Here is a 72,089-nt window from a genome sequence, read left to right on the forward strand (position 1 = left end):
GCTTGGGTACAACTTAGATGTCTATTTGGTGGCTCCCGTTAAAGACACATCCGTGTAAAATGTTCCTGTAGTCACTGTTTGTACTTGTGTGTTGTGGAAAAAAAATGACTTTTGGAAGGCATGGGGTTGCCAATACCACAAAAACTGTGTTGTAGATAATGTAAAGATTAAAAATGGGGAAATAATGAGCATCTGTGAATAATGAGGTGTCATTTTTTGATAATCTTGAATGGCAAATAACCCAATAGCCTGCGTACCAGAGACATCTGTGATTGTTCTATTACTTGAATAGTCTTACAGTCCCCACCCCCACCGCCAACTTTTTTTTTTTTTTTTTAATGTTTACAATTATCCAGTTTTAGAAGAGAGAGACTTTAACGCCATTGCCTGGTTACTTGTTTTATGCTGTAATCTAGTTTATTTTATGTAAAATGTATATTGAATGCTTTCCTTTTTTATACCTGCCTTAAATAATTTGGCAATCAGAATTAAAAAGGTTTTTTTTTTTTTATAACGGCTTCTTGTCTGTCTCGACTTCTTTCTAGTTGGCTGATAGTGATTCCAATTTTCAAAAAGCGGTTTCTTGATATTATGAATGTTCAGTTCATGGAGTACACACATGCTAAGCTTTCTTATATGATATGCGGGTATAACATCCAAGCGGTGTGTTTAATTCAGAGGACATGTCCATAGTCACTGGGTCTTTACTCTGAACAGGGGGCGTGATATCACTACAGATTGGTAGATACAGGTGGTTGTGATATGGAATGATATTGCAAAGTTAGTCTTGGCAATGCGTGGACGGTAGGTGAAGTGTGTAAAAAGTCAGCTAGCCATTTATTTGACTCGCCATTAAGTTGTCCCATGAGCGGATTTTATGCCAAACGTACAGAATTAACTGCCTCCTTCCTTTCTTCTTCCTTGCCCCCTTCCCGTCCTCCCTCCCTTCCAAGAAGCACTCACTGAGCACCTACTTTTATCCCGGACACTGTGTAGGCGCTGGAATATGGCCGTGAACAAAACAGATCGAAATTCCTGTACTCACAGAATTAGCATTTTTAGGTGTGGTAAGCATAATAAAATATCTATGTGATAGCGTATAATAGATGGTTGATAAACACTACGGACCGAAAGCACGTGAGTGGGCATTGGGATGTGAAAGTCCACGAGTGTAGATAGAGCGATCAGAGAAGCCTCAGTACTGGGGATGAGAAGTGATCCATACACAGATCTGAGGGGGCGGGGGGGGGGGGGGTGGGCATCTCAGCCACTAAGAAACGCTGCAGTGGGGGTGTGCTTTCTGTGTCTGGACTGGTTGATCTCCGTGCTTCTTTGCAACTCTTAAGTTTTTAATTTTACTCTAATTGCCAATGGCAGTTCTCCCACTTGGTGTTCTAAGAAGTTCTTTAATTTGCTGGACTTTGTCTTGCTGTCCCCCTTAGGGGCCTTGTCTTCACAAGTGGGTAGGTTTCTGTGCAATCCACATGTTTTCTCCACTTTCAGAAAATCACCTTCAAGTGTTACCCTTGCCGGGCGCCTTCCGGGTCCAGCCAGTGTTCTTACTAGATTTCTGTAGAAGGACGTTTTTCTTTGAATTTTCACTTGGGTTTCCTTTTGAATTTCGTCTTCGTGACTGTTGATAAAAAAATCACTCTCTGGTGTTTTCCTACTCTTAAGAGAATTTCACGTATTTCCCATCATTTTGTAACCGCATTTTTAAATCCGTTTTTTCGTTTTCAGTTTGTAGACCACATCTTGATGTATCCTTGAAGAGCTCGTGTAATTGTTCGTATGCCGCTTCAACAAGCATGTTTCCTCTGTTCCAAACCCAGTTTCAAGTATGTCTGTTAATGGCCTACGTACGTGCTGCCGCAGTTCTGGAACAGACCAGACAATCGAGTTGTTCAAAACGCGACGGCAGACCAAGAGCGCCTTAAGTCTTCCGCTCACTTACCGTGTTCCTTACGGTGCCCGGGCGACGCTACGGGTTCCTGAGGACTTTCCTAGTTTTCGTAATAAGTCCTTTCAAGACAATTTTCGTAAAAGCCGGTCTTCCCCTTCAGCTGCAAAATGACTGGGTGTATGCTGACTACATATCAGCGTTTTAATCACTGCTAGTTAGGTGCCTAAATAGAGTATAAATAGATGCGGCCGACCATGCTTAGCTCTGCACCCGTAATAAACAGGAGTGCTGATAAGCGCAGCGCGATACATGACCAAAGGCACAGCGCGATTTGAACACTCTCTCCCCCTAGGCTTTTACGGGAACATTATTCGTGACTGGTTTACATTAATCACTAAATGAAGTTTTGTTTCTTCCCCCGAAACTGTTACAGTGTTGTCTTTGCTTGTGACAACACGAATTGCCAAAGGCCGGGGTCTGTTTATATTATGTGTGCTGATTCTCTAGCTGAGTACATAGTCAGGACTGAATGGTAAATTAAAGATTCCCAAAAGACAGGCATACTTGGCTCCGTTATATTACTATGATGAATCTGCCATTAATGCGGTTCTAATTGTTTCACTTTTATAGACATAAAATCAGTCCCCTTAGTGACTAATAATAGGGTTTATTGATTTTACTAAACATTATTCATTCCAGGCCCGCTCATATCAGCTTGTCCTGAACATATGCGCAAAGCCCGCAGTGCTGACACAGTGCCGATTAACTTCACGGAGTAATGAGAATGAAGAGTTGTTTACAGCTGTGGTCCCATCGACGGCAGAATATTAAAAAAACAAGGGAACAGGCTCCACGGAGAACCCTCGGTTCCCCCATTTGGATCTCAGATGGCTCTCTCGTGGAAACTTGCCCCTGCTGGTCAGCAGTGGTCACTAACACGCAGGGAGTTAAAGGCTGGCCTTCTGCATTCACCCTGGCTGTGAATTTACTGTGGTTTCGGCCCAAGGGTCTGAGAGTCACCAGAAGGAATGGCCATGATTGATACAGGATAAAACAGCGGTTTAAATGATAATTCCCGGTCGTTTCATTCCCTCCCTGAGTCTGAAAAAGAGACTAGGCAGGCGAAGCCATTTATTATTGTTTTGTCACCAAACAGTCATCTGTTCCCTGCTTCCCGCAGAAGCCTGAGTCGTAAATGTTGTTTACTTTCCTTAACTTGAGGAGGGAAAACAGAGTGAAGCCCGCGCTTAGCAGGGCCCTTGGCATGGTTTCTTTCTTTTCCTTCACCGAAGCAGTCTCTAAAAAGCAAGGCCTCCCAGCCTCGGCACTTAATTCTCCTAAAACCCAATTACTGTTCCCATCTCAGAATTGAGGAAACTGAGGCACAGAGGTAAAACCAGTGCAGTCCACGCGCCCTCAAGGACAGGGGCAGGCTTCACAAGCACGATGCTCTCGTGTTTCAGAAGAGGGATCGTAACGTCGCTCAGTAAGTAATACGACCCAGCCCGCTTTCTTTGCTAAACTTTTTTTTTTTTTAATTAATTTATTTATTTATTTTTGAGACAGAGAGACACAGAGCATGAGCAGGGGAGGGGCAGAGAGAGGGGGAGACACAGAATCTGAAGCAGGCTCCAGGCTCCGAGCCGTCAGCCCAGAGCCTGACGCGGGTCTCGAATTCATGGAGCGTGAGATCATGACCTGAGCTGAAGTCGGATGCTCAACCAACTGAGCCACCCAGGCACCCCTCTTTGCTAAACTCTTGATTACTTTCAGAGGGGCAATTGGGGGAACTATATAGTCTGTGTCTTGAATTTTCTAGAAGACAAAACCCCGGTGCAGCCTTTCCCAGAGCTGGGTAGCAGTCCAGACCCAGGACCTTGAGAGCTTGGAGGGTCGTCAGCTCATTGCTGGCCTCAGTTGCTGGAAGTTACACTATTTTCCTGGTTGTCCGAGTGGTCCCCGCTACCTTTAACACTGCCACACGCAGCTGGTAACTCGAAGCTCACAATCCAACCTCGGTGTGGTGGGAACCGGTGCTCGTGTGACAGAGGCTGACGGGAAAAACGGGGTTTGAAAAGTTAAGTTTTTTTTTTTAACGTTTATTTATTTTTGAGACAGAGAGAGACAGAGCATGAGCAGGGGAGGGTCAGAGAGAGAGGGAGACACAGAATCCGAAGCAGGATCCAGGTTCTGAGCGGTCAGCACAGAGCCCGACGCGGGGCTCGAACTCACGGACCGCGAGATCGTGACCTGAGCCAAAGTCGGACGCTTAACCGACTGAGCCACCCAGGCACCCCAGAAAAGTTAATTTTGAAAAAAGTGAAGGTAGGGGGGACGCCTGGCTGGTTGGTGGAACATGTGGCCCTTGATTGAGGGGTTATGAGTTCCAGCCCACGCAGGGCGTCGAACCTACTAAGAAAAAAAAAAAGAAAGACTAGCAAAGGAAGAAGTTCCAACCACAGCTTCAGATTCATTTCCCGTAACCAGATCCTTTTCTAGTGCATTTTGTGTGCCGAGGGAGATACGCGACATATTTATTTGCAAGATGTAAACGTGTAAACTGTACCCCCGTTTCTAGAGACTTGGATTGGAATTGCTGCCTTATTCTAATATAGCGGACGCCTAAAAAAAAATGAATGGCCTTGATTTTTCTTGGCCTCTGAGACGACTTTGTTCCAGAAGATATGTGCTGTGGGCAAGATACACTATTTGATTCAAAAATTCTTCCTACTCAGGGTGGCAGGAGGCACGTGGCTCAGGCACCCTGAGCCTCATGGAATCATCAGAAGACTGCAGGTTGGAAGGAGAAGGTGGTCCTATCTTCCTGTCCCTCCCCAGGGAAGGTCATCCACCCACCCACCCCCATCCTCCTAGATCAGATCGATGGTTGGCAGGTGGGGATGGAGGGGTGCGATCCCAGCCTGGCAGGGATGGCTTTTCAACCTGATCGCAGAGAGGGACGGCATCTGTGGTGGAGTTGGTCGTTGCGGGGTTGGGGATTTTCCCCTGCCTGTAACAAAACCTTGACTCCAATGGCCTGAACCCACGAGGAATGACATTCTGTTCCATGACGCAAAGCTGAAAGCAGAGTGAGCCCCAGATGCAGTCCTCCATGCCACCGGGTCTGCTTCTCTGGAATACTCTTTGCTCTAGTCTCTTGATCCCTTGTGTTAATGGCCGTGAAGTTCCAGGGGCCCTGTCCAGAGACATCCACATCTGGGAGACAGGAATGAGTCTTTCTGTGTCTCTGTCTTAGGAGTTGAGAAGCCTTTCTCCGACGCCTGGCACACATTCCCTCATGTCCGCTTGACCAGAATCAGGGCACATGCTCACTCCTGAACCGTCACGGACAAGAGGATGAGATTGCTGCCACTTCTTCGGGCTAAGAAGGGTGAGAATCTGCCCCCGGATCGTGCCTCGGAGAGACGCACGAGGGCTTGGAACCAGGGTTCCATTAGGGAAGAAGAGGAAGGAATAGAATGTTGTGTTGTCTGAAGATCAACCTCTCCTTGAGCCCAGTGGGTCTTGGGGTGGATTCTCCTGCTGTCCTGTGCTCCTGAACTACGTGTGCACACAGGATGGGGTATGGGTAGGAAGCAGGCAGTTGTTGGCACGTAAGCGAAACTCAGGGAGCCCCTCCACTGTGACTGATTCTCTTCTAGAGAATCCAGTGATTGGGCGGAATTAAGGGGTGAGCCACCACGTCATGGACCACACTGAACATCCGAAAGACAGCAAAGGGATTCAGAAACCTAGCGAGCGGGACTCTACTGGGGGGGGAAGGATGATACCGCTCTTCACTGCCGCCCCAAACACACACACACACACACACACACACACACACACACACACACACACACAGTTGTATGTTCTTTTCCCCCTGCAGAAGTTCCCTAAAATTAAAAAAATTTTTTTTTCAACGTTTATTTATTTTTGGGACAGAGAGAGACAGAGCATGAACGGGGGAGGGGCAGAGAGAGAGGGAGACACAGAATCGGAAACAGGCTCCAGGCTCCGAGCCATCAGCCCAGAGCCTGACGCGGGGCTCGAACTCACGGACCGCGAGACCGTGACCTGGCTGAAGTCACTGGCCTGGCTTAACCGACTGCGCCACCCAGGCGCCCCAGAAGTTCCCTAAAATTTAAAGCCCGTAAGAAATAAGAGGGACCTGCCTTTTCCCCAAGCAAGTAGCCTGTAATCCGAAGAGAAGAGAGGATCTCTGGATTCCTTACTGGAATAGAGATACAAGCTTGAAGTCATGGGGAGCGGGTGGGGGGGGGGGCGGGGGCGGTAAGAGCACTGGCACGTTGGGAGGGGTAAATGTCAGACACTGGTGTACCAAGAGCAAGGTCAGATTAGCTCACTGGCCAGGGGGAGAATCCCCTGGGAAGATTCCTAGAGGGAAAGAGAAACCAGGCATTAGCTTGTGGTCCTTGACACAGGGTTACCAAAAGCTTTAGGTTGAGAAAGAGCCTTGAGTGGTTCTTGCAAAGCAGTCTTGTGGTTGCTGAGGGGGAAGAGTAGGCGGGTTGCTCCTGGGTAGCCTCGATGGTGGGGTTTGGGGAGGGATGCAGAGAGGGCTTCGTTCTCTTGACCTCCGACCCCCTCTCTCCTCTCCGAGATCACAGCAGTTGGTAGGAAGAAGGCAGACGAATGGCCCCAATTTCCTGCCCCTCTATCAGTGGTTGGCAGTTCCACGTATAGAGGTGCACTTGTCGCGGAGGGTGGATAGCTCAGGGGTTCCATGTGGCGGTCCCTGAGTTGGTGAGGGGTGGGCTAATGCCGGTCTAGTGACCGGCAATACTTTGGGTGGGATTCAGTTCCTTCCAAAGAAGGAATTTTGAAAGTGGGCGAACAGGACAGGAGCCAGAGTCCTTTCAGGATGGATTTCTTGAGGTGCCACTAAAGGGCCACGTAGTTCCTAGGGACACAGTGCCCACACCTTGTGCGCTCAGCCCTTCTAGTCAGAGGGGACGGCCCTCCTCCCTGTGCATCAACCGCATGTCTCTGCAGTGCTCTACAGACCTATTGTTGACTGGGAAGATGGATGTGCACACGAGCCCTCGCTTTGGAGACTCGGCGACCAAAGCTCATAAACCTTCAAGCCTGATGTGCTCAGCCTCAGAAATCCCCAAGTGCCTGTGTGTCAGCTGCCCCCCAACCCCCCACCATCCCGTCAGTGATAAGAGACACACAATAAAAGATGTATTTTATGACAACAGCTTGGTGACCAGACTGTCTGGGGGCTGAAGCAGGATTAGTCATGGACAGGTCCCCAGCAGCCCCGCTGACCGCGGGCCCTGTGAGCTCAGTCCCCAGGCCGCTGGGGAGTGGCAGACATGCCCAGATGTGGAAAGCTTCGATGTCTGACTCATTCGTGTCCCTTGCCTGGCTTCTGTGGTAGTCAGTGAGGGGCAGAGTCAGAGACAAAAAATGCCACACAGGCGGGGGAAGTCTTGGTGCCTATTAGCGGCCAGCTTGTACAGGTTTCTATCTTGAGAGTCCTCCTGCTGTGGCGGCGAAGCTTCTGGAAACCCCATGTGACAATTCAGGGAACCCAGGAACGTTTCCATGACCGACTGGAGGGTGGGGTGGGCCAAGATCCTACAGGTGGCCAAGTAGCGTCCCCCGGGTCAGCCAAGAGGGACTTCCTTTTCCTCATCTGGTGGTAGAAACTGATGATTGGTATTTAATATGAATGAAGTATTCTCCGGGAAGGCCAAGTGTCTCCAAGCTCACCCCACGTTCCATGTAGGCAACTCTGAGGGCCTCTGTCTTCTGACTGTTTGGCAGGCTTACCTGGGTACTTCCTCCTTTTTTTTTGTTTTAATTAAAAAAAAATTCTTAATGTTTATTTTTTGAGAGAGAGAGACAGAGCACAAGTCGGAGAGAGGCAGAGAGAGAGGGAGACACAGAAGCCGAAGCAGGCTCCAGGCTCTGAGCTGTCCGCACAGAGCCCGGCGTGGGGCTCCCGCACACGAACTGTGGGATCGTGACTTGAGCTGAAGTCGGATGCTTGCTGCTAAGACTTGCTGCTAAGACTATGTCTTAGTCAAAGAGTTTTCAGTTGTAAAGAACAGAAACCTAGTCAAACTAACCTAAGCACAATAGGCAGGTTCAACGTAGGGCAGAGGTGTCTTCTGGGAGTGAGGGCAGGAGGTATGCATAAGCTTGCAGGGGGCAGGCCCTGGGACCTGCGAGGTCTTCAGGCACGTTGGCAGCCCCTTTGTCCTTCCCTCTCCTTCAACCTCCCCCCTCCCCTCTCCCCCATCGTGGCCTCTTTGCTCTGTCTCTGCTCAGGGCTCTCTCTCCTTCTCTGGATGCCCGGCCTGACTCGACTTACAGCATTCCTAGCGTCTCGGTTTTAAGTCCAGACTTCCACGAGTGGCCCCCTGGTGTCCCTCGAGCCAGGCTGTGAATGAACCTGCCTGTGGAGGGAGCCAGGGAGGGGGAATGGGCGCACTGCTCAGCCAGCTCCTTTGGGCCAGCCCCGCCCCAGTGCCGCCCAAGCCCGGCATCCAAGGGGCACTTAGGGACAGGAACAGAAGCCCATTCAAACCAGCTGAGTTACAAAGAGGGTCTATTGAAAGCTTAGGAGTCAGTCTCATAATGCCCAAGGGTAGGAAAGGAATTGGCAGGTCCCAGTGATGGTGTCTAGAAAACTCCTCAATCTCTCTCGAGTGTCGCAGAATCTCTTACCCCTGCTTCTGTTGACAGACGGACTGGCGGTACCTCCTCATGGCTTCCCTACTCGTGTTATTGAATACAGCTTGGGCTGGCTCTGGGGAGCACTGTGGTCCGTTTCCCACCATCACTTAACTGACTGAGCCTTTCCATTCCCCCTCTGAATTCCTACCCCGGATGCACAGGGGCACTGGCCTTCTGCCCCTGCAGTCAGCCCATGTGGCTGCCCAGATGTGGGAGAGAATCCTAGAAGTCAGGACTGTCCCTCCTAGAACTGCCGGTGAGGCAGATTCCCAAAGAAAGGAGGCGAGTCCCTGGCATCTCTCCTGTATCCTGACGTGGCACTCTGTCCCTCATTCGACAAATATTTATGGAGTGCCTGTTGTAGACTAAAGGCTGTTCTGGATGCTGGAGAGAGAACAATCAAGAAAAGACACGAAACGCTGCCCTCATGGACTTTAGCATTTTACTGGGAGACGGTGACCATCAAGAAATATGCAAACAAGTATATAATATGTCAGGTGGTAGCAAATGTTGTAGAGACAGGCAAAGGAGAGCCAAAGGACAGGGAATATCTAGTATGTGGGAGAGGAAATTCCTATTTTTGTGTTGTTTTATGTATATGTATATACACACATACACACACACATCTAATATATATGTATTATTATATATATATTACAGATATAATATTACATAGCATATATGTATATATTACATATATATGTATACGTTATATGTATATGTGTATATATTACATAATATATATATACATAATATATATTGTATGTATATATGTATATATTACATAATATATATTACATATATATTACATATACAATATATATAATATATATTACATATATAATATACATAATATATATTATATATAATATACATATATAATATATATTATATATAATATATATGAAATACATATATATTAGATGTGTGTGTATATATGTATCATATATAATATATATTATATACAATATGTATATGTGTTATATGTTATATATCTAATATTCATACATTTGATTTTGTCTAGGTTTCTGGCACAAAGCTCCTAAAACCCTTGGAATTGCCTGAGTAATAGAGGTGCCTTTTGTTATTCATAAGGAGGCCTTTGTGGCCATGCCCTGTTGTATGGTAATGAGGGGACCCTTGGAGAGCTTCTCCATAGCCTCACAGCCTCACCTTGGGGGCTGGTTGCAGAAGAGGCAACCACATGATTAGAAGGCTGGAGCTTTCAGGGGCACCTGGGTGGCTCAGTTGGTTAAGCATCTAACTTCAGCTCAGGTCATGATCTCAAGGTTCTTGGGTTCGAGCCCTGTATCGGGCTCTGTGCTGCCAGCTCGGAGCCTGAAGCCTGCTTCAGATTCTGTGTCTCCCTCTCTCTCTGTCCCTCCCTTCTCTCTCTCTCTCTCTCAAAAATAAATTAAGCATTACAAATTTTTTAAAAAATGAAGGTTAACACTCTCAGAAAGAGGACTGGAGATTGAGTTCAGTCATCAATGGCCAATGATTTAATAAAGCATGACTGTGTAATGAAATTTGATAAAAAGTCTTCAACAGGGGTGCCTGAGTGGCTCAGTGAGTTAAGTGTCTGACTTAATCTCAGGTCATGGAATGGAGCCTCGAGGCAGGCTCTGTGCTTGGGACTCAGTCTCTCCCTTTCCCTCTGCCCCTCCCCACCCTCGCGCTTTCTCTCTCGCTCTCTCTGTCTCAAGAAAAGGAAAACAAATAAATAAAAATAAATTAAAAAGAGATCATCCTTAACCTGTGGGGTCTGTGCTGACACAGGACAGGGTCTGAAAATTACTGTTGGAAAACGATGTAATTTTATATAGGAGGTTCCGGACATAGCTACCCGAAGGAAATGAAGGAGTAGGACATAGAGATGTCCAGGAGACTAGTGTTTCAGGCAAAGGGAAGCGTCAGTGCAAAGGTCCTGAGGTAAGCACGTGTTTGGAATATAGAAGGGAGAGTGAGAACAGTGTTGCTGGAGCACAGGTGAGGAGTCAAATGGTAGATAAGGTAGGTGTTGACAAGCCGGGCAAGCTGTCCATAGCCATGGGACAGAAAGTTCACAGACTGAAGATGCACAAATCACACGATTTATTGAGGCAACGTAAACTGAAACGTAGGGTTAGAAGCCCGTGGAAAGAGATGGAGTGGATTAACACACGTAGGCTGGGGCATGGGCAAACGGAAAGGCCCCACACCCCGAGTTCTGTGTTACTTATTTTTTATAACGTTTGTTTATTTTGGGGGAGAGAGCGAGGGAGGGAGAGTGCAAGCCGGGGAGGGGCAGAGAGAGAGAGAGAGAGGGAGACGGAGAATCCCAAGCAGGCTCCACAGTCCGCGTCGAGTTCAACGCGGGGCTCGATCCCACGAACTGGTGAGATCCTGACCTGAGCCGAGATCCAGGGTCAGGCGCTTCACCGACTGAGCCACCCAGGCGCCCCCTGAGTTCTGTGTTACGCATATGCTTTTGTCCTGTTTGTGTGGGGCGTTAGCCTTCGCCGTGACCCTGTGGTTAGGAGGACTAGACGTGACAGTGAGGAAGCTGGAGGATGTCTGGAGTCAGCACAGGCTTGTCGGAGAGCCTGGCCAGGCACTGTAGCATCCGTGTGATTAGCAGCTCCGGCCTTTATCTGCATGTCTGGGACACAGGGCAGGTGGGCTTTGCGTGAGTGTCATCAATGAGCGGCCGAAGTAAGGCCTCGTGGATATTGAGTGCTTCTTGTCCTCAGCTATATTTAGGATATAATGAATATTCAGTGCTTTGTGTGTCTCGTATATATTTAGCGATCATGAATATTTAGTATTTACTTGGTTCTTCCATTTCCTTTCCATCTAGGTTCGCACATATATGCTCTATTTGATTTATCTGTCTTAACCTATCTCTTCGGTAAGTAATTTAATTATCTATGCTTAACACATCTAATGATTTGCATCCATCACCTTTGTTTTCTTGTCTTCTCTAGTAGAACTTCATATTCTCACTGTGGCAAATGCGCGTCTCACGAGGTCTGATGGACACAGAGGGTTCGCCTATTATTAGCGTCTTGGGAGCCGTCGTAAGGGCTTCATTTTTACCCTGGAGGGGGCGAGGGAGCTGTGTGTTTAGATGAGGCTAAAATTTCATCACATGCCTGGGAAATTTTAGGAAAGGCAGGAGGTAGGAACGATTCTAGAAGCAGGTTCCAGCAGATTCTTTGTAGAGGCCTGTGTAGTATACAGTGGGCTGAGAAGGTAGGTTGTGCGTGATGAGGCATAGATATTATTTTGGTTTGTTTGCCTATTAGCTGTTCACTCTTAGGGTGGCATGGGGACAAGAACACGCAGGGTGAGGCAGTCACTCCATGATGTGAAGGGAGGGGCTGGACAGGAGTCAGCCTACGGAACAGATACAGCCAGTTCTGGGAGGAAGTTACACGGGAGAAGTGTGCAAGGCGGCAGGTAAAATAGTACCTTGAAGGTGGAGAGGCGCTGCTATTTTTAACTGATCATTCAGTCTTTGCAGTAAGCTTAACTTGCCTCCCCAAGATGTCCTATTCTAATTATTCCTTCTCTATTTTTTTCCACTCGAATGAATTTTAAATTTTTTTTTTCAACTTTTTTTATTTATTGTTGGGACAGAGAGAGACAGAGCATGAACGGGCGAGGGGCAGAGAGAGAGGGAGACACAGAATCGGAAACAGGCTCCAGGCTCTGAGCCATCAGCCCAGAGCCCGACGCGGGGCTCGAACTCACGGACCGCGAGATCGTGACCTGGCTGAAGTCGGACGCTTAACCGACTGCGCCACCCAGGCGCCCCGTCGGTTTTAAATGAAATGAGTTTTAAATGAAACAGGATTGCATTAATCACCCCATTTCGGTGATTTGGGTTAGCTGGGGCAGAAAAGCAACCTATATAACTACTTTGATCAAGGTTTTGCACTGTTTGTTCAGAAAGCTAAAGGGTATAGCGATTTCAATGGATCTACAACCCTAAAAAATCCATTTAAGCTCGCTTGGAAGTAATTTAAAAGTGTCTTTGCGGAACATAATTGATTTCACTTTTTTAGGAGCCTCTCTTGTTGCAAAAGAATTTGGGGGTTATACCTTCCTTTCTCATGTTCCTAGAACACAGAACGAATAATTCCATGTTATTTAAATTGAAAATTATGTTTCTTTTTTTTTTTTTTTTAACTTAGGCCAGTTAATAACCCTATGAAAATGATGTTTCTTAAAGAAATCTAGATTATAAAATGATATATATAATATATATATATTATGAAGCGATATATATAATATATATATGATATTTATATAATATAAAATATATATTATAAAATGATTGTAGTCTACTGTTAATATTTCTGAACTAAAATCAATGCATGAAAACATAGAAGTAATTTCATCTTTATTTTTAGTGAAACACTGCCTGGCCAGCAAATGTTGTCTGTTATTATTTTAAATATACCTTAACACACTGCTTGGCCATATGGGAGAAGCAGTCTGGAATCCAACGGAACTCCTTAACAACCAGATAAATTCCAGAAGGATCAAACATTTAGCGGAAGTATCACAGCACTAGAGGAAAACACAGGTGATTTGTTCTTATTTCTGGGGTGGGAGTGATGTTTCTGTACATAGATTGCATCAGATTCAAGCCACAAAGGAAAACGTGGGTAATTTGACTACATTAAAGAATTTGGAGTTGCATTTGGGGAATAACATCGTAAGTAAAGTCAAATAACAGACAAGAAACCGGGAGAAATATTTGCAACATTTGCCTCAGGCAAAGGGCCAATTTTGATACTGAAATTATTTTTTAAAAGCATTGAGCCAGCAGCCTCATAGAAGAGAGAGCCAAAGGATATAAACAAACCCGTTCATAGATAAGGAACACAATGACTGACAGGAACATAAAAAGATGGTCAAATGGTGAATGAAAAGGACACCAGAATTTTTTTTTGTTTTCACCTGTTAGTCCCACAAAGGTTAAATGTTAGTGGAGGGTGTGGCTGAAGGTGCCCACACTGTTAGTGAGATGTATGTGAGAGGAGAACCTGGCGCTGTTTGTCAAAAATATGAGCACACGTAACTTCCTTTGTAGGAATTTAGCCTACCGCCATTCTCAATTGCACGAAGACACCGTACAAAAATGTTCGCTGCATCACTTCAAACACCCCAAAACTACTAGAATGTCCATCAGCGTGATCTAGCAAAGGTAGAGAGCCCTGGTGTGCTGCCTTGAAGGGATTAGTGTTTATTCACACGATACGGTGGCCACGACGTATGGTTTGTGTGTGTGTGCGTGTACATGTGTGTGTGTGTGTGTGTGTGTGCGGTATATTTGTGTTTGGAGAAACAACCTGGAAAGCAAGGTTCTCAGATTGTTTACGGTGGTTACCTTCCATGAATGGGGCGCAGGGGAGTAGCCTAGAGCAGGGAGGGGCTTTGTCTTTAATGTATTGTGAACTGTTGGTTTTTTTTAAACGGTGGACACAAATCACGTAGCATGAAATCTGTCTGTGCTTCTATCTTACCTCTATTTCTCTTGCTATCTCTTCACTGTCTCTAGTTAATTCATCTCTATTCAAATAATATATATATATATTAGTATATATATAGTATATATATATAGTATATATATAGTATATATATATAGTATATATATAGTATATATATATAGTATATATATAGTATATATATATAGTATATATATAGTATATATATATAGTATATATATAGTATATATATATAGTATATATATAGTATATATATATAGTATATATATAGTATATATATATAGTATATATATAGTATATATATATATAGTATATATATAGTATATATATATAGTATATATATAGTATATATATATAGTATATATATAGTATATATATATATATATATATAGTACATCAAGGGAGAATGTTTATTAGCTAGTTCTAGAATCTTTCACAATGACGTTAACTGCTTTTAAATTTATTTTGTGAAGTTGGTCCTTGGCTATTTGTGTATAGAATTTTAGCATAACATCATATGCGTACTCTTACATGCTTACATGCTTCATGAGGACAGTGCTCAAATGGGGTTGCCGACAAATAAATGTCTTTATTAAGAATAGGTTCAGGGGCGCCTGGATGGCTCAGTCGGTTAGGCATCCGACTTCGGCTCAGGTCATGAACTCACGGTTCGTAGTTCGAGCCCCGTGTCAGGTTCTGTGCTGACAGCTCGGAGCCTGGAGCCTGCTTCAGATTTTGTCTCTGTCTCTCTGCCTCTCCCCTACGCGCTCTCTGTCTCTCTCTCAAATATAAAAAATAAATAATAATATTAATAAAGAATAGGTTCAGTTACCCTCTTCTGGTGCTTAATCTTTTGGAGCTAAAAATACAATATACCAATTGTGAAGAGGTGTATCTAAAGTTCTTTTAGTAGAGGTTTTACCTCATTTTGAAATAAGAGAGTTTCGTCATTTTAAAAAACCTAGTTGTGATGGGCTGTGAGGCATGAGCAGTGGACTCATCTGCATAATGGCTGCCATTTTGAAAAGGGCACTTTGGAACCCTTGGAGACAGAGGACATATAGTGGCCTAGATGCGTAGCAAGAATTGAGTTTAGTGAGGAGTTAAGGTTACTTAATGCCAGGATTTAACAGTCTTACTTCTTTCCTTTTCTTTTTTTTCCTGCTCACCATCTACCGACAGGCAGTACCTGATAGGCCAGGAGCTGTAAGCATGCTTAAGATACCTCTTAAGGCAAAACAAATATGTTCTATTTCCGTCTCCTAAACTCGTATATATTTCTATGTCAATGGAGGCAAGCCTCCGTTTTTATGATTTCGCGTATGCCTGGAGAAATCTTTGCCTATCCTTCGATTTTAAGGTTTCCGAATCATTTGTTGTAGATGTCTCTCTTTTACGCCGACCAGAGATGAATTTCTCTGTAGATTCCAACCCAAAAACCCAGTTCTCTTAATAGTTAAGTTTAGCCCATTTTTATGTATGGCTGTGAACGATTTGTTTGTTTCTGCTCTGTCATGTTATTTTACATTTTCTTTTTGCTGATTTTAACGTTTTTGTTTTTTTTTGACATTAGAGAAGGTTTGTATTTTGTATTTTTGTATAAATATTTTATGCAACTCTTTTGTACTACAGAAACGTAGAAATACCTCATACAGTGGTATATGCAATATAATAACCTCAAATATGATCCTCAGTGATAAAACAAGCTTAGGTGTTCTTCTTTCTCCATCAATAGACTCCTTCCTTCAAGTCGATTGTCATTTTTTGCAGTGTTAATTATGTCCTCACTCCTGCCCCTCGTTTTGCCGATATTAAATAACATTCTTCTGTCCTCACCTTGTTTCTACCTCTTGCCTTTTCTTCTCCATTTTTATTTCATTATTTTCTACAAACATGTTATATAAAAACATTTTCCTCATTTCAAAAGAATTGTACCTGATTTGGTCTTTTTGCCTCCCTAATCCAGGGGATTATTTTTTGTCTTCAAATCCCTATGGATTTGTTAGAGTATGTCTCAGCATTGGTTGTTCTGGTTTTATTTTCCCTGGTACATGATATGCCATTTGCGTATGTAGGTACAAGTCTTCATTTATTTCAGGAAAGTTTTCTTACTGAGGATTTAAAAATCCTTGCTCTGTGTCATTTTCCCTTCTTGAAGATTCCAAGTGTGTATAGGTTGGATACCCTTTTACTGTGTAGCCATTGGATACATTTTACCTTGTTTAATTATTGTCTTTCTAATTCTTTCAAAAGTTTTTCTTTATTTCTTTTTTTTTTAATTTTTTTAATGTTTATTTCTGAGAGAGACAGAGTATGAGCGGGGGAGGGGCAGAGACAGAGGAGACAGAGCGAGAGAGACACCAACTTCGAAGGAGGCTCCAGGCTCCGAGCTGGCAGCACACAGCCAGATGCCAGGCTTGAACTCATGAACTGTGAGATCATGACCTGAGCCACGGTCAGACGCTCAACCAACTCAGCCACCCAGGTGCCCCCCAGTTTTTCTTTATTTCTCTCTCGTTTCCTTAGCTTATTTCATTTCTAGCTTTAAGATTCCTTTTTGGGTTTTCTGCAGTGTCTATTTCCCTCTTTGCCCCTTTCGTTAAAAAAAAATGTGATTTCCCAAATTTCTTTTTCTTATGTTTCTTTCCCAAGTCTGTTGCACATATTTGTCACTGTTTGGTGTTTGGTCTCCTCTGCTCTGTGTTCTCCTATTTTTATTGGTGAAGTCTTCCTTTAGGGATATCATTGTTTTCTTACTAATTCTTAAGTATCATGCTAGAATTTGTGATTACAGATTTTGTCTACCCCATGGCAATGTTTTTCAGAGTGTTGTTTTTTTTAATCTGTTGCTCAATTGGATGCTTGAATTTTTTTCAGCCTCATACTAATTATGTTTTGCATGATTGATTGGCTTAGATTTTCCTGGACCCTCTGTTTATAGGATATTTTGTTAAGGGTGGGAGGGAGGGCAGGATGAAATTGTAGGCTTTGTAACAAGATTCTTTCCTTTGCTGCCCGTAGAGAGGTTTTGCTTCAACGTGGCGTCTCTGTGCTGTGCAATCACTGGCTTCCTGTGCCTCTCTGAACCTCCTGGTGTGTGATCTTAGCTCTGTTAAAACTCACCCACCTCAGGGCTAACATTCTCTTTGGTCTTTCACTTTTTAGCGGATTCCTTTCAGGCCAAGTGTATTTGTGCTTATGTTTGTTGGAATCTGTGGCTCCCCGGTTCCCTTCACCCCTTCCTGGGTGGCTCTCTGCTGCTTCCCGACTACTTCTGTTGGGGCTCTGCTTCATTTCAGCTCTTTGAGGCAGCGTTGACAATAAGTTTGGGGGCGCCTGGGTGGCTCAGTCGGTTAAGTGTCTGACTTCGGCTCAGGTTATGATCTCACGGTTGGTGGGTTTGAGCCCCGCGTCAGGCTCTGTGCTGACAGCTTAGAGCCTGGAGCCTGTTTCAGATTCTGTGTCTCCCTCTCTCTCTGCTCCTCCCCCACTCGCGCTCTGTCTCACTCTCTCTCAAAAATGAATAAACATTAAAACATTTTATTTTAGGGGCGCCTGGGTGGCTCAGTTGGTTAAGTGGCCGACTTCGGCTCAGGTCACGATGTCGCGGTCTGTGAGTTCGAGCCCCCCCCGTCGGGCTCTGTGCTGACAGCTAGGAGCCTGGAGCCTGTTTCAGATTCTGTGTCTCCCTCTCTCTCTGACCCTCCCCTGTTCATGCTCTGTCTCTCTCTCTGTCTCAAAAATAAATAAACGGTAAAAAAAAAAAAAGAAAAAGAAAAAATTAAAACATTTTATTTTAAACAATAATAAGGTTGTAGTTCTTGGTACCAAAGCTTTACGCAAAATGCTTTTCTTCATAGTCCTGGTTGTTCAGTATAGTTTCTTGGAAGAGAAGAGAGGTTCTGAACCAGACTCCCTGTGTTTACATCAGAAACATTTAAAAAAAAATATTTGTTTATTTTTGAGAGAGAGAGGTGGGGGGCAAGCAGGAGAGGGACAGAGAGAGAGGGAGAGAGAGAGAATCCCAAGCAGGCTCCAGGCTCTGAGCTGTCAGCACAGAGCCTGATGCGGGGCTCAAACCCCCAAACCGCGAGATCATGACCTGAGCCAAAACCAAGAGTTGGACGCTCTCTCAGCTGAGCCACCCAGACGCACCTCATCAGAAACATATTTTATTCTCATACTTTAAACATGTTTATTTGTATTATGTGATTTTTTTTCATTGCATAAATCATGTATAACTCAATGGTTATTTTAATAACTATTTTATGCCACAAAGAAGACTAAAGGAAATGAAGTCCCCCTTTTGCCTCCTGGCAACCTAAAACCAGTGACCATTTGTCCTTGGTCAGTACAGATCTTTCTAGATATTTCGCGGTGTCTGTGGCATTGATAGTGTATAGTTTGAAATTCATACGTTCATCGTGACCTTTGTTAATGCTCCGCTCTTTTCTGCTTTCAGTTCCCTCCTCTCCTGCTGCCGTTACCTTGGCCCTGATTCCATGGCTGCAGAACTTGTTGGCCAGTTGTTAGAAGAATGGCTTGCTGGTCTTGGCATAGACCAGTTCCTTCTGTCTTCAGGGACAGAATTTTTGGCCAACAGTTGACCATTATGATGGTGGCAGTTTTTCCAATGCGTCCGTCGCTTTGAGCTTGCACTTGAGTTCTTTCCCCAAATCTGAAAGCAACTGCTCAGCTGCTCCTTTCTCCCTCACACCCTTTCTCTCTGTCTCTCTCCATCCTTGTTTTCTATTCCTAGCGGTGGTGCCTCACAAACACAGGATAGGACCTCTTTCTGTGCAGATTATCCTGGAACAGTACAACAGTACTACATTTTTTTTTTAACAGTGTCTTTTTGCCTCCACTGTGCAGTTAACTTTTTTTTTTTTTTTAATAATGAGAACGATCTTAATTTAAATATCCAAATTCACGTTTCTGAGGGAAAACTTTGTGGGATGTTTTGTTCTGAGCGTTCACTCGAATGTTGAAACAGTATCTCTTTTATTTTTTTAAATTTTTTTAATGTTTATCTTTTTTTTTTTTTCCAACGTTTATTTATTTTTTTGGGGACAGAGAGAGACAGAGCATGAACGGGGGAGGGGCAGAGAGAGAGGGAGACACAGAATCGGAAACAGGCTCCAGGCTCTGAGCCATCAGCCCAGAGCCTGACGCGGGGCTCGAACTCACAGACCGCGAGATTGTGACCTGGCTGAAGTCGGACGCTTAACCGACTGCGCCACCCAGGCGCCCCATGTTTATTTATCTTTGAGAGAGATAGACAGGGTGAGTGGGGGGGGGAGGGGCAGAAAGAGAGGGAGACACAGAATCTGAAGCAGGCTCCAGGCTCTGAGCTGTCAGCACAGAGCCTGACAGAGGACTTGAACCCATGAACCGTGAGATCATGACCTGAGCCCAAGTCGGACACTTAACCAACTGAACCACCCAGGCGCCCCTAAACAGTGTCTCTTTGTGATCACAACCATGACAAAGTTTGCCTTATTAGGTATAATTTTCCCTCCTTACTGGTCACATATGGTCTTATATGAAATAAGAACATCAAAGAAAGTGTTTATTCTTGACAGTCTTTATCTTCATGCTGAGTCCTTAAGTTAGACACACAACACAGCCTCACCTCAGAATCCTCATTTTCTTGTGCTCAATAAAGAAGGGCAGACATCACTCTTGAAGCCACTCTCTTCGTCATCCGATTGAAAGGCTGGCCCTGGACAATCTATCATTTGGACAAAACAGTCATTTGGTACAGTTTGGGTTTTCAGAGTTTATTCTTCCACAACAAGGATAAAGGAAAGCTGTGTAAGGGAAATTCTTCACAAACGGAATTGCTTAGTAAGAAAGAAAGAAAGAAAGAAAGAAAGAAAGAAAGAAAAGAAAGAGAAAGAAAGAAAAGAAAGAAAGAAAAGAAAGAGAGAGAAAAGAGAAAGAAAGAAGAAAGAAAGAAAAGAAAGAAAGAAAGAGAAAGAAAGAGAACGAAAACCTAAAACCATTACCCTTGGGAGGAGCAGATGGTTCTATAAGTGCCTTTACCTCAAAAAGATTTTTTAGTTTCCACGTTATCAGCTAGGCTCTGGGGGTGCACGAACCCTCCTGAAATAAAAGGCAACATTTTGTGTGACATGGTCACAGCTGCATTTTTCTGGAGGAAAAGACCTTTAGTTTTAATTAGATGCAAAGGACAGAAATGAATGAAGTTTAACAAGTGTCAGTAAGTAATACCAACAGTTTACTACCAATTTGTTTATCTGTGTGGTGGTCATTTGTTCCCAGTGTTCCCACCTGGCTTTCATTTCCCTGCTTTCTTTAAAAAAAATTTTTTTTTAAATGTTTTATTTATTTTTGAGACAGAGAGAGACAGAGCATGAGCAGGGGCGGGGCAGAGAGAGAGAGGGAGACACAGAATGGGAAGCAGGCTCCAGCCTCTGAGGCGTCAGCATGGAGCCCCACGCGGGGCTCAAACCCACGAACCATGAGATCATGACCTGAGCCGAAGTTGGAGGCTTAACCGACTGAGCCACCCAGGCGCTCCTCATTCCCCTGCTTTCTAAAACTCACCCTGTGTCCTCCAGGGGACTCTGTCCTTGACTGTCGGTCCAGGGGCTGTAGGCATGTTCCCCCACACCTGCTCCGGTGGCACTCAGACTCACGTGTGGTTGGTCGGCATACTCTGCCCTCCTGGCCACAGGGAGTGGTTCAGGAGTAGGCAGGTGACTCCCTGCAGTCCCAGAATTTGCTGGAACTCCAGGGTAGTTGCTGGGCAGATAGACTATAACTCCAGGTCTGATGGAGCCCTCCATGGGGTGAGGGTTTTCCTGAAAGTGAAGCCAACGGGCCACAAATTTGAGCAAAGAGTTGGAGGGAGGACTTCACGATGTATTTTTGAGCCCCTGACGCGTGTCTCAAGTGGTCCCCCTCCTGTGCTTTTTCAGCGACCGGAACCAATAAACACCCCTCCCCCACTCTTTCTTTGGTTGTTAACTGAAATGAGTTGGTGTTGGGATTTTTGTCACCTGAATGACAAAGAGTCCTGTCTGATGTCTCTACTCTATGCGTATATATTCATTTATATATCGTTTCTGAATGTGTCTGGGAATAGCCTTTGTACAGTCTGGTGTGCATAGCGATCTACCAAGAGTTCTCCAAGGAATGCAATTGACCGTTTTGCATATTTACATCTGTGGACAGAGAATACTTTTTAAAAGCCAAGAAGACACCTCTTTGTTTTGCTAGCATGGAGTAGAGCTTCTCTTTTGTTCTTGCCCATCAAGTTTTGCTCCTGAAAAAAAAAAGAAAAAATGTGGTCGTGCCCAAAATGACTTTTCATGCTCATTGACCTTTTCATCTGCTATGTCAACTAGGCAATGTGGATGTTCCCTGCCCCTACGCTGAGACCCGAAGAAGAAAGTAGAAGAAATCAGACAAATAAGAGGGCACCCAAGTGCGGCCTCAGTACTGTTGTCGTTCTTTCACCTGGTAATAAGAAAGTCATGGTTAACTCCGTGAAGTTAGGAGAGAAAACAAAGAATCCTTGTGAAAAGTCTGCTCATCTTTCCAACACTGTGGGTTCTCTTACCGAAGGTACGGTCACAACAAAGATGGAAAAACTCGAGCAGATGCCTATGTACTTTGTCAGTTTTTGGAAGAACAAAAAAAAAAAAAATCAGGACCGTCTTCACCCTCGTGTTTCGCCTGCGTAAAATATTGACCACAGATCCGTTCCTTTCGGTTCTCGTGTAAAAACGCCCCTCCTAATCGTCCGACGGGTCCTAATTGTTTCCCCTCCCCTCTCTCGGCAAGAGTAATGAGAGGACAGCTAAAAGCAGAACTATATAGTTATTTTATAACTGGCACTAACAAATTTCGCCAATTACAGAGTCCATTCTGTAAGCAATGAATGTGTGGCTCTCAATTAATCTCGTGCACCTCTAGGCAAGGTCTAAATCAGCTGGATACAGCTAAAGCAATTTGCGCACAGCTAAAAGCAAATTGGAAACTAAGTGTTCCACGCCGCTGCCTATCTTTCCAAGCCAAAGACACAATCAGTATTCTGGCAGTGGCCCTCTGTCATGTTATTTGCAGCTATCAATTTTAATTATAACAATTATTGATTAGTTGGGAAAGTGAATAATCTAAAGCTCAAATAGATGACTCTGCTGCTTCGGGGCTCTTTCCTGCCTCTCGCGAGGTGTTTGCTCTGAGTCCTGCTTACAGAGTCCGCTCGGATGCCGGACGGTTCCCTCGTTCTGTCTCCCTGGCCTCCCCGCCGCACGCGCAGCCTCGGATTTGCAATTTGGCCTCAAGACGGCTCTGACCTGAAATCAAGCTCGCTCAGCATCTTACTTCCCATCCGAGAGTTTAGAGACAATTATAGAAGAGGCATTACGGTGTTGAAAATTCGCAGTGCATTTACCTATTTCCGTTCGGTTGGGTGAAGAAGTGAGAAAAGAAATTCAGTAGGAAGCGTGGAAAACAGAGCTAGAAGACGGGACAGAAAAATGGTCACCTTCTTGGCAGACGGAAGGAGCAGATTGGTGTGGTTTAGTGAAAAAAAAAATGATAATAAAGTAGAATTTGGGGTTAGAAGGTGTGAACGAATCTGTCTTAAGATTATTGCCACACTGGAGGTGCCTGGGTGGCTCTGTTGGTTGAGCATCCGACTTTTGGTTTCGGCTCAGGTCATGAACTCACGGTTCATGAGTTCAGGCCTCATGTCGGGCTCTGCCCTGTCGGTGCGGAACCTGCTTGGGATTCCCGTCCTCTCTGCCCTTCCCCTGCTTACGCGCACTCTCTCTCTCTCTCAAAATAAGTAAATAAACACTTAAAAAGAAAAGATTATTGCCACATTTACTGACTTTGTGATCTGGGGGAAATCAGATAACATCGCCTAACGCTTATCTCCTCATCTGTAAAATAGGGTTGAGAATAAGCCCAGTGACAGCAATACTTGCAGGTGATTTTTTTTATTTGTTTGTTTTTTCAGTGGCAAGGGCTGAGAGCGAGAGGCAGAACAATGAGGCAGGCACTCTAAGAAAGGGTTCTGCGAGATGGTAGTCAATGTTCTGATGAGCTCTCCCCAACACGTTCTTTGTGGAATTAACCACGTTCTCCTTTGGCTTAATTGTCTCCTGTCCGATTCTGCTTGAAGGAAGCCCCAGAGAGGTAGGCAGTTACAGACATGATAAATAGGAACATAAATAAATCCATCTCTCAGTTTATGAAATAGATGCACGCTAGCAAATTTGGCTGTAAAGTGAATTTCTGCAAAGCAATTCCCATTTCCCTCTTGATGTCTATTATAAAATCAAATATATATCCATGGAAAAGAATTTCCCGAGATACTAAGTCAAAAATGGTTATAGGACAGCAGCAGTTACTTTGAAGTGTGTTCAGAATTGTGAAGCATTTGGCATGATTCTCCCAATTCTGGGATTCATCTGGAACCTATCTTTGCAGAAAAGGGTCTAAACAAGCGAAAAAGGATCTTTAAAAAAAAAAAAAAAAAAACTCTTGGGACTAAGCTCACTGACTCTTCTGGTCTGCATATTGCCGTCCGAGGGATTCATGGCTGGCGAGCTTCCAGCACGGAACGTGGTCCCAGAACTAAAGGAAGGTCAGAGCTTTGTTACTCTTAGTGCTTGTTACAGAGGAGCAGTTAAAACCTCAAATAATTCATGATCGGTCTTTGCTTGATTCTTCTTGCAGGAAGAATTCTCCGTTTGGAGAAGCATGCTTATAGGAGTCAAACCTCATGGACAAAATAGCTGAATACATAGCTTCATGAAGATCAGTTATTTTGTCTATAGATTTCCTAGAAATAATTTCAAATTGCGGGGGCGGGGAGGGTACGATGTACTTTTTTCTCTCAGTCTAATTAAAAAATTTTTTTAAGTTTATTTCTTTATTTTGAGAGAGAGAGAGAGAGAGAGAGCGCGCGAGCGCACAAATGGGGGAGGGGCAGAGAGAGGGAGAGACAGAATCCCAAACACCCTGCCTGCTGTCAGTGCAGAGCTTGATGCAGGGCTAGAACTCACAAACTGTGAGATCACGACCTGAGCCTAAACTAAGAGTCGGATGCTCACCTGACTGAGCCATCCAAGTGCTCCTCTCTCAGTCTAATTAAAAAAAAATTTTTTTAACGTTTATTCGTTTTGTAAGAGACAGCGTGAGATCATGAGCTGAGCCAAAGTCGGATGCTCAACTGACTGAGCCACCCAGGTGCTTCCCCCCCCCCGGCCCGCCCAGTCTAATTTTTAAGGAAATGCATGACCTACTTAGTTCGCTCTGTGTCAGAGAATTATGATTTAAGAATATATATATTCTCATATAATTGCTAACAAGTCTGTCACCATATTTCAAGGGAATCTATTTATGACTTTAGTAAACATTTAAATTAAACACCGGAGGAAACTAAGATCTACAGCCGTGACATGAGAAGGAATTTAAGCTATTCTAGAGTTATCATTTTTTTCAAGCATCCTATTTGGATATGCAAGATTAGTCATATTGGGTATATCGTAGAGTATTAGATTCTTTTGCAAAGGACCCCATTGTATTTTTGCCTTTGAATCTTTATTTTAACATATATTATAAAACACACAGTACTGTATTTCAACAACGGGTACTTAAAATGCTTTCGTGATTTACCACAATTCAATCAATTTAAATTCTTTCTGTGATAGAATGGGCACGCAAATTTCCTTATTTGATAAGAGATTATTTAGTAAGGGCTATACTTGGATCAAGAATGTCCTTAGGTAGGGGCGCCTGGGTGGCTCAGTCGGTTAAGCATCAGACTTTGGCTCGGGTCACTGTCTCATAGTTCCTGAGTTGACGCCCCGCATCGGGGCTCTCTGCTGTCACCTCCGCCCCCCTCTCGCTCTGCCCCTTCCCCTCCTCCCTCTCTCCCTCCCTCAGAAAGAAACATTAAACACAAACAAAAAAAGAATGTCCTTAGGTTATAGCTACATTTCAAACTCGTGTGACTTTCATCACCGGAAATGGAGGGATTTGATAGAACCCATCATGGTATGAGGCCACCATGCATGGGAGAAAGAAGCATGAGATTTGGTATCGGAAGCTGGTTAGACCTTGAATCTGTGCCCTTTGGTTTTATGTCCCTGGGCCAGTTATTTACTTTCAGTGGTATCAATTCTGTCATCTATGAAGTGAGGACAGCAGAGCAAAACAGGTAGAAAAGAGAAATAAGATAATGAAGTGCCAAGCATGTAACAGTTGCTGTCAACATCGTTCTCCCCGTCCCGCTGTCTTCCCATCTCTAAATAACAGGTGCACGAGATAGAGTTTATAAACTGAGGTGGAGTTTGTAAACGCTGACTTCTCTGTACTCAAAATCAGTCAAGAAATAAATAGAAAATGGAGCCGGAATAATTTCATTATTAAAAAAGCCCAAATCTTCTCCAGGGGGGCTCAGGTGGTTAAGCGGCCGACTTGGGCTCAGGTCGTGATCTCCTGGTTCATGGGTTCGAGCACCGCGTCAGGCTCTGTGCTGACAGCTCGGAGCATGCTTCGATGCTGTGTCTGCCTCTCGCCTGTTCACACCCTGTCTCTCTCTCTCAAAAATAAATAAAACATAAAAAAAAAAAAAAGAATTAAACAAGCCCAGATCTGGATTGCAAGAGCGTCTTTGTCTGAACAAACACTTTTAAAATCCTGAGTTTTGGCCCACACACTTTGAGCGATATTTTACAGAATCACGGAATCTCGATGTTAGACGAGATTTTAATTTTAAGTATCATCAGGACTCACTGTTCACCTAGTGCTCTGATCCCCCCGTGAACCAACAGAGAGAATGGCACTGGGGGTTGGGTGGGGAGGAGGGGAGGCCACTGGACTGGAATTTCATCTGTTGGTACCACCCAGGTGACCTTCTTAAATATGTTTGTTCTAGAAAGGGCCTGTCTACAAGCCCTTGGGTCCCATGGAAAGTTATGGAACCATTGCCTGACTTGTGCTGTGTAATTATTTCTGTACCTGCTCCAGGGGCCAGGCTGGCCGTGCAGGGGAGTTCTAGGGGTGCTTTCTGCCTACGCCTGTTCTCCTTGGCCTATCTAGAGTCTGGACCATTTGCTGCCCTTGCCCTTTTTCTCCTTCATTGCCCAGGACAGACTGATGGGTTTGATATAACCAACTTATAAAGTGTTAACTCTCTCCTGTCTCAGGGTTATTTTCATCCTAAAGGTTGTAAAACTCAAGGGCCTCAGCAGCAGAGATGAAATACGGCTGAATGGGGTTTGGACAACATCATGGCAGAAATATATTGGGACAGAGGGGTTGAGAGAACCCTCTTGGAATCACATGATGTAGTTACCTTCTGTCTGTTAGTAAGATCCGTGAAGACTAGTGTTCATGTGCCCTGGAAACAGAGAATGTCCCTTGTAACTTACACCATTACTCAACGCAATTGGAATGCTTTCACCTAAGATTGAAATAACCCAGAAAAGGCAGATACCCATCACATTAACTTCTGAATGCCTCAGCTGTTGGAGTTATCTCTTCATGTTTAAATCTGGCACCTTTTTAAGTGGCCGCCGACAGGTGGGGGGGGCCTGTCGGATGAACCTCTTGGACAGGGGGAGCTGGGAATTGTCCCTATCAACGTGAGGCTTTGCTTTTTGAGTATCAAATACCCGAGTAGTGTGATGGGGCCTCATTTAGAAATAGCAACCCCAGCTATAGAAAATCTGTGTGTGGAAGACTTCAAGACGATGCTATGAGTTTTAGACGGATTATCCGGGAAAGTGGATTCTCAGAGAGACTGTGTTGTTACCTCTGGTGATACCCCAACGCGAGACTTTAGGTCTCTTCTCTGCCTAGCCATGACTGGAGGACCTGAAGAGAAATTTCAGAAATTGTCAGCTCCGTCAACTCCAGTCCCCAATCCTAAGCTTGATGGTTACATTAGAGCCTCTTAGCCACTGAACATTGATTTGGCCACTCTGTGGAGGACATGAGTAAGAAAATGGAGGCTGGTGGAGGTCAACACTTTGAGTTTTCCTCTTCTCTTTACCCTCTCTCTTTCATCACTCCCATCATGAAGAAACAAGGTCCTTTCCTCATCTCCCGATTTGGCCTTTCTTGCTCTCTTGCTCCCCTACTACTTCCTTGGGGCCCTTACCCTCTTTTAACATATGCTGCCAGCTCTGTCTTCTGTAATGCTGCCTTCCCTTCTCCCATCAATATGATCAGTTCAAGATTTCATTCTCCCAAAAAGTCTCAATGGCTCAACCATCTTTCCCCACTGAGGCAGAACACGGTCTCTCTCCTCTTCACCATCAAACTTCTCCTTGGGATTTTTATTTCTCTTGCTCTTTCTTCCTCCCCAGGTACTGGGTCCTTTGCATTTTGAAATCTGGTGTATTTGCTCACCTTTCTCCTGAGAGTGCTGCCCTGACCGAAGCCTGGTAGTTGACAGAGGAAATACGTTTCCCTGAAGCATGTGTCCCTTGCCATCTGCCACGTGCCCAAGTGTCTCCTCCTTTGGCTGCTTCTTTTTTTTGTTTAATTTTTAAGTTTATTTACTTATTTTTTATTTTGAGAGAGAGAGAGGGAGAGAACGCATGAGCAGGGGGAAGGCAGAAAGAGAGAAAGAGACAGAATCCCAAGCAAGCTCCACACTGTCAGCCCAGAGCCGGATGTGGGGCTTGAACTTATGAACTGTGAGATCATGACCTGAGCTGAGATCAAGAGTTGATGCTTAACCGACTGTGCCGACCAGGAGCCCCCCTCCTCCCTTGGCTTCTGAGACCTGGTCCATTTGTGATTCTCATCTTTGGCTTTTGAACCCTTCTTTGGCCTTTGTGCCTCTCCTCACTCCTTTTGCCCTCAAATATAGATATAGATTTTTCCTTCCGGTTTCTTCCAGCCTCGGGACTTAAACTGCTCTTGTCTGTATTACCACTTGCAAACCTGTATTTCTCTTAGAGACCCCTCTTGTGTATTTCCGACTGCCTTCTAGTGGTATGCTGGTAACTCCCCCTGGAGTCATTGTCAGTCTCAAACTTAGTAAGTCAGAAACCCAAATTCTTTCCTCCTACTAGATCAACTTCTTTTGCTGGACTCCCTGTGTGTTTCCAGGGTGCTCCCTACCACCCACACTCAAACCTTGGACTTGGGTTAAGTTCCCCCCAATATTCAGGAATTTGTTACTTTTACGTTGCAATTTCTCTGATATGTGGAGAGCGCTCACGTCCCTGGATGCGCTGGGTGGGGATCTCTTACTTTCTTGTCATCGCTGTAATTCAGATTCTCATTCTTTCCTGTTTTTGCTAAAATAGCTTCCTGGCTCATCCTTCCTAATTCATTGGCTCCAGAGTATTCTGTATATTACAGTAGTAATATATATACTACAGTAGAAATCTACTACAGTAGAAATCTACTACAGTAGAAATCTACATACTACAATAGAAATCTATGCACTACAGTAGAAATCTACCACAGTAGCCATCTATATATTACAGTAGAAATATACAACTGTAGAAATCTATATACTGCAGTGGAAATTTACAATATACTTGTATACTGTATATATGTGTCTACAGTATTTATATCAGTAGCTTCTGGGTCAATAAAAAGAATGTCAGTTAAAACAGGGAATCGTAGGGGGGTGGGAGGGAGAGGAGGGTGGGTGATGGGTATTGAGGAGGGCACCTTTTGGGATGAGCACTGGGTGTTGTATGGAAACCAATTTGACAATAAATTTCATGTATTGAAAAAAAAAAACAGGGAATCGTGAGTGATGATAGACACATACCTTAAACATTTTCTTTTAACTTAAAGCCTATAAATATGCATTAATCTAACACTTTCTGGCCACTGGTTCATGTTCTGCATTATCTTTTTTGCATGAGCGTCTCAACTTCATGGTTTCTTTGGTTTGGGTTTTTTTTTTTTTTTCCCCTCCTAAGTGGAACAGGAACTTAAATTTTTGAAGTAATCTGGAAAGAAAATCCTTCTAAATTTTTACATTGTCCCACCAATCATTCACAATTTTCTCACTCACTCCTAATTTGATGACATTAAAACAAAACAACAACCCTATTTCAGAGAAAGTACAAATCTTTCTTCTGTCATTTTTATTTGGTCAGTGTATTTTATTTTTTTATTAAAAAAAATTTTTAATGTTTATTTCTGAGAGAGAGAGAGAGAGAGAAACAGAGCATGAGCAGGGGAGGGGCAGAGAGAGAGGGCGACACAGAATCCAAAGCCAGCTCCAGGCTCTGAGCTGTCAGCACGGAGCCCGACACGGGGCTTGAACTCACGAACTGTCAGATCCTGACCTGAGCGGAAGTCTCATACTTAACCAACTGAGCTGCCCTGGTGTCCCGATCGCTTGTTTTTAAATAGTAAGTAAATTGCCTAATCAATAACGAAGACACTGTATAAACAGGAGTAGAAAGCAAACCCACCTTACTCTTGGTAGACCTTGGGGACGATGGGAGTCAGGTGCTCAGATATTTTGTCTAGGACAGAGCTCATCTATGATGAGATGAGCCACCTGTGTGTGGGGGCCAAGAATCACCGCTAGACGAGATCAGCTGATCTGGAATTTGGCTGTTGGACGGTCAGTTAACGGAGCATCTGCTCGCTTGTCAAATGGCCTGGTGTGAGGTCTTTGTTTCTGAAATCCTAAGGAACACCACTAGCGATCTGTAGAGATACCTGCCCTCGTGGGAATGTGACTTTGACGTGGGGCAGTGTTGTTGCAGTAATGACCCTGAACCCTATCAATACCTTCTTCCTTGGAGAGGTGGCTGCTAGTGTGACCTCCATATAAGATCTTTTCAAAAATTTTTCCCACAGAGACTTTAAAAATATTCACGTATGCAACCACCAGAAAAAAAAAAAAAGGAGACATTTATACACATCTGATTTTAATATAGAATTTCCATAGCAACAGATTACTCAGTTGTTTAATGTTCACTAACTTAGAGGCCGACCTGCCCATAAAACAATTGGGTAATGTTCAGATTTAGATGATAGGAACCTCGTTCGTATATAAAATATTATGATGTTGGAGTCTTTCAATCTACCATGAGTTAATGCCTACTCTGGGAATTGATGTCATATTTCCTAGCTAGAATCACTCCTGGAGAGCAAAAATAATTTAGTGAGAAAAGAAAATCATAAAAGAAATTGAGTGAACTAATCCATGGATTAAAATATAATTTAGAAAACTCTTTCTGACTTAGAGTTCATGGGCGAAGTGAGTTTATTGAGTCTCGTCCTCTGTGAGGACCTGCTCTGCCCGAAACCAGAATCCCTTCCCTTTCAATTTAAAAATGTATCTCAGGGGCCCCTGGGTGGCTCAGTCGGTTGAGTATCCAACTCTTAATTTTGGCTCAGGTCATAATCCCGGGGTCATGGGATCAAGCCCCGCATTGGGCTCCTCACGGAGCATGGATCCTGCTTGCAATTCTCTCTCTTTCTCTCTGTTCCCTGGCTTGTGCACAATGTCTCCCTCTAAAATTAAAAAATTAAAAAAAAAAGTGTAGGGTACCTGGGTGGCTCAGTCGGTTAAGCATCTGCCTTTGGCTCAGGTCATGATCTCGTGAGTCTGAGCCCCATGTTGGGCTCTGTGCTGACGACTCGGAGCCTGAGGCCTGCTTCAGATTCTGTGTCTCCCACTCTCTCTTTCTGCCCTGTCCCCGCTTTCTCTCTGTCTCTCTCTCTCAAAAATAAATAAACATTAAAATAATTAAAAAAACTAAAAAGTATCGTTAGGCCCAAAGCCAGGCCAATAGCATCTTGAGATCGTTGAAGTGCTCGCTTTCTAAAGTCAAGCGTGCTGGTTTAGCACGTGTCCAGAGGTTCATGGACTCTTGGGTTCTGAGAGGCTCAGAGTTCATTGACATGCAGAAAGCAGACTCTGAATTCTTATAGGGCCCTTAGACCAGGCCTGGAAAAGCCAGCCCGGGCCCGAGGAAAGGAGGCCGGAGTGACTACGTAAGCAGAGAAAGTTGACATGATCTCATTCACGGACCTTTCTTCTCTTTGTGCCAGGGGAATCTGCCTCTGCAGGGTAGCAAGCCACACATGGTTGTCTGCTTAATTGTACTCATTCTTAACCTTTGCCCCCTTCTTGGAACCAAGTATGACCTACCGCCGGGATTCCACCTTCTTGCTGCGTAGCTTCCTCACCATAGTCAGGAGGAGCGGGGTGAAAGATGCGTGTGCGCCCAGAAAATCACTCCGGTACATGGGACCAGGTCTGCAGAGCCATCTCCAGTGGGAAGAGAGAGGTTCGACAGAGAAATGGGTTCAGAGGAGAACGTTGGTTTCTGCTCTGGGCGACACGCGCAGGGGCAACCTCGTTAAAATGTTGTCTGATTTACAGTAATGATAAACACATCTCGTAAATAATAAAAGTCCCCAAAGCAAAACTTTCATTTAGCGGTACTAATTGGCTTTGAATCAGTCCTTCCTTTTCAAACTGTTTTAATCCAAGCAGCACGTTAATCATTAAGTAATATTTCTATCCTTGTGAAGCAGTAATTTAATTTGCTACATTTTATATGATGGTGCTTTGTTTTCCTCTTTGTTGCTGTACATATTAGAGAATTAATGAATAATTCTATAGATTATTCATTCTTAGGTCATTCTGAGAGATGTAGAGACAGTACTTTCACTGTTTGTAGCTAACAATTAAGTACACATTCTATTCTACTCATAATTTAAGAAGGTCTTTATTGTGGTCTCAGTTGTGATCAAAACCATTTTATTTTTACTGGTTTGCTCAAAGGGAGAATGAAATTGGGGTGCCCGGGTGGCTCAGTCGGTTAAGCGTCCGACTTCAGCTCAGGTCACGATCTCACGGTTCGTGGGTTCGAGCCCCATGTCGGGCTCTGTGCTGACAGCTCAGAGCCTGGAACCTGCTTCGGATTCTGTGTCTCCCTCTCTCTCTGCTCCTCCCTGACTTGCACTCTGTCTCTCTCTGTCTCTCAAAAATGAATAAATGTTAAAAAATAAATACATAAAAAAGAATGAAATACCTCTGTTTCTAAGTGGGTGTTGCTAATATCAGCTTGCATTACATTATCAGTGATTGTATTCAAGTGTTCAATTTCTGAACCTCCTATGTGTCTTTCCCAAGGAAGGAAGGAGAAAGAAACCATACTGTCTGTAAACATTTGAGTCCAGAAGGTGGAGGGTGTGGTTTGATCATCTGTATATGAGAACTACAACTCAGTGAAATGTCACACATCCTTCTTTCTGCCCATTCTCTGCTCTCTTCTTACTGAACCGTTGTTCAGGAACCAAACAGGACACATTCATCATGGGACCCATTTCTCATTCTCTGCCATGTGGTTCTGGTGGCTTCAAGTCTTCTAGGAATCCCCCAACCCCCTAGCACTCTGAACCCACATGGGATCTATCAGGGAAGAAACCACTCCAGGCCAATAACTTCTTCTTCCATATGCCATCTTAAGGGGACCGCTAGCTTCCTTTCAGAGCTCTATTCTTAACCCTTTTCTTCCTTTACTCTTTGGTAATTATAACAACACAACATTTTGGAAGACAAAACAGAGGAAAATGCATCTCCTTTAATAAACTTCCTAACACGATTGGTGTTATCCAGTCCTAACACAAGGATTGGTGTTATCCTTCCTAACACAATTGGTGTCGTGTGTGTGTGTGTGTGTATGTGTGTGTGTGTGTAATATATATATATGTATATATATAATATACATATACACAATCTATTGTTGCGCAGTCTGTTTTATAGGAAGTTTTTTTTTTTCTTTTACATAATTTTCCTCCTGGTGTATGTTTTGGGTCTGATTTTCTTTTTACAGTTAACTCAGAAACATTGTTGCATATGCCTACACAGTCTTTGTAACTATGATTTAAAATAGCTGTATAGGAGCACCTGGGTAGCTCAGTTAGTTGGCGTCTGACTCTTGATTTCAGCTCAGATCATGATCCCAGGATCGTGGGATTGAGCCCCACGTTGGGCCCTGTGCGGAGCGTGGAGTCTGCTTAAGGTTCTCTCTTTCTCCCTCCACCACTTGCAGACACACTAAAATATAAAATAAAATAAAATAAAATAAAATAAAATAAAATAAAATAAAATAAATAAAATAAATAAAATAAAATATCTGTCTAATAGTCTGTGAAGTGTAGGGTCTTTCGTTCGTTTTAAGAATTCCTCCTACTCATTAAAAAAATTAAGTTTCTCTTTATTTTCTTTCACAAGTATAACAAACCCACTGATAACCATATTAATCCACACCACTTTCTCTTTATTTTTAAAAACGTTCTAAGACTAGAGACCCAGGAGTGGGTAGACTGGGTCAATGGATATGAACGTCCCATAGCTCTTAATACACGTGCCACATTGCTCGTCAAGAGGGCTGTGCCAATTTCTCCTGCAGCAGTTATGGATGAAAATTTCCATTTCTGGGGCGCCTGGGTGGCGCAGTCGGTTAAGCGTCCGACTTCAGCCAGGTCACGATCTTGCGGTCCGTGAGTTCGAGCCCCGCGTCGGGCTCTGGGCTGACGGCTCAGAGCCTGGAGCCTGTTTCCGATTCTGTGTCTCCCTCTCTCTCTGCCCCTCCCCCGTTCATGCTCTGTCTCTCTCTGTCCCAAAAATAAATAAAAAAAAAAAAAAAAAAAAAAGAAAATTTCCATTTCTGCGGGCTAGCTCACGTTCTTTATGTCTGCCTCGTGTGGCAGCCTCGGGAGAGAGCCCGACAGATAGTCCCAGTCTGTTGAACGCTCTACGAAAAACAGAATATTGGTTGCAGGAGTCAGCTTGGAGTGATGATTAGGCGAGAAAATGGACATCTCTCTTTGATAAGGCAAATTGGAGACTCCATTATGCTTGGATGTTATACTATTTAAATTCTTAGTCTCTAGCGTGTTTCCATTGCTTATTCACATCTTATAGGTATGCGCTCTTTTACTCATAAAGATATTTTGATAAAGTCATATTTTTATGGAGAAGTTATTCAAGTGTGGAAGCATGTGTCAGACTCTGGGTCAGCTGATTATATCACTCCCTGCTCTAAAACCTCTCTAGACAGCATTACTTACAAAATAAATTCTGAGCGCTTTATCCTGACGTTTCAATGCCTTCATTCCCTGGCCCCAAGTTTCCCTTTGTCTTTATATCTTACTACAAGTTCTCTCCACACCAGTCGCTCTGCGATACATGCTGTTCCCCAAGCAAGCCTTCACCATCCTTGTTCACACTCTGCCCCGTTCCTATCATGGCTTCGTCTTCCCATCAGAATTATACTTGGATTTCAAGGTGTTGGGCGTCTTGCTTTCCCTCAGTGTTCCCTGAATCCTGGACTGCTTCCCCTCCTAAGTGCCTTTCATTTCTTCCAACTCGACCAATGTCAAACTTACATTGCTGTTGTTGCTTTTAAAAATTTATTTTACGGGCGCCTGGGTGGCTCAGTCGTTAAGTGTCTGAGTCTTGATCTCGGCCCAGGTCATGATTTCAGGGTCTGAGTTCAAGTCCCACTCTGGGCTCCACACTGGGCATGAAGCCTACTTACAAAAAAAATTTTTTAATTAAAAAAAATTAAAAATAAAAAAAATAAGGTGTACAATGTGATGATTTGGTATTCACGTACATGGTGAAATGATTACCACCATCAAGTGAAGCAAAGCATCCATCACCTTACATCGTTCCCTGGACCATTGTAAAAGTGTTGCTCTCCTAAAGCACGTATCCTATTCTATCTTATAATATTTGTGAACTTGTCGAATCCCATGAGGTTCTAATATTTTTGAGGACAGGAAAACTTGTTACTCATTTGTAGGTTGCTTGCAAAGTTTAGCCATGTTTTATGTTTAGACCTCTAGCATTACATTTAGCATTAATATTTGTTTAATGAAGCCATGTAGGCTGAACCTACTAGACTCTAATGAGTGTCACCCACCATGTAATAGCAGCTCTCAGAATATAGACGCAAAATCCCAAGAGGAAGTAACTAGACATCTGTGCTCCTACGGGAACTAATGTGAGTAATTGTGACCCTCAAGTGTTTTGAGATCTTTTGGTGCCTCCTGACTCATCAGAGATAAAATGACACACTGAAGACTCGAGTCTCAAGGCAGCCAATATATATTCCAGATGCCTCCATTAGGATGTTGTAAGGACTCATGACGAAATAAAGGATGATTTAAAAAATGTCCTTCACACCTGGCCAGGGCTGGTGGAGAGCCAGGATTTTCAACTCTGTTGGCTTCATCTTCTCGTGTTCTCCGCAAAGGCCTCTGTTGCTCCCCAAGTTCAGGATTTTTCCGTCGCGGTCAAATAACTATTCGTCGGCTTCTATCGGTCTTTGCTACCACTGTTCTCATGGACGCTGACTTTGTCGTTCAAGGGGAAGACACCATAGGGTCGGCTGATCCCAACCTACTAGTTTCCTCCAGCCATCTATGGGTCAGACCATAGTCTGCAAGATGACCCCATGCCAGAGCTTAGAGACGGGGTCCCACCCGTGTCCAGGGAACGTGGCTCAGCCAGCTGTGCTGGGATGGCTTTGACAACTGTTGCAAATTCCGTCCACTTTCTCCATAAGGAGTTGAACATGGGGTCGACACTCAGAGCATGGTATTTCTTACACAGGTTTATAATTTCTGAGTTAAATTATTTTGAAATTTTGTGAAGCTGGACATGCTCATGTTAGATGGAAGGTCTATTAACTTGAATTATATGCCAGTCAGAACATTATCCCATAATGGTAGGTGTTAGCGGACGCTTCACTTAACAATTGCTAACTTTATTGGGGCGCTTGGGTGGCTCAGTGGGTTCAGCATCCGACTTTTGATTTCGGCTCAAGTCACAATCTCATAGTTCCTGAGATCAAGCGCCACATCGGGCTCTGGGCTGATGGCGTGGAACCTTCTTGGGATTCTCTCTCTCCCTCTCTTTCTCTCCCCTCCCCCCACTCGTTTTCTATCTCTCTCTCAAAGTAAATAAACATTAAAAAAAAAAAACAATTGCTAAATTTATTAAGCACTTACTATTGCAAATCTCTTTTAATCTTCACAAGTACTCTCTAAGCTATTTTTATCCCCATGTGACAGGTAAAAAAACCAAAACCAAAACAAAACACAACCAAGGCTCCAAGAGGGTTATCAACTCATTCGAGATCATGCAATTATGCCACCGAACCAGAATGTGAACCCCAGATCTCCCAGCTTGCACTTGAACTACACTCAAGCACGGCCCTCGTAGGGTTTGGGTTACCACCATTTTTGTCTGAGTAGGAAGCGTATCAGCATTTTGCGTAAGTTTTATCTTCCTCCCATTTCAGAGTGAGTTTTGGATACCTTGCAAATGAAATCGCGAGTCGTGAGGCTGAAGCACATCCTGAACATCAGCCTTGTCAAAATTCTCGCTCATTCCACTGTGAAGGTCCCTTCCCCCCCCTTCACGTTTCTAGTCTCAAATATTAGGAAATGACCTCGAATGCCTCCTCAAGGAAAAGAATGCACACCGTGTTGTGACAGAGCTTTCTACTCACGGGCTTTCAAGAGGGTTTGAGTCGGTGGTGAAGCAACCTTGCTCCCGTTTAAACAGCTTTCCTGAGGACAGCATCCTGCTCAAGCATTACCGTTGTTTTTTTTTTTTTTTTTTTTTTTTAATGTTTGTTTATTTTTGAGAAGAGAGAGACAGAGCATGAGGCGGGGAGGAGAGAGAGAGAGGGAAACACAGAATCCGAAGCGGCCTCCAGGCTCTGAGATGTCAGCACAGAGCCCGACATGGGGCTCGAACTCACGAACCGTGAGATCATGACCTGAGCCGAAGTCGGACGCTCAACCGACTGAGCCACCCAGGCGCCCCTACTGTTGTTTTTATAAATGTATACAGAGCAGTGGGAGCCATGCATTTACATTTGCTGAACTTGAGGCTTTTTGCAGAAGAAACACGAAAACCTGACCCGGTTTCTTTTTCTTGTTTCTTGTAGAAGCTGAACTGGGCTCGAGATTGCATTTCTAATTCAATTACCCTTTAAAAACTCACTATCCCTTCTCCTCCGATGCGATTCTTTTATCTGGATCTTCAGGTTTCTCCCTCCCATTTCCTGGGATGTGTAAAGCAGCAAAATCAGCCAGTTTACGTGTAAGATGTTTTGATTCTCTTCTCAGACCCTTGCCAGCGTCCTTAACACAGAATGATGAAAAGCCGTGTCTTCTGGTGGAACTGTTATGGTGTTTAAACAAGGAAGTCTGTGTTTGTTTAAGAGAATGGGGAAATGGTTATCTTGACAGATTAGACTGAAAACCAGGACTGCCGCAGTGTAGCACAGATGTCCACATTTGCCACTTGGCTGGCTTTTTGAGGTATCCTAAATAAAACATGCTTGTGTGCTGGTGACTGTGCCCTGCCTGACACCTGACCAAGCCTGTGACTAGGAGCCTGTGCCAGACCTGCGTGTCCCTGCGGGCACATGTTCCCAGGTCTGAAATTTCTCAGAGTCTGTTTACTATATTTTTTAATGTTTGTTTATTTTTGAGAGAGAGAGAGAGAGAGACGGAGTGTGAGTAGGGGAAGGACAGAGAGAGAGAGGGAGACACAGACTGGGAAGCAGGCTCCAGGTGCTGAGCTCTCAAGCACGGAGCCTGACACCGGCTTGAACTCACGAGCCCTGAGATCATGACCTGAGCCGGAGTCGGACGCTTAACCGACTGAGCCACCCGGGCGCCCCTCTCAGGGTCTGTTTAGCTGTGTCATAATCAAAGCAGTGGAACACAAGAGGACTTTCTCTCACGGGCTTAAGGACCCCGTTCAAGTGCGACTGCATCTGACGTCACACACGGTTCCTGTGGCTTCTGGGCACGTTAACCAATCTCTTAGAAATGTGATCTCTAGGGGCGCCTGGGTGGCTCGGTCGGTTAAGCGTCCGACTGTCAGCTCAGGTCATGATCTCGCGGTCCGTGAGTTCGAGCCCCGCGTTGGGCTCTGCGCTGACAGCTCAGAGCCTGGAGCCTGTTTCGGATTCTGTGTCTCCCTCTCTCTCTGCCCCTCCCCTGTTCATGCTCTGTCTCTCTCTGTCTCAAAAATAAATAAACGTTAAAAAAATTAAAAAAAAAAAAAAAAGAAATGTAATCTCTAAAACAAGATGACCCATTAGGGGCAGCCGTGGTTAAGTGGTAAGAGCCCTGGATGAAAACTCAGGAAACCTGAGGGAAGCCCTGACTCCCTGGCTTATTAACTACTCGAAGTCGGTCAAGTCTTTTTACCCTCCGGTGCTAAACGCAGCCGTTGTTGATAAGGCTGCCGAGGGTGGCCCGTGTGTGTGACGCCCGTGCTCTGTGCCGGGCACGGTGCAGGCTCCCCACACCCGAAAGCTTCTCTCTTCCGAAGGGCCCTAGAAGATGGCCACGGTCAGCTGTGCGGTCTCTTACGGAAGCTGGGGACAGCTGAGGACTGTGTCCAAAGTCACGTGCTAGTGAACCTGGAGCCTACGGCTGGGATGTTTGAACCCAAACTTCCTTGGATCCTGGCTTTTCTGGGCAGTGGCATCTTCAAGGTAACTTCCGGCTGTGAAATCAACAATTGTGAAATCAACAATTGTGAAATCTAAACACGATCCGTGTTGTTTTCAACGTGTCTGCAAATACGTAAAAAATGTCGGAGGCTCAGCCTCGGTTGGTTATGATTATGGGTACGCATGGACGTCCGTGTCTGTCGTCTGGGCGTGTAGTTTGCCATCACTATTAATAGAAAGTTCTTTATTATACACTTTATGAAAATACTTAAGTGGTATTGGCTGACTCATATCTTGGGAGCTTAGGACTCTGCCCTGTGTGACCTTGTTTACCAAAGAGGGATTTTGAAATACAGTGCGTATCTTAAGATCTGGGATATACTTGGTAAGTCATTGTGAGTGACTGCTGATAAAACTCTTTATTGTATTTATTATTAGGAGCATGTACTCGATTTTCTAATACGGGTGGTATTTCAGAGCACTGAGTCTGAATTTAGAAGTTGTAACGCAGCTGTCTTGGTGACAGAGAAAGTTTTCCATTGCCTTATTTTAAGTAAGTAAGATTTTGATTTATCCCTAACATATTCACATGTGGTATGTGAATATTGTTTCCAAAAGACACGTGTGCACAGTTTTTACTGAAAATACAAAATGAAAAATGTCAAAGTAGCTGGTTACTTCGCTTCCACCCTGGCTGTTTGCCAGCGTCAGCGTGGTGACCCAGGTCTTTGGGAGACCACACCAGACAGGCTTACGACCCTGGAGTCTCCCGGCCTTATTCTTAGGGGCCACCTGGATTCTTGCAAAGTTGAAGAAGTAGTTTCGAAGAATTAAATCTGTGCTAATTTTGATACATCTGTACATATTTATAAGACCATCATAAATGCTTTACATAATCAACTTGTTGTGCAATCGTTTAAGTGATTTATGGTGTTTTTGTCTTAGCGCCTGTCGTCTTGACTGAAGGCAATTAGCGTGGGTGGCTTCATTCCAGGTCTTCTTGCCATAATTCTCCTCATTGACTTCTGGACTTCACCTTGCTCCCTTGCGGATGCCATTACTAACATTTGGAACCGTCTTTCACTCTTGTTTCTGTTATTTTTTTTCTCCTACCACTTCTGTTTGGAATCAATCTCTTGGAATTCGAACCTCAACCCTTAATCCCTCCTGGATCCCTATTGAGCGATAACAGGACTTAGTGCAGTATGTTGTTGACCACAAAGACAAGAGCCGGCTTCTGCCCAAATGGGAATCCATTGTTTTATCTTATCTCTTTTAGCACGTAACAATTGACAGATCGGGGTCGCTTGTTTATCCCCAAGCTGATAGAGTGCCTGGCAATTGATATTGATAGATAACAAAGGAATTTCGGTGTAATTATTTCTTTGGTGCGTTCCTGTTAACGTGTCATGGGATTTCCCTGGTCCGAATTCCTAAGAGCAGAAATTTACATGAGTTTCTGCTAACATTCATGAGTGCCGGATTGTAGCAGTGGCCTGTCCGTTTTATATGGAGCTCAACGATAAGTGGAAATAATGAGCTTGGTGATGTTGAGGTGTGTTTAGATAAAGTGAGGTGCAGGGCATTGGATGTGGGTGGGTCTGGAATGAAGTTCATGGTCTGCCTCTTCTGCAGCTACTCCGTGTTCTTACTGGGGGGAAGTCAGGAACTGGAGGCAAGTTCCAGAATGGCAGTCAGTGAGGCTACTGCACGGGAGCCTTGTCTCGATCTTGGAGGAGGTTTATGACAGACTTGTGTATTGATGAAGGTTTGGTCTTTCTTTCAGGTGCATCGTCCAGACCATCTCCTTCCTGTTCCCCCCTTGCCTCCAGAGCTAGTGCTAACCTGCCCACCTTTGCATCACTGATTGTGTGCACAGGTCTGGGCCAAAGGGGATCACCAGGTTTAGAGATAAAGAATTTTAGCCAGAGTATCTTTTAGAGCATTATTTCTGATACGTCAGTCATCTGTGAATCCAAAATTCTCAAATTTGGAAAAACTTTTCAAAATTTGCTAAATGGAAAAACAAAAAAAAAGGGAAAGTGATTCCCTTTTAGTTTTATCTGAATTTTTATCCCCAATAGTTTTATCTGAATAAAACGATTTATCCCCAATGGTTTTATCTGAATAAAACTATTACAAGGGGAAACAGGACATCCTTTGTCCCAAGTAGGAGAGTCAACACAAAAACTGTGATGACCAGACTATGGTTTTTTTAGACACTCGGGGCTAAAAAGGATCTGAGAGCGGGAGGCCTGTTCTTTTTTCTCTCAAAAAGGAGATGTTAGTTTGAGAAAAGCAGGAAGGGCTTTCTGGTGCCGAATTGAAATGTTCTCTTTGATTGATTTGGAAGGACTGAGAGACCATCGAAAGTGGAATAAGTTTCTCACTCTGTGAGTTAGTGTTACAATACGTGTGTGTGTGCGTGTTTCATAATTTGAGATTTGAGGCGGGGGCTGAATTTATGTATGAACAGCGTGATACGCGACACGCGGTTAGCCTCAAGGGTTGTAGGAAAGAGGAAACCTTGTGAGATGCGGTTGCTTTGGAAAAGATTCTTGAGAAAGTGGTGCTTGAGGAACGTAAACGTGTCGGCTCGAGAGGTAGAAGGAGGGTGCTCCCAGAGAGATGAGGGTAAGCCCAAGCTGTAGGGGTTAAGCTTTGGGCCCTTAGAGCCCTGGCCAGCTTTAGGGGCATGGAAAATTACGCAGGACAGATTAGGAGCGACCACTGTAAAAGCTGGGAGTGGGATTTACGGTTACTGGCAGGAGGGAGACATTTCTGGCCCTTGAGCTGCTGTCATTTTGACCGAGGGTATGAGGAAGTTCTACCTGGCAGTTGGGTATCAGAAACAGGTAGCCCTCAACAGCGTGTGGTGGTCCATCGGTGGCCAAGAGATCTAAGTTAATGTTAAGGAGACACAGAGAGATGAGTCCATGCCGGATGTACCGAGAGTAATCCCTGGGGCTTGGGGAGGCAAGCCAGAAATGAAATAAGACGTCACCTCTTGAGGCTTGGGGCCAAGGGGTGTCTTGAGAGAGTGGGGAGATTTTTGTGCTATTGTTTAAGCGTGGGTTTGGAGGGATGTGTTCAGTTTTAGCGGAAGGCAGCTGAAGTTAGTCGTGGCCCTCCTCTGGAAAGCCAGAGCTGTAAGTCTCCATTCTTTAGGAGGGTGAGTCGTGAGGGAAGGAACCTCTCGGTTCGTCAGTATATGGGGAGGAAAAGGAATAGGGAAGAGAAAAGGTAGCAGGGATCACACTCACTCTTGCCTATTGGGTTGTGCGGGACATCCATATACACATTGGGGCATTTACTTAGCATCGCATTCCTGAGGGTCAGAAGCTGTGCAGATAGTAAATCCAAGATTCCGAAGTCTTAAGGGATGGATATACCTAAGGTGAAGGAGAACAGAGAACAGGAGGAGTCCAGAAAGAGTGAGAAAAGAATGAGGGAAGCCTTAGTGAAGCTGTTGGAGTATCTCAAGGAGGCACTTTCCTTCTGTGTCTTACCATCTAATTTTTATACATGGTTCTATTCCCCACCCCCCCACCCCCCCCCGCTGCAAATCCCTTAGGGAATTAGATATTGATTGAGACAAGAGAGTGCCCACTTAGTTGGACTTGGTGATCTTTGACAGTAAAATAATACAAATTTGGTGACATGACTGTTTTTTTTTTTTTTGCTTTTATTCCCCCACCCCCACCCCCCATAAGAAACAAAAAATGTGGATTTTCTTTTGGAACTTCGAAGTGCTCTGAATGAAAATCCATGTCAGTAAGGGGGTGCCAGGTGGCTCACAAGAGTGGTCCAGCGACTGATTTCAACTCAATTTCAGGCAGGTTGCGACCTGGGCTTGGTCACAAAATCAGCCTTCTCGCGGATGGAAAAAAGCCACCCCAACTGGAAACCAGAATGGGCAGACGTTCTAAAGAACACTTCTTAGGTACACACTGAGAAGTGCCAGGACCTTAGTGGGAAGGGCTTCAATCATGGAAGCCAGCAGTGTTCATCCATTCTAATGAGGGTACGCCCCTTCCAGGAGGAAGGTTCTAGAAAACAGGACACATACAAACATTTCAGAGGCCTCAGAGGTATGGCTCTCCTGGGCTGTGCAGGACGCTCAGGACACAAAACAAATGAGGAGGATATGGATCTCTTGCACCAATCTAGGGAATGTGGGACATGGTGAATCCTATGGGCAGCTGGCCCCCAGCCTGCCCTACGGAAAGTGAAGGGGTCACTTGGGCAGCTGGGCTTCCCATTTATGTCTGATCTGCTTTTACTCCATACGGGTTAGCACCTGAGCCTTCAATATTATACTGAGAGTTTAAAACTCAGCTTAATCTGTCTTTGGGACAGGTATGTTTGTATGTGGATATTTCACTAGGGTGGCTTCTGGATCCCAACTCTTGTGGTTCGATACACAATAATCAGCAGTTCTTTTCTTTTCTTCTTCTTCTTCTTCTTTTTTTTTTTAAAGTTTATTTTGAGAGAGAGAGACAGAGAGACAGAGAGAGAGAGAGAGAGAGAGAGAGAGACAGCGTGAATCTGGGAGGGGAAGAGAGAAAAAGAGAGAATCCCAAGGAGGCGCTGTGCTGTCAGCACAGACCCCAATGCAGGGTTTGAACTCACCAACTGTGAGATCATGACCTGAGCGAAAACCGAGAGTCGGACGCTTAACTGACTGAGCCGCCCAGGTGCCCCAGTAATCAGCATTCTTTTGCTTTGTTTCCCCTTTCCTGCTCCCCTGACTTCTTCCCCGATTCTCTCTGTGCTGTACTTGGGAACTTCCGATACAGCACATCTGAGCACAATTTCTCCTTCCCAAGTAAGTACCAAACAGAATATCGTATTTTCACGAATGTTTCTTAGCTGGAACCGTTCGGGTTATTCCTCAGAAGACCCCACTGGACAGAACTGTTTCCCTTTTCAGGACTGGGGAATCCTAATCTTAAAAGGTTTATTCAACAAATGTTTATTGAGTGCTTAGCGGTGCTGGTTCCTGTACTAGGTAAGTCCCTAAATAAATGATGCATGTTCAGCCCTCTTAAGAATCTTGGAAGTTGGTGGGAAGAGACAGGCAAGTAAATGGATGATTACCTTATCTAGCAGAATAAGACCTGCGATAAATGCACCTGGGGGCTCAGTTGGTTAAACATCTGACTTCATCTCAGGTCACCATCCCACGGTGACTGGGTTTGAGCCCTGTGTCGGGCTCTGTGCTGAGCCTGCTTCCGATTGTGTGTCTCCCCCTGTCTCTCTCTGCCCCTCCCCTGCTTGCTCTCTCCCTTTCTCCAAAATAAATAAATACACTTTTTTTTTTTACAAGAAAAAAAAGAACTGTGATATGTGTACTCACACGAATCTATGGGAACAAGGAGTAGTGACATCTAAATGTTCAAGGATTTTACATCTCCCTTACTGTCTTTTTGTCACAGCGGCCACCCTGTGCAGTTATTACATCACTGTAAGAACAGGGCAGGGAAACAGGGCTGAAAGGAAGCAGGGCTGTGCCCACTGAGACAATTGTTCCAGTTATTGAAATTCTGAAATACTCCTGTTCCAGTGGGCGAATGACCTCAGGATGTCCCTTCTGCCCCATATGCTCCGGGTTTTCTCATCAAACCAGCAACTAAAGGCAGAGGGTGAGGCCTCTAGACATGTTCCGGCACTTTGGACTCGGTCCATTCTGTATACACTCGACCCTTGCACGGTATCGGGGTTCGGGGCGCCTCCCCCACCCTGCCACTGCCTACTGTTGATCTGAAGTCTTATCAGTACCGTAAACAGTGGATTAACACCCATTCTGTGCCTTGTGTGCATTCTTACAAAAAAGTGAACTGGAGAAAAGAAAATATTCAGAAAGTTATAAGGGAGAGAATACATTGGCAGTATTATACTGTAGAAAAAATCCATTTATGCATGGAGTCATGCATTTCAAACCCGTGTTAGTCAAAAATCAACAGTAGTTGTTAACTGGGCTATAAAGCTGGTTACAGATTTTGAATCTGCTGTCTGTGTATTGAACAGACATCTAGCACAGAGACCATCATATAACGAGCATTCATTAAATAGTAGTTGAATGCCTAATAAGTTAATTATGGGGGTTCTGTCAGGGAAAGTGAGCAGATGAGGTTTATGGGAGGAAGTAAGACTTCAGCCAAATTTTAGAGATCTTCGCTCCGATGATTTTTTCTTACTGTGGAAGGAATAAATACACAACATTGAGTTTTACAAAAATTCCGGAAAGGATAAAGACAATAATCAGCTATAATCTTCCCATCTAGAGAGGATCTCAAATGATACTTGAGTGTGTTTTCTTGAGGCATTTTCCATGTGTGTATTTGCTCCTGTGTGTGTGCATGCATAGCTGGGCAAATATTTTAATATGAGAGAGTGCTCAGAGTTACCTTTAAACACTTTGAAACCCAGATATGGGGGAGGGGGAGGGGAGGTCTGAGAATGGAGCTGTGCTGTGATGGGCTTTGAGGGGGGAGTAAGAAAGGGTAGGCTTGTTCAGACTGTGTGTATGAATGTGAGGAGGGGAGGGGAGGGGTCTAGACGGGGGGTGAGATGGTGGTAGGGGTTTAAAACAGCTTGATGTGGGGCGCCTGGGTGGCGCAGTCGGTTAAGCGTCCGACTTCAGCCAGGTCACGATCTCGCGGTCCGTGAGTTCGAGCCCCGCGTCAGGCTCTGGGCTGATGGCTCAGAGCCTGGAGCCTGTTTCCGATTCTGTGTCTCCCTCTCTCTCTGCCCCTCCCCCGTTCATGCTGTGTCTCTCTCTGTCCCAAAAATAAATAAACGTTGAAAAAAAAAAATTAAAAAAAAAAAAAAAAACAGCTTGATGTGGTTTCTTTTGTTCCTCTAAGTGCTTGACCTTGGTCCTACATGGCGGCATCCACCTCTCCATCTGCCATTAACGCAGACAGAAAAAAACTGAGAAAATACCCAACTTGCGACATTCGAAAGTAGGATTTTGCTGCAAGTGACGGTCTGGGAAACCAAGATAATGCTTAGAGAAATGAATTTCTACATTCCTTTGTCTCCTTGCTTGAGTATATCAAAGTCCACACTCACTGGGTCGGGCCATAGGGAGTTGCTAGTGGAGGACCACAGAAGAAGATTGCTTTCTTCCAGCCCTACCTGGTTTAGGGGAGAGGACCAGGAAGGAGAAGCAGGGCACAGGAGTGATCAGATGTGTGCCTTGAGGTGAGTTAGAGAAGTGAAATTAACAACCGCAGGGCTCTGGCCCACCTCTTCCTTCCAATGTTCATGTGGGGGTGTGGGGAGATGTTGCCAGGCTGGCTGCCTCAGACCAGTCAAAGGTGGAGCCACGGCAAAATAAAAGGTGCTGGTAAAGGGTCACCCAGGTGGCTCAGTCACTTAAGCTTCTGACTCTTGATCTCAGTTCAGGTCACGATCTTAAGGTTCATGGGATCGGGCGCAGCATCGAGTTGTGTGCTGGCAGCATGGAGCTTGCTTGGAATTCTCTCTCTGTCTCTGTCTCTGTCTCAAAATAAAATAAACTTGAAAGAAAAAGTTGGTAGTGTAGCATGCTGAGGCTGGGGGTGGGGGGGGGGTCCCAAGGTTGACCTCTTTGGAGCTGTCCTTGGTTCCCAGGGGCCAAACAGGACCCAGACGTAGGTTAGAGTGATTTTGGACGTTGTCACATGAGGTTACCACAGTAGGGGCAGGATGCTTTTGTGAAAAAATGTAGAGCTGACAGCCGAAGCTGGGGCTTACTCAGAAAATGTTTGTGGCCTCGGGTTAGGCAAAGATTTCTTGGGTATGACGCCAAAAGCACGGTCCATAAAAGAAAATGAATTGACAAATTGGGACTTCATCGATATTAAAAAATGTGTGCTCTGCAAAAAATGCTGTTAAGAGCAGGAAAAGACAAGCCACACACTGGGAGAAAATATCTGCAAAACACAGACCAACAAAGACTTGTATCCAGACTGTATAACCACCTCCCCAAACTCTGTAGTAAGAAGACAACCTACCTAAAATAGGGACAAAAGTTTTGAAGACGCTTAACCAAACAATATGGACAGTGGATGGATAAACACATGAAAAGAGGCTCGGGATTATTAGTTACATTGGAAATGTAAATGAAAACCACAGTGAGACATCATTACACACGTATTAGAATGGTTAAAAAAAAACGGGCAAAGAGGTAGAGCTTCGGAAGCTCTCATACACTGCTGGTAGGAATATAAAATGGCACAGCTACTTGGGAAAACAGTTTGTCAGTTTCTTGTAAAGTTAAACATATACTTCCCATACGATGTGGAAATTCTACATATTTACCCAAGTGAAATTAAAAACAACAACAACGACAACGTACAAAAATGTTGACAGCAGCTTTATTCCTCATTTCCCCAAACTAGAAGTGACCCACATGTCCTCCAACTGGGAATGTTTGAACAATGGTACATCCATACAATGAAATACTACCTAGTAATGAAAAGAAGTGAACTACTGATGCACATAACAAGATGAACGAGTCATTTAAAAGTTTTTTTTTAAATACTGTTTATTTTTGAGAGAGAGACGGAGTACAAGCAGGGGAGGGGCAGAGAGAGAGGGGGGGACACAGAATGGGAAGCAGGCTCCAGGCTCTGAGCTGTCAGCAGAGAGCCCAACGCGGGGCTTGCACTCACGAACCATGAGGTCATGGCCTGAGCTGAAGTCGGACGCTTAACCGACTGAGCCACCCAGGCGCTCCAACATGAATGAGTGTTGAATGCATTAAGCTAAGTAAAGTGAGCCAGATTTAAAGGTGATGTAACGTATGATTCCACTCATTATAGCACGGTCAGTAAGGCGAAGCTATAGGCGTGAAAAACAGAGCTGTGGTTGCCAGGAGTTTGGGGCGAGGACATTGTTTGGCCAGAAAGGGGTAAGAATACAAAATTTTTTTAGGGTTGTGGGGATGATGAAAATGTTCTGTGTCCTCACTGTGGTCATAGTGATACGGCTGTATGCATTTGTCAAGATTCATAGACTTGCACGTTAAAAAAAAAAAAGAACAAAACTTGACTGTATGCAAACATAAACATAAATATCTGTAAACAATTAAAACAGGACCAGAAGAGCACCTGGGTGGCTCAGTCAGTTGAGCGTCTGACTTAGGCTCAAGTCATGATCTCGAGGTTCCTGGGTTCCAGCCCTGCATCGGGCTCTGTGCTGACAGCTCAGAGCCTGGAGCCTGCTTCGGATTTTGTGTCTCCCTCTCTCTCTCTCTCTCTCTCTCTCTCTCTCTGCCCCTACCCCACACTACGTCTCTGTCTTTCTTTCTCTCAAAAATAAATAAAAGCATTAAAAATGTTTGAAATAGAACTAGAAAAAACTTTAGTGAGAGAGAAAATGTAATTGACACCCTTAGGTCAGATTCCAACGTTGGGCCAGTCAATGATAATCCCTCAGCAAGGAGAGCTGACTCTTGGGGTTTTGATAGAGCAGTAACAATGGGGTGGAAAATTGGACTGGTTTGCAAATGAACAGACTCATCCAGGAAATAGTTTTACATTTTTATATCATCGTGATATTACTGATTAGCCTTATTTATTTTTTCTTAAAGTTTATTTTTAGAGAGAGGGAAGAAGAGAATGAGTCGAGGAAGGTCAGAGAAAGAGGGAGAAAGAGAGACTCCCAAGCAGGCACTGCACTGTCAGCACAGAGCATGATGCGTGGATCGAATCCACCCACTGTGAGATCATGACCTGAGCTAAAACGAAGTCACTCAATCGCCTGAGCCCTCCAGGCACCCCGATCAACATTATTGAATGAGCATTTGCTTAAATCATTGAAATTGTCTTGTATCTAATCCCATAAAAATGTCGCTGGTGACCTGTGCTAGCCACAGTGGCTGTATCTGCTGAATTTCCTAGAAGAATTTGACAGTAACTCAGTGAAGAAGAGAATGAAAGGAGGCAAAGTAGCGGAAAATGTCTAAATGCCCTCTGGTCTCACAAGTGTCAAAACCAGCCTTCACTCCATCCAGAACTTTTTCATGAGAACTCATTTGGAATACAACATTGGGCCAAATGGAATATGTGATGTAAAAATACATACTAAGGTCGAAACTTCCCAATGCCAGGGAGCTCTCTAGGTTCAGGACACAACTGGAAAAAAGAAGTATTCCTCTTCCCTGCTTAATCTACTTCATCTAGGTTTTTTACAGTGCCCTTCTCAGCCTTGTAAGGTTATATTGCAGTAAGTATGAAAATAGCCCCCCTGCAGGGATAAACCTTTGGAGTATCAAGATCTATAAGGCTTTGAAACGTGCCAGCTTGTCTCAAGTAATCTCTGCTTCGTGGGTACAAGGCAGGGATGTTCCATGTTAGTCTCATGTGTAGTTTTGGAATAGTTCCCTTGATTTTTATAATCAAGTGTCTTTGTGCCATTGCTGAGAATCACGAAAATATACTTCGTAATCAACAGAACTCGATACTTTCCGAGCACGAAAGCAGCAGCAATGAAGCCCAGAGCTGCTAGCTGATATTTGGGGGCGTCCGTTTTCTACCCTACAAATAAATGTCCAAGGTTTGGTTTACGACATAAGAATGGGTGAATCAGTATTCTCTCAGGAAACAGAGTAAATGTGGTCCCCAGCTCTTGCTCCCAGGGAAAGAGCAGCATAACTGATATCCCTAAGCTTAGGTGTCTTTTGTCCAGGGATGATATCGGTACGTTGAGAGTGAGGACAGTGGCAAGATCGTGCGTGTGTGCGTGCGTGTGTGATGGTGATAGTGATAACTGGGGAGCAATTGAGGGAGTTGGGGAATAGCCCAATATTTTTTTTAACGAGTCCCATATAGTTGCAAATATTAGAATGTTCTCATACTTCACATCCTTTTCTTTCTTTCTTTCTTTCTTTCTTTCTTTCTTTCTTTCTTGCATCAGGCAAAACTTTATTAGACTATAAGATCAGAAAGGAAGAATAGTAGGAAAGCTCTCTTTACAGAGAGGGGACTTTGGGAAGTGAATGCCCTCCTACTTCATTTTCTGATGAGCAACTGCAGTGATCATCCAAGAGGTTCTTTAAAAGAAAAATAAGATTTTCAGTAATCTCATCTTGTCAGAGCTTGCATGACATAAGCGTATCAGTGGAGGATGAAGGGCTAACCCAGGAAAAGAAAATAGAATGACTTGAGGTGGTTCAGGGAGAAAGGGACGCGGGCAGTGTTGGTAAATGAAGGTTAATGATAGCTTTGTACCAGCTGCAAATTTGTAGTATGCATAGTTTGATGAATTATAGCAAGACCGTATCATAATTTGTGACCTATGTATAAAAGTGTCAAAGTGGGGTGGTTATCTGCATTTTATTGTCATCAAGAGATTTTTTTTTTCTTGATTAAAGCCCTGTCCCCCAGCCCCCAAGAAATCACTAGACTCCAAAATATTCAGAGTAATGGTTCCCACAGAGACTGTCATAACATCGACTGGCCCCTCAGTGATTAAAGAGGAAGAGATAGCCGTATCAGTCATCTACACATGCCGATAGGAGCCGAGGGCGAGGGCTTAAGAATTTTTAAATTTAGATTTATTTACGTTAAAAATTATTGATAGAAGTCGCCACATCTCACCTCACAAGACTGTACAGTATCCCTGCTGACAGTACATTTACCCAGGGACTGACTTTATGCTAACAAATACGGTGTTTAAATTGTCAGCAAAAGTGAAATGAATGAGCATAGCACAATTCAAATGGATCTTTGGCATATCATCAATCAATTAAGTTCTTCCTGGCACTCTTAGGTTAATATCAGAGTATACAATACAGCATCATCCATTTTCTTGGGCATTCTTTGTTGCACAGGCCCCTCAAACATTGTATACGGTTTTCCCGAGATCTCCCTTGCAGACGACTCCATAGACCAGAACGTGAGGACATGTGACCAGGGACTGTTCCTACCGCCTTTTTTTGGACTCTTGGGTGGAAGGCGAGTGTCCACAAAACACCCACTTCAAGGATAAAAGCCTGAAAAACAGTGAGAAGTGGAAGGGCAGGGAAATGTCAGACAGGTGGAGTCAACATCCCAGAAAACTCAACTTTGACTCAGTCATTCAGTCGGATTCCACCTCAACAGAAGATAGCACCGAGGAGAATGTGGTCGGGGTGACTCCAAGAACTTTTCTGAAAGCTGGAAGGCCATTCTGAAAAAAATAATTCCAATACGGATTCCTATGTATTTGGATTTTATTTATTCCTAATTTGCTTTACTTCAGCCCACATGCATTCCATTCAGACTTCCTTCACAATGAAAGTGAATCTCATCCCTGGAATTACACAGGTAGCCATTTTTGGTCAAGTGCAATTCTGTTTGGCAGAGAAGAGCCTGGGCTTACAGGCCCCACTGGGATAAAACTTGTGCTTCGTCAGGGCGCAGGAAAGCGTAACAGAATGGTGATGATTACAAATGTCCATCAACAAAATCAACAAATGTCCATCAACAAAACAATGTATAAATAAATTGGGGCATAATCGTAGAGTGGAAGAAGACACAGGAATAACAGTGAATAAATGGTCCATACGACAACATGGGTGAGTTTCATAGACATGGTGCCAAACAAAAAATAAAGAAAAAGGGCAGACTCAAGAGTATACTATAAGATTCAGTCTAAATGAAGTTTGGGATAGGCAGACCTCATGGCCATAGAAGCCAGAACAGTGATTGCTCCTTAAGGGACTGTGGAAAGGGATCTGAGGCAAACTTCTTAGGTGCTGAGGACATTCTGATGGTCACATATAAGGGAAACTTACTTGCGAAACTTGATTCGCCAGTACACTTGGGATCGATGGACATTATGTACCTTGCTACATGAGTTTATGGCTGTTTTAAGACACGTCAACAAATTCTTAGACTCTGCCCCATTAAGAAGTAGGATCTAGATGGTATCCCCTTTGAGTGTGGACTAGACATAAGGCTCATGTATAATTTGATAATAGAAGGCATCACATTTGAAGTTGCATAATTTCAGAGGCGAACTTCCATTTTGATGGCTGGGATATGTGCTTGGAGTCCTGACTTATTCTATAGGAAGTTCACCTACAGTGAGACTGCCATGCTGTGAGGAGACCCAGGCTGCATGGAAGGGGCATAGGTGGGTAATCAAGTCAACATCCCTGCTGAGTTAAGCTTGAGTCATCCATGTTTAGGCACCTGACACGTAAGAGAAGGTGCTTCTAGATGATTCCAGTCTCCAACTCTTGAGAGACCCTTGCCCCCCTACCTCAGGCATTTGGGTCTTCTGAGCCAAAGGACCTGACATTTTCGAGCAGAGATAAATCATCCCTCCTGTGTCCTGACCCGCAGACCTGTGTGCACCCTGAAATTGCCATTTTACACCACTAACTTTTTTACAATGTGTTTTTATTTATTTTGAGAGAGAGAGAGAGAGAGAGCGCCAACACGGGAGGGGCAGAGACAGAGAGGGAGCCAGAATTCCAAGCAGGCTTCGTGCTGTCAGCACAGAGCCCGATGGGGTGCTCAAACTCGTGAACTATGAGATCATGATCTGAGCTAAAATCAAGAGTCGGACGCTAAACCCACTGAGTCACCCAGGCGCCCCTAAACCACTAAGTTTTGAAGTGATGTGAAAACTTTAATGCTATCAAAAGTGGTATAAAAAGATGGAGTGAATAGAAACCAACATATATATGCATTTTTTAGACGGACTCTCGACTTTGGCTCAGGTCATGGTCTCGTGGTTCGTGAGTTCGAGCCCCGTGTCCAGCTCTGCATTGACAGTGCAGAGCCTGCTTAGGATTCTCTCTCTCTCTCTCTCTCTCTCTCCTCCCTCCACCCCTCCCCTGCTCACTCTCTCAATAAGTAAATAAACTGAAAAAGAGTTACATAAACTTAAAAAAAAGAAAAACAAACCTGGACCTTCAAACTCAAGGTATTTGAGGAACTCATGTCAGGCTTCTCAGGTTGCCAGCAATGAAAACCAACTCTGACTCAGGCAAAAGAGAATTTACTGGCACAATATGGAGCTGGAAGGATCTAAAGGCATTCTGGATAGTTCCCCTCACAGAGGAATCGGGGACCTTGGTAGCGGAAACTGAGGATAGCTTTCCTCAAGACTCAGTTGCTGCTGTGAATGTGGTCTGACCACAGTCAATGACTCTGATCAAGATTTTGATTTTATTTATTTATTTATTTTTAATGTTTTTTTATTTATTTTTGGGACAGAGAGAGACAGAGAATGAACGGGGGAGGGGCAGAGAGAGAGGGAGACACAGAATCGGAAACAGGCTCCAGGCTCCGAGCCATCAGCCCAGAGCCTGACGCGGGGCTCGAACTCACGGACCGCGAGATCGTGACCTGGCTGAAGTCGGACGCTTAACCGACTGCGCCACCCAGGCGCCCCAAGATTTTGATTTTAAGGAGAGCCACCAGTTAACCCAGACTGGGCTTCTTGCCTAGCAGAAGACAGGCACAGTGACCTGCGGCTTTGCCAAGACTAGCACAACCATGGGAAGGAGTCAGTACCCCAGGCGAGATCCAAGTACGCTTTTTTGGGGTCCTCAAAACCCGCTGCATGGAGGTAGTGATCCCCTGACATATTCTAGAAGCCGCTGCCTTTGCGTACTGACCAACCGTATTCAAGTATTAGAATGACTCACGGTGACTGAGGTGCATGAGATTTACCGTCCTCCCTCGGTCAGTGACTAAGGAAATGGGAAAACAGGAGACATGATCACTCTGCTATATGGTTGGTGTTCCAGAGCCCTGTTTGTGTGAATCCAGCCAAGGGTAGCCTTCCCCTGAGCCCACAGGCTTTCCTGCTTGTCCCTCTTATCACCCCACGCCCTTCTAACGAGTCTCTCCCGAGAGCCTGTCTTTCATGTGACTCTCGTCAAAATCCCTCTCTGTCTCTGCGTCTCCTGCTCGAAGTTTCCACTTAAAAGGCCAGTCTGGGTCAATGGATCTCACACTTTTGCATGTGTCAGAATTACCTGGAGGGCTGCTTAAAACACAGATAACTGGGCTCCCATCTCTGAATTTCTGATTCAGTGGGTAGGGGTGGGCCTGAGAATTTGCATTTCTCACAGACGCCCAGGTGATCCTGCTGTATCTGGCCTGGGCACCACAGCCATGGCATTTTTGTTTCGGCAGTTGCTAAGGTCGTATGATTTTAAGCAGACCTCTTCCGTGCCCCTAGCCTACGGCAAACACATTTTGCCAAGTAGCCCTATCATGGAACCTGAAGTTGGCCCTTAACTCCTTCCGATGAGGAGTTTGAAGGCTTCAGAGAAAACGCACACGGTCTCCAGCCAGGGTAAATACATTCTCTTTTTATCTCTCATGTGTTGGCTGTATTAGAGCACAGTTTGCTTAGCCACTTATCTAGCAGAGCTCCAAGGAAATCAGCAAGGAGGAAAGGAAAGTTTGAAAGGGGTCCAAAAAAAAAAAAAAAAAAAAAAAAAATTGAGAAAACCCGGTCACATTGTTTGCCACTTACTTTAACCACGGGATCCTTTCTTGAGACGAAAGCTTGCAGAGGAATCCCAGGTGACAGCGCCAACTGGAAAGGGTCGGAAGAGACTGGCAGGACTGAGTCTGAAAAACAAGGGTCTAATACATCGGCCCGAGTTGGCTGGTCCAAAGAGGTCTTTAGCTATTTGCGTTTGATCTGGGGCTGGTCTGGGGCTGGTTCCCTATGGCCCGTTGTTTTTTTTTTGTTTTTTTTTTTCTGAGGGAACAGGCCCACCGTATGATTTCACTGCGAAACCAGAGCCCCCCGATTGCATTTCAAGATCTGCTGACTGCTGCTGGGAAAACATGCAGGATTTGGTGCCATTTAAACGAGCAAACCCCATGTTAGAGGAATACCAGTGTCACGGGCTGCGTGCAGATTCTTGCTGGACTGTTGCTTTTTTTCTTCTCGTAAAAAGGTCATGGGGTATGAAAATGCTTAAGTATCTCCACGCTGCGGCCTGCGATGGCTGGGATTTGATGGATGGTGTGGGACTGCAGAGCTCGCTGTGAAGTCATGCTGTTTAGCTTAAATCAGCTTCGAGCGAACATGTTTTACACATTTATGCTCCAGAGTTTGGAAAAGCTTTTTCCTGGAAACCAGCACTTCTTGAGCCGCTTCCGCTGGTCAAGGCGGGGGAGTGGGGGTGGGGGGGCGCCTCCCTGGCTCAGACAAGAAGAGTGTTCACTTGCATGGCCTTCAAACTGCTGCAAGTTTAGGACCCAACAGGGCTGCTGTCTTAATGAAGCGGTTAATGACGTGTGAATTATAGACCCTGACAACCCCTTTCATAAAAACAACGGGACTGCCTCCACAGTGCACTGTGGCTAAGTCACGATGGCCCGTCTGCTTAACACAACGCAGTATCTTTAGGGAAAGGGTGATTTTTGCGCCACGGCAGAGAGAATTCCTAGCCCCACAAGAGCAGAGCGAGGAATCTTGAGGACCGCTGTTGACGCGAGGGACGCTCCATTTCCAACCCGGCTGGGCCTTGGATGCGGGCGCCAAAAAGAGTCTTTAGAGATGCCGCAGAGTCCTGACCGAGCAGGGATTGTTTATCCCCTTGGCTTTGGCTGTCTCGCTTTCCCAGGAGGTGCCCATTACAGCAAAGGAGCCTCTGATGGATGTTTTAATAGCCTAAAAGTTGCCCTCTCCTCCCTCCCCCACGTTCCTGCTCCCCACTGAAGGCGCGGGAATGCTGGCGTTCCAGTAGGTGTTCAAAGAACCAGTTGTCCGTCTGGAATGCTCGCTGAGGTTGGGCATGGGATGCTGCATGGGCCCGCCGCAAGCCAGAAAAGCGATGCCCGCGGCCGGCTGCGGAGGGAGGCACTTGCTGGGTGCTGACCTGGACGGTCCGAACGCACGGAAGCAAGGCCTGGAAGGAGCTGGAAAGCAACCCCAAGTCGGAACAAAGCCCGTTCTCCGCTGGATTTGGTGGCCACTTTTAAGGAAAAGTGAATTCACGGTCCATCTCTCGATGGGCGCTGGATTTGGATTCACGGGCCAAGGTCCAGGCTCTTTACCATTATCCCCGAGATGAGAGCGTCTCAATCTGCCTTGTTTGGGCAGGGGTAGTTTTTCTTTAAACAGTTCAAGGAGCTGTTTGTCTAACGCTGGCGTTCGAGGTGACAGCACAGCAAAGCGGAGAGTGGCGTGCATTCACAAGGGAACACAAACCTTGGCGTTTGTTCCCAGAGCACCGAGGGCCTCGGAGACGCACAGTCACCATTGACATGCAAATGGAGCCCTGGGCACCCTGCTTGGCTTTAGAAAAGCCTGCCTGCCCCGCTGAGAAAGGCTGGTCGACCGGACGGATGGGGTCTAACTGGGCCTGACTGGGGAGGAGGGAGAGACGAGGGAGGGAAGCGCCTGGGGAAGAGCCTGAATTAGCCCTGGTGAAGCTGGATTGGGGGGGGGGGGGGGGGAAGGAGGTTACTGTCATTCACTTCGGCAGAATTAAAGGGTGACCAGCCATCGAGGTTTGCCAGGGATCTAAGGACTTTCTGGATTGTGACGCTTCCGGGAAGGAAGGCATAGTGAGCTGGTCAGCCTAGTTTAGAATGATTTGCTACCCTTAAGTTACTCAGCTAGAAAGCAGACAGAACTTTACTGACTTTAAAAAATGTCACTCAGGGGCACCTGGGTGGCCCCATCGGCTAAGCATCTGATTTAGGCTCAGTTCATTGTCTCGTGGTCCGTGAGTTCGAGCCCCGTGTCGGGCTCTCTGCTGACCACTCAGAGCCTGGAGCCTGCTTCCGATTCTGTCTCTCTCTCTCTCTCTCTCTCTCTCTCTTCCTCCTCCTCTCCTGCTCACGCTCTTTCTCTCTCAAAAGTAAATAAACATTAAAAATAAAAAAAAAAATAGTGACGCTCATCAAATTCCCTGTAGTTTTGCATAATTATTATAAAAAATACATCATGGTCATAAGATCATTCTCATCTTGGTGATTATAAGATGAAAAGGAAAGGCACCTGGGTGGCTCATTCGGTTCAGCGTCTACTCTTGATTTTGGTTCAGGTCATGGTCTCACAGTTGGTGCGTTCAAGGCCCACGTCCGGCTCTGCGCTGGCAGCCTGGAGCCTGCTTGGGATTCTCTCCCTTTCTTTTTGCCCCCCCCCACCCCCACCCCGCTCTCTGTTTCAAAATAAATAAATAAAAATAAATAAATTTAAAAGATGAAAAGAAATTTTCTTAGTCCCCTGGTCTCCCCTCTCTGCAGAGGCAGGCTCCGCTCTCAGTTTCTTGTATAACTTTTTAGGGATTTCCATACAGATGGGTATCTTTCCATTGCATTATACAAAGATAATCCTATTTTAAGCAGTTGGAGCTTATTCAGATATATGATATTCTGGTCTATGAGTATATCTTACAGTTGACAGTTTCCTTCTAAGGACATTACGTCTTCATTTTTTTTCTCCATTAGAAACAAAAAAAACCACTATGATACACCTTCTCGCACACTTAGACTTGTACCCTTTTGTGGATATATCTGAAGGACACATGTCTAGCACATGAGCGTCTACATAAAATTTCGGTGGATATGGCCCTGCGGATATTGTTCACAAGCGTGTTAATTTTTATACCGACCAACAAAATCCGAGAGTCCTTGTCCCCTCCTCCCCACCCCACCCCTGCTGACCCTGCGACTGCCATCCTAGAAAATACAGTGTTAGATGGGGCGCCTGGGTGGCGCAGTCGGTTAAGCGTCCGACTTCAGCCAGGTCACGACCTTGCAGTCCGTGAGTTCGAGCCCCGCGTCGGACTCTGGGCTGATGGCTCAGGGCCTGGAGCCTGTTTCCGATTCTGTGTCTCCCTCTCTCTCTGCCCCTCCCCCATTCATGCTCTGTCTCTCTCTGTCCCAAAAATAAATAAACGTTGAAAAAAAAATTTTCTTAAAAAAAGAAAATACAGTGTTAGAAAAATTATTTTCCTATTGACCCCTCTGGTAGCTAAGCAAATCAAATGTGATTGTTGCTTTGATTTGCATTTCTTTAAGGAGCACTCAGGTAGCTTTATATATGCTTATTGGGCATATTATTATTTTGTAAAAAACGGTGCACTTTGTCACACGCATGGCATTGCGGTAGGTGCCAGCAGTACAGAGATGAACAGACAAGACACCCGTCTTCAAGTACCTTCAAGTATGTGTCTATAAGACGCATACACAAAACCGCAGGGAAGTATTGTAGGCACCCTGGAAGAAGCGTTGCGATACTGTGGGAGTCCAGAGAACCACGGGGCAGTTCTCCCCAAGGGACAAAGCTGGAGGTCTCAAGGGCATGAAAGAGCTCATCTTGGACATGGCATGGTAGAAATAAAAGGAGTTTTGCAGACTGGTGTTTGGGATCCCAGTTCTGTTACTACATTTTCTTGGGCAATTTCTTTTACCTCCCTGAGCTCCGGATTCCTCACCTGTGAAATAGCTGACTATCTTCTCTTCTCCCTCCTCCTCCGCCTCTCCTCTTCTTTTTTTTTTTTTTTTTTAAATTTTTTTTTTCAACGTTTATTTATTTTTGGGACAGAGAGAGACAGAGCATGAACGGGGAAGGGGCAGAGAGAGAGGGAGACACAGAATCGGAAACAGGCTCCAGGCTCTGAGCCATCAGCCCAGAGCCCGACGCGGGGCTCGAACTCACGGACCGCGAGATCGTGACCTGGCTGAAGTCGGACGCTTAACTGACTGCGCCACCCAGGCGCCCCTCTCCTCCTCTTTTAAGGCCAAAGGGCTTAGGGTTCAGGAGGGGATTGCCCTGCAGGGGGAGCAGGAAGCAGTAGAGTGACCCTGTCTGAACTTCTTGGGGTTCAGGTTGTTGGGGTGACTTCTAGTGGCAGGTGACAGCCTGGGGTAGGTGAACCTAACACTTGATCATTTTGTTGCAGTTGTCTTTCCGGACGAGCCGGTGCCGGGAAGGGTCAGTGATGCTCTCCCTGTGGCCAAGTTCCAAGCGCAGGGTGGACTCCTGCTGGATGTTCTTATCTGGGACAGCTTGGCCATCATTCCTCTAGTTGCCTGCAAAAATGAGGTGGGATTCGCTCCTTGTCTTGGGTTTTGGCTTTGATATTCTCCATGGCGTCACGGGTCTTGCCCTTGAGGGTGAGGGTCTTGCCGGTCAGGATCTTCACAAAGATGTGCATCTGTACGCCCTCCTAGAAGAGAGAGAGCGGGGTTATGCTTCTGAAATCCTATCGTTAGGAGGTTTGCATGAAGCGATGCTGATGGGCAAGCCGTGCTCCGAGTGAATTTCATTGTTAGGAAAAACCATCTTCGCGTTTGATAACGACCTTCCTTATTTTTGAGTTAGGGAGCTTCCCAACTCCTCTGATCTGGGGTTTTTAAGTTAAAATCTAGCTTAGTCTGGAAGAGTAGTGACTTCCCCAGAGCCCGGCTTTGTTCTGCGAGGTCACATCCTTAAATGACGTAATGCGCTCACCGTCGTGTTGTACAGAGGATGCACACTCACACAGCCAAGGCCGTCGTTCCTGAAAGAAAAACTTAAAGAAAAACCTCTTGGAACGAGTTAAAATGCCCATATGATTGAAGGTTCAAAGAGGACTTAGTCACAGGTTGTAATGTGGGGGGGGAGGTGTGGCTGAAGCTTTGTCTGTGCCTTGGCCATCAGGAGAAGCTCCGAGCATCTTCAGCAGTGGCAGTGACTTGATGTCTTCGTGCAAGAGAGGAAGTACCGTGTTTAGAATGCCTCGATACCAAGAGGAACTTTCAGATACCCCGAGACCCACTTAGAATGTTCTAGATGCCACTCCTGTTTTAGATGCCAATTGATGCCTATTTAACTGAACCGCGTACTGAGGTAAATAGCCCCCGCCCGCCGTAAGGCTCCTCAGGGACATCAGTCTGGCTTTGAGAACTTTGCTTTTCTGACTTTGGAAGGCAGCAAGTTTAAGTTTGTGTCATGTGGTTTAGTTACGTTTAAGTCTAGAAGTTTGTTTATTCTTTCTCCCTGGAGAGAGACGATTGGAGTGACTCCCAGTGGGGTTTTGGTACCTGGAGAAGGTCCCCTTGGTCACTTGCCAATAAATGAGCCTGTTGGTGACAGGGGCAGGTTTTCACATGGGGGCTTGCAACACCACTGTGGTGAGAGCCCATGTCAAGGAGAGTTAGTTGCGTTAACAGCGCGGAAGGTCAGCTCCAAGGTTGCGTGTGGGCGGCTGGTGCTCTGCTCCCTACAGGTGTGCTGAAATAAAGGTGTGGTCTCGTCACTACGTGGTTTACCCCAAAGGTAGCCAAGTCCCTTTTCATAATGTGTAAGAAGAGTTTATGAACCGCAGGGAACGCGGGAGCTTTCCTTGGAAGTCAGCCATCCGCAGGCTCCAACCACGAGTTCAAGGTGGGCTGAAAGTCACAGTTATGTCCCCCATGCTCCTGCCTGCTCCTAAAGACCCCGGCCTTTCATGGCCCATAATGATGACAAGGTGAGGGTAATTAATCAATTTGTCAGTATATTTATTTATTTGTTTGTTTGTTTGTTTATTTTGGGATGGGTCCTTTCCAGGTCACTTTTTGTTGAGATACAGCATTCATACCATAATCCGCACAAATCATGAGTATAGGCGATGGATTGTTACATATGTCCAGGGCGATTTCAACTAAAATTGAGGGCAAAACTCTGAAACACTAACCTTGCCTGTACTGTATTTTGAAATTAGAAGAGCTTCGTTTTAGATTCTCTGATGGCTAATTTTGGGTACATGAAAAAGCTAAACTTGCCTCTCTCTCTCTGGCTCTCTGTGTCTTTGCCTTTCCGATTCTCGTCTTGCCGGTCTTCTGGTGTCGCTGTGTTGAATGAGGGGGTGCCAGACCGTGTGCTCTCGGACCCAAGGGAGCTCAAAGGAGACAATCAGGCTGAAAATTCCCTGAAAATCTCTGCAGTGTGTTTGAGGTGTCCTTAGGTAGTGCTTATTGGAAGCCGCAGAAATTGTGACTCTGGGTTTGAAGCAATCAATAAATCAAATGTAACATCAGAGGTAATTTCAGAGCATTCCCTGGGAAACTTGGCTCATTCAGTGGCTCCTCTATCACTTAAAACAGAGTTCTTTGTCTCTGGGGTTGATGAGTAGGTATAAAAGCAATTCCAGAGCCAACTGTCAGATAAAGCAAACTCAATTCATGTCCGATAATGACAAGGTCGTGCACCACATAGAACCTCTTTTAGATTGGCTTTGAGTAAACTCGGATGAAGAAAAGCTTGTATCCAAAAGAAAAGAAAGGAAAGGAAAAGGAAAGGAAAGACAAGAAAAAACCACCTCACCTGAGCATACACAGGAATAAAAAGGAGTGGGGCTCAGGCGGGGACAGCAGCAAATTGTCCTGTTTTTATAATGGCTTCTTTACATTATTGAATACAATGGGAACTTTAAGGGCTGACTGCAATAACAGTTTCTCATGAAAAATTAACAAAGAATTTATGGAAATGTAGGAAAAGTCCCAAAGCAATTAGCTTAGATTTCTCTAGAGTCTGAGAAAAGCCTGGATAATTGCATGCAGAAACTGCATAAAGTGGCTATTTTCATTATCACTGGATACAGAAAGTCCATTTTCATCACAATGGGATATAATGATGTTAAAGCTAACAGGGAGATATATTTAAAGAGGTTACCGCACAGTTTACCAAATGGTTTGATTTATATAACTTTGGAGATATACACTTAAGATTACTGTAAAGGGGACGGGAGAGGTTACCCTTGAAATTTCCAAAGGCTCCTCTATGATAGGAAAATAGATTATGGCCTCTGAAAGCTAATTGTACATTACCACCAGGATACACGAGAATGAATTTAATTTGTCTCAGAATTGAGAGCTTGAATTGTACTACAAGCCGGCACACGAATTCCCATTCTGACTTGACTGTGTTGTAAATTGGCTATTATGTATGTTTATAGGTGCACTTAGGGCTGGGGTCCTTCTCCCGAGTGTCTTAGAAACTCCGAGGTCCTGGCACCCTGTGGGAGCAGAGGCAACATCGCGAAGCCCCACGGAGCCACGAAGCCCTTGCTAGCCTTGCAGAGAGATGAGGCGTAATTATTCAAATGTCACTATTTTCCGGAATATAAAATGCAATGAAGGGCAGCATGTTTTCCTCTGATGTTCACTCACAAGCCCTGGCAGCTTAAAGACTTCCCAAGTTCAAGAAAGCCAGCTTCTCCTTGGCTGTCTGTAAAGGGATGGGGAGACATAATACAGTGAGCTTTTATCAACCTCCAGTGTCCTCTGCAGTGACACACACACACACACACACACACACACACACACGTGCACACACACAGATCCGGATATCCTTTTCTGTCTATAAAAAGCTGTAGTTAAGGCTCTGCCTGGGGTTCGAATGATTCTTGAAACCGTTAAATAGATTCTTGCTCTGAAGCCGGCAGAATATTAATGACCTGCGTTAGCTACAGTGTCAAAAGGATCCTACAGTCTCAATCTTATTTGGTAAACACTCTCTGTTTAAAAAAAAAAAAAAAGAAAGAAAGAAAGAAAGAAGAAAGAGATTATTTAAGTGTTGGCAACAAAGGGCTCAGCCGAGAGTGTACTCTGAATGGACCCTGCTTCCCCGGGGACAAATGTCAACCCAGTTCAAGCTTTGTTAAAGGGGCTGAAAAGATCCGCCAGCCCGCGCATGGGCACGCTTCTGGCCAGCATTAAGAAAATCAATGTAAAATAACAAAACCGCATTCACATCACAACCTGGCCAATACACTCCCAGCAGATGTGACAATCCTATTTTGACAGTTCAGATAGCTGATAATGGATGGCCAAAGAAATTTCTCTTTGACATGGGGCCTGAGTTTATGCTATCACAGCTCCCCTGTTTGGGCCGCATGAAGGATGCAAGAAAGCAGAGAGCATAAACAGCCATCATCTTGGTGTAATCAATGCGGAATGATGCAAGCCTCATCAGTATCCCTCCGGTCTGCTTTTAATTTTTATCCCCTTCTGCATTTAATAATAGCCCCGAGAATAGATTAAAATGTCCACAGTCGTCTTTGCTTCCCATCTTGTCATGCTTTGCCAGCTCCTTTGTCATCCCAAACGCTTTTTTTTTTTTTTTTTTTTTTAGCACATTACTCACCTGGTTAATGAAAGGAAGGAAAATGAAAGAATAGAAAGCATTGCTGTCCACGGAAGTGGCATTTCACTGAAGCCTTGCGAGCGCGCCGCTCTGACATTCTCCCCCCTTGTCCCTGAAACTTCGGGACATCTCCCATTCTGGCGGGTCAAAAAAAGCTGTCCCTCGGGGAATAGTTTAAAACTACTTGGAACATGTTTTGATTTACAGATTATCAATTCCGCTGAGCCACAGGGAGACATATTTGGGAGTCGCATAAACAAACACATTCCACGGTGCTGTGGATTAACCTAAAGTGACACATTTATTTAAAAATCTGCCTACTTCTTGTCCTCATTGATTAAATGCCCTTAAGAAAGTAAGTCTGATGAAATGAAAGCCATTAAGATGCAGCCCACCCTCCTCCGCTCCTTTTGATGGTTGACACATTCCCCAGAGTGGGAGATCGGCTGGCTGATAAGCTAACACTGAATTATAAGCACTTTGTGGAATGTCACTGGCAAATGAAAGATCTACTGTTTTGCTTGCAAAGCAACCGTGTGCCTTAACAGCACAAAGATGGACACGGTGCAGAATTATTCCATCCGGTGTGCTTGGAATATAAACGAATGTGTACCCCGCGAGCACGTTTCCACAGGAGAGGTCAGCATCACCAGGACTCGTTCCCGGCCACCGTGCCATTGATCGCGAAAACAGAAGGGCCTACCAGGGACTTTGTCAAAGTGGCCAGGACCCCCCTGAGCCTCGGGTGATTGTGCTGTGGCTTGTTGTTAACCGGGCGGGCGTTAGCAGCTGGGGAGGAGAGATTGTATGTAGGCAAGTGGCGGTGATGGCGGAGAGATCTAATGGAAGGCTCTTTCCCTTTTGGGACGAGAGGCATAAACAACATCTGAGGTGTCGTGCAGAGGGTGGCAAAGACAGAATTCAAGCTGTGTTTTTCCTTACTGGCCTTATGGCCTTGAGAAAAGGCCCGTTTGCTGAGTCTTCAGTTTCGTGGCCTGAAAAGCGGGGCTACTAATGTTTGTTTTTTACCAGGTGGTGGAGGCGCTGGTGGAGAATGTGCAAGCCTGCACTTTGCCACTGCATAGCACCACACGAAGGTCAGGGTCGTCCCTGGCAGCAGTGAACGCGAGCAGCGGGTGGTCTTTGCACCCAGGTGGCCAGACTACCTCTCCGTCCACGGGCAGCGGGTCTCTGCGCTGCCCCTGCCGATGTCAGACAGGATCAAAGCGGACCCTCTTTGCAGGTCATTCCAGGCCAGGCCAGAAAAACCTAGAAAACCTGGAATGCCGTTCCAGCTTGGCTCTAAACGAACGGTGTGATGGGTGTTTCCAAAGACTGGAGGTCAATCAGACGGTCCAAGTGCAGAAATATTAGTAAATTTTGGACTGGCTTGGACACCAGATCAGAGACCAGGCTTGAGGAAGGTTCAAACTACTTTATTTGTTGTTTCCCTTGATGGGCAACTAAAAAATCTGTAAAAAATCTGCAACGCAAGGTGAGTTTTAGGTTTTTCCACATAAACGTTAATTTTCCTGCAAAACTTTGTCTCCAGCCGTGCCCACCCGGCAGATATTATTTCTACCAAGCATAATTTTGATCGCATTCTCTGCTCCCGTACGTCTGTAGGTTGCACTGGGAAACGTGCAGGGCTGGATCATGTTCACTGCTATATGCACCCCACAGTTTTCTCTCTGCGGCCGATTCCAGAGAGGGCTCTGTCTGTGCTGTTCCAATCTGACTCTCGAGTGTGGACAATGTGGACAGTCCTGTTTAACCCCTTGTAATGTGGGTTAAATGGACTCGGGTCTGCTTTTGGCTTAGGCAGCTGTTAGCTGTGTTATTGTGTTGTCCTGAGTTTATCTCCTAACTTTTTATTTATTTATTTATTTTTAAATTTTTTTTTTCAACGTTTATTTATTTTTGGGACAGAGAGAGACAGAGCATGAACGGGGGAGGGGCAGAGAGAGAGGGAGACACAGAATCGGAAGCAGGCTCCAGGCTCTGAGCCATCAGCCCAGAGCCCGACGCGGGGCTCGAACTCACGGACCGCGAGATCGTGACCTGGCTGAAGTCGGACGCTTAACCGACTGCGCCACCCAGGCGCCCCCTAACTTTTTAAATAATAATGATCATTACAACGATGGTAACTTCTAATTACCGCGTGCTTATCATGTACCACGCATTATTATGAGGGTTAATATGTTGTATTTGCTGCAATTCTCCCAGGAACCTCACATATTGGATTTTATTATCCAATGATGTCTGTGGTGCAGGTTATATCACTTGCTCAGGATTCCACCTCTGGTAGATGGGGGAAAAGGGATCACAACCCGAGTCTGAGTGACCCTGAATCCTCAGCCGTACCCACCCTGGGCTGTTCAGAATATTAGATATGGTCATGTCTGGGAAAGCATCTTTCTCCTTTTTTAATTTTTTTAAATTTTATTTTAGAGAGCATGAGCAGGGGAGAGGGGCCGAGGGAGAGAGAGACAGCGAATCATATGCAGGCTCTGTGCTCAGCACAGAGTCTGACACGGGGCTCAAACTCAGGCACTGTGAGATCTTGATCTGAGCCGAGATCAACAGTTGGACGCTTAAACTTTGAGCCACCCAGGCGCCCCTAAGGAGATGATTTCTTATGGACAACTTGGAAAACGCAAAAGGAAGTAAAAACCACTTATGACCCTGATGCTTTTCATAAAGAGATGCAAAATAAAAAGTCAAAGAATCTCCTTCTAACTTCCACCCCAGCCCTCAGGGATAAACTGTTGTTAGCAGTTTCGTGTCTATACGTTCAAGCCCTGTTCTTGGTGAGTGTTTTTTGAAAAGGAGAAAACCCTCAGTTAGAAGTGAGCGATGTTCCTGCGGTTGCGGCATGAAGGGTACAGACTGACCTTGAGCATCCAGGATGTCCAATGAGCATCCAGGATGCCGGATACTTGGGCTGCTTTGTGTGTGCAGCACTTCTGCAAGACCATCTGTGTGTGTGTGTGTGTGTGTGTGTGTGTGTGTGTGTGTAACCACTGTGGGGGTGAGCAACCATCCCCAGCTGGCCCCAGTGATAGGAAATGAGTGTTTTGACCTATTGGGGATTCCTGTCTTGGATTGTGTCTCTCTGTCGCCTTCCTTTCCTGCTTAATTTTGACCCTCTGCTTCTCCTCAACCTTCTTCTCTTGATTTCAGTGGAAAACGTGCTGAAGTGAAAGTGAATGGTGGGGTTGGGAGGAGGGTGTCTAGAGAAGTGAGAAAAAAAAAAAAATCAATGCTCCATGGCTATTTTTAGGCAGCTGAGATTCCTTTCCTCTGATTTAGCTAAGTGCTTTGGGGCAGAACCGCCCAGCACTTTGAGTAGCTTCAGCAGATGCCCTATTGCCCCCCCAGAGAATAAACCAGATAGGGAGGAGGGGGAGGGGGAGGAGGAGGACCAGGGGACTTGGGAGCCATATTCTGATCTGGTGAATAGGTGCGAGCGAGAGTGAGCTCATGTTTATTCTCCGAGCCCCTGGAGATGCCCTGCCTAAATCAGAGCCCAGGGATGGACTGGAAGCTGGAATTGAAAGCCTTGACCGCAGAGGGCGAGTTAGAAGCAAAGCTAGCTTTCAAAAGAGAAGTCTTGCGAAGCCTCTCGATCACGTGGCGAGAAGCCTGAAGGGGTATCTCTGCTGTTAGGGTTGTTTTACACTGAGGATGGAAAGGCGGTTCCCTGGAGTTCAGAGCAACCCACGGTGCTGCCTGTACCCTGGTCCAGTTGTCCACTGGCCGCCTGGGGGGGGGGTGCATTTGCTCACCGAGAATGAGTGGAGAAAATTGCGGCTGCAAGACCTGAACACTTGACGCCCACATCGTGAGCTCTCCACGGCTCTGATAGATTTCACTGAATTTACTGATATAACCCGGGACCCAGAAACTTCACTCGCTCCACCTGCTCCTTGTTGCGTCATTTACAAGTACACGTTTGTATCTTCCTGCCTGGCTAAACGTAGTTTCGAGCAAAATCTGGGGCTGTCCAGTTCATCCCATCCCCTGTTTTTCTCACATGCAGAATACAGAACTAATCAGTGCTAATAATAATACTTAATAATAAGTACTTAATAATATTAAGGTAGAAATTCCACAGAGAGGGGTAAGTCGTGGAGTCAGAAACCACGAGAAGGAGGCTCTGCGTGGTTTATCAATGTCAGAAAAAGCCAGAGATCGAATTACAACTGAATATGCACAGTTGGGCGTATTTTATTATTTATAACACATGCTTCATTTTTAACACTCGCCTGAATGCCGTATCATTCTTCTGATGGGTTTCCCATCCTGTACACCCACCTTGCCCGGCCCCCCTCATTTAACAGCATCAGCTGCTGCTGTCAGGCGGACTCGTGCCCCTTGAGGGACGCTCTGGCGTTCGCTTCAACTTGCTTTTCAGAAGTCACTTCCAGGTTTCTCGGGCGGGATTCCAGAGCTCAGCGAATTGAAATCCAAAGAGAAAACAACAGGACAACCCATGGCGGGGTTAACGTGTCAAAGATGGACCTTGTGCCCATTGACCGGGTTCAACACAACGGCAAATAGTAGACCCATTCGGCAACTCTATTTTCCTCCGTGGCAGGCGTTGTGCGTGGCAGCGGGGACACAGAGAGGAGCCCCTGCCTTGGTGGAGCTTAGCCTGGTTAGAGGAGACAGACAACAAACCGGATCATTACAGGTTGTATCTTGCACTGTGGGCATTGCGGTGTGATAGAGAATAAGAGGCGGAGGACAGGGGGGAGTTACTGTTTAGTGCTGCCCTTTCAGGAGCAGGGGGCAGTGCAGCTGATTTGGGCAGGTATGCCATCTCTGGGTCACTGGTATACCAGTTTTTCTAATTTTTTTTTTTTTTTTTGAACACGTATTCATTTTGGAGAGACAGAGAGTGAGCGGGGGAGGGGCAGAGAGAGAGGGAGACCCAGAATCCAGAGCAGGCTCCAGGTTCGCGGCTGCCAGCCCGGAGCCCGATGCGGGGCTCGAACTCCCAGACCGTGAGATCGTGACCCGAGCCCAAGTTGACGCTTCACCGACGGAGCCACCCAGGCGCCCACGGGAATACCATTTTCAAACCCTGTTAGCACGTGTCCAGCTGCTCGGTCCTCTAAGGCGCAGTTCAGATAGAGGGTTTCCGTGGGAGATGTATTCGCACATCAGTAGTGCAGCCGTAACAAAGTAGCACACACTGGGAGACTTAGGCGCCAGAAATTAACTTTCTCAGAGTTGCAGAGGCTACAGGTCTGAGATGAAGGCGTTTGACGGGGTTGTGTTTCCCCCCCACCCCGAGCCTCTCTGCTTGGACTGTGGATGGCTGTCTGCTTCCTCGGTTTTCGTGTGGTCTCTCCCCTGCGTGTGCGCACGTCTGTGTCCCAATCTCCTTTCTTCCTATAAGGGTACCACTCGTACTGGATCAGGATCCGCTCTGATGCCCTCGCCTTAACTGAATTACACTCCAGATGATCTCCAAATGCAGTCAGGTTCTGGGGAGCTGGGTGGCCGAGACTTGAGTGTATGAATTTTGAGGAGATGCACTTCAGCCCGGAGGGTGAGGAAGGGAAGACTGTCTGGTGGGAGACCTTCACATGGATGCGTTTGGGGGGACTTTATCTTGTCCTTTGGGTACCTTGTAATAATGTGCTGCACCTCTGTTTCAAGAGAGCGACCGTCAGGGGACGCAGTGAAGGACCTTTTTGCATTCTTTAGGGAGACGAGGTTCCAGTAGTAATGAGTCCTGCCCTCAGTGAGCCATCTGAGAACCTTGGACTGGGCTAGGGATTTTTTAAATTAATTAACTAATTAACTGATTAACTATCTGTAACATTTTTTTTTTTAATTTTTTTTTTTCAACGTTTATTTTATTTTTGGGACAGAGAGAGACAGAGCATGAATGGGGGAGGGGCAGAGAGAGAGGGAGACACAGAATCGGAAACAGGCTCCAGGCTCCGAGCCATCAGCCCAGAGCCCGACGCGGGGCTCGAACTCACGGACCGCGAGATCGTGACCTGGCTGAAGTCGGACGCTTAACCGACTGCGCCACCCAGGCGCCCCTGTAACATTTTTTAAAAGTTTATTTCGAGAGGGAGAGAAAGTGCAAGTTGGGGAGGGGCAGAGAGAGAGGGTCCACACCCTCAGTGCAGAGCCTGATGTGGGGCTTGAGAATCAGGAGAGCCTCCCCTGAGCCCAAGTCAGATGCTTAACCGGCTGAGCCACCCAGGCGACCCTAGAGATTCTCTTTAACAAAGGTCTGTATCTCTTACCTTGGAAATGGGAAAGTCGATCTCAGTACCAGTTCTGCAAAGGTGCTGCCTTTCATCGCTAATTGAAGATAAATAAAGTAAAAATCGCCAGGCTAAGTCACTAGGAAGAGGATACCTGGTTTAAAAAAAAAAAAAAAAAAGTGTTGATACATTCAAAGTTTTGTAACACGGATGGAAATCAATTGCCAATTTATTGAAAACTGTGTGCTCAGCCTTCTGCTGAGGGGCATCTAGAAGCATAGTAATTGATTTATTTGTTCTTTCACTCAGCACATGTTTACTGAGCCTTTACCACGGCCTTCCCCTTCCACATCCCTTTAAAACAAAACAACACAACAAAAAACCCTGGTTAAAGATCATTCAAGCATGCTCTGAATTGATTCAGTCTGTTCGTGTAGAAATCTTATTGTAGGATCCTTCTTCCTGCTTCTGGGGTGGGCGCTGGGGGGACGGTAGTGGAAAGACGGGGCAAACGTGGGCTGCCACATGACTGAGAGGGTGTTTTCGTAGAAAACACACCCCTAAGAATGGGGTTGTGAGGGCCATGCAGTCAGAATCCATTACAGGCACCATCAGTTAGAACTGTGAAGGAATGGGGACACCAAAAACTAAATTAAAAATTTTTTTTAATGTTTATTATTTATTTTTGAGAGAGAGAGAGAGCACGAGCAGGGGAAGGGCAGGGAGAGAGAGACACACACACACACAGAATCCAAAGTGAGCTCCAGGCTCCGAGCTGTCAGCACGGAGCCCGACGCGGGGCTCGAACCCATGAACCGTGAGATCATGACCTGAGCCGAAGTCGGACGCTTAACCGACTGAGCCACCCAGGTGCCCCCAAAGTTATTTTTATCTTGAAATGAACCATATGGTGATGAGGATGGAGTGCCAGTTAGGCATCTCTGGGAAAGGAGCCAGAAGGAGAAGGGAGGTTCCTGCGTGGGATGCAGGCTCCCATGGAATTCCTGGGTAGAACTTGTAAGTCAAGGTGTTTGTTTTAGTGGACCTGCTTAATAATGTGTGCATCGGGGACAAGGGCCAGGTCTTTGTGTTACTCACTCAAATTAATACCCCCTCACCACCTTCTTTTTAGGTTACTTAGGTGTTGGGCCGTCTTAATTGTGTCCTTACCTAATCCACCTCTCACATTTAGCCTGTGCATTTCTGGAGCATCAGACGTGAGGCACACAGAGTACTTAACATTTTTTTTTTTTTTTTCAAATGAGTGAATTAATCACTTGGCGGGTCGGGGGGGGGGGTGCGTTTCTCCACAAATAGATGATTCAGGATTTGTAGTAATGCTATCCTTTTGACTCGGGTGGAAAATGCATCACCAAAGTCTGGTTCCTGGTGATAAGTATCGAGACGGGGTCCTAAAGTTTGATTGGAAGGCTCCGTGACAAAGCACAATCCATTAGAGGGGTTACAGAAGGTATCCGTTATGCATTGTCTAGATGGAATGCCACTAAAAATGCATGGGAGAGGAAGAGAGTCATTCTTCTCATGGACAGAATCAAATGTGGCATGAAAAAAAAGAGAGAACCCCTTGGTCATACTCACCAAGTGTGCCAAAATCTTGCTTTCACAGCCCCTCTCATCGGTGGTGGTGGTCTCGTGGGATCAGGCTGGTCTAGGACAGGAGTTCCGGTCTTGCAGAAATGGGAACACAGAATGCTGCAGGCTCTTGCTAATCCCAGGGGAGCAGCATCCTTGATGTGCATCTCTCTGATGTCTGTGGACTCCCAATGAACGTGAGACTCTCACGAAATCAATGGAAATTCTGTGAGAGTCAGGAAAATACGCAGGGAGAACTGGGTCTTAGGGGATTTCACTTGATTGTCAGAAATGTGGCCCCAAGACTTTGTCTGGAACAGGTACTAGGGAACCCAAGGAAACCAGGATCTCTTAGGAAAGCACCAATCGCTTCTGCTGTGAACTAGAACTACAAATGAACGGGGACATAAATAATTACGTTTACCTTCAAATGTGCAATAATATGTGGAGACGCAGAGACACAGGTTAAGATGTGTACGTTTAAAATTCTTCAATGTAAAATTCACTTAAAATTTCTTATGTTCAGCACAGAGGTTAATTAAATTGTGACACATCCTCATGATGGATTACCTGGCAGTCATTGAATATGACATTTTAAAAGAATTTTTAAAAACATGGAAAATGCTTGTGATATAATAAATGAAAAAAAAAACCACATCGCAGCATATGTAAGTATTAAAGGCACATGTGTGTAAAAACATAACCTGCATGGCTCCGTATACGTGTCTGGGGAGCTACGGCCAATGGTTCTTCTTCTTCAGTCTTTTCCTGTATGTTCCACGTTTTTTTTTTTTTTTCAATATATGAAGTTTATTGTCAAATTGGTTTCCATACAACACCCAGTGCTCATCCCAACAGGTGCCCTCTTCAATGCCCACCACCCACCCTCCCCTTCCTCCCACCCCCCATCAACCCTCAGTGATAGGGTTTAACATATTTTTTAACATAAGAGCTTTGGCTCTTATGCTTTGGCTCTCTTCCATGTTCCACGTTTTCTTGAAAACATTTCAACTCATGGGGGCACCTGAGTGGCTTCATAGTTTAAGCATTTGACTTTGGCTCAGGTCATGATCTCATGGTTTGTGAGTTCGATACCCACATCTGGCTCTCTGCTCTGAGCCTGGAGCCTGCTTGGGATCCTCTGGCTCTCTCTCTCCCTCTGACCTTCCCCCACTCTCTCTCTCTCTCTCTCTCTCTTTCTCTCTCTCTCACTCTCTCTTTCTCTGTCTCTCTTTTTCTCTCAAAAATAAATAAACATAAAAAAATATGGTTAAAGACTTTCAAGCAATGAAAGTTTCAAAGGAACAGCAAAGTGGAAAAAATCATGGGACTGACACATAGGTACTTACCGCAAAGATGAGGCAGATGCCAACAATATGTCCTATTTACTTCAAATGTCTCCTTAAAGCATACAAGGAATTTGACTTCGCACGTAACAGCTTTGGTCCGCCTACCGTCTCTTCCCCATCCCTCCTTTGCAGAAGTAACCCCTGATTTTTAGTCTGGCACATGTTTGCCTAAATTAAACACTGCATTTCTCAGATATTGTCATGGGACTAAACGCTGCCCGGTGGAATTAAAACAGAAGTTA

The sequence above is a fragment of the Puma concolor genome, chromosome A1 (genome assembly GCF_028749965.1).
Source record: "Puma concolor isolate L17-30 chromosome A1, mPumCon1.1.hap2, whole genome shotgun sequence".
NCBI classification, from domain to species: domain Eukaryota; kingdom Metazoa; phylum Chordata; class Mammalia; order Carnivora; family Felidae; genus Puma; species Puma concolor.